Source organism: Cryptomeria japonica, chromosome 11 (assembly GCF_030272615.1).
Source record: "Cryptomeria japonica chromosome 11, Sugi_1.0, whole genome shotgun sequence".
NCBI lineage: Eukaryota > Viridiplantae > Streptophyta > Pinopsida > Cupressales > Cupressaceae > Cryptomeria > Cryptomeria japonica.
This window is the reverse complement of record NC_081415.1, coordinates 683324609-683396697: the sequence shown is the minus strand read 5'-3', so window position 1 is coordinate 683396697 and position 72089 is coordinate 683324609.

The window sequence follows — 72089 nt, the reverse complement described above, 5'->3', positions numbered from 1 at the left end:
TAGGGTTTTCCTTAGGTTGCTCCTTTTCTTTACCTCCATCTTGAGTTGTAGGGATGTTTGCTTCTGGTTCACCCATAATCACTTGTGCCTCTTCACTATCAAGAATTATGATAGTTTCTTTTCTTGAAATTTCTTTACTTTTCTTCTTACTTCTGGAATGGGTGACTCGAACTGATGAGGGGTCAAATAGTGATTCTTTAAATCTCCTAGTTTGAACTGTCTCACTTTGTGTATCAGTGACACCTGCAATATCAACAATAATGTCAGAAGAAGAAATTGTTACAATACCATGAGGTTGCTCAACTGATTTCTCGACTGAGGTAGTGGTCAATCTTATTCCAGATCTATGGTCTCTTAACCATTTTTCTATTCTCCTTATAACATTAAAGGTTCTAGATTGAATATTTTCTTCTTCGCTCCTATCCCAGTCAATTTCAGGAATAGGTTGCTCATGAACTCTTTCATTGAACTCCGGGTCCAATACATCTTCACCTCCCCCTTCTTGTATTCCTGCTATGTTCATTGACAATTTCAAAGTAATGATTTGTCGTATAGTGAACCTTGACCATAATCTTCTCCGGACTTCAAATTCATCATGACAATATTCCCAGTAGTCTTCTAACTGGGGTATATGTGAAAAGTTCACATCAACATTCAAGTGTTTCAATGCATATTCTTTGTTGTCGAACCCTTGTCAAGCAACATAAGGCTGCAAATTCATTTTCTTGAGCTCCATTTCTAAGTTCAATGCATCAGAAATACTTTTGCAACTATAATATCCAAGTTCAACTGGGAAAATTGCTTCAAACTCACTTTTCATCCCTAATTTCTTATCAACATGAGCTAATTGTCTGCAAACTTCTAAGAGTACATAACTATCAAGAGCATATTTGGGCAATTTGAAAGGTTCATCTTCAAAGGCACCAATTCTAATATAAGTAAATCTAGGAAATTGAATAAAACAACTCCCATATGTACTGATCAACTTTAATGCTTCAGGTGACATTCTATTATTCAAATTTCCCTGTAATTCAAAAGTTAATCTTCCCACAAAGACATCATTCCATCTCAAGAAGTTTTTTGTGTACCTCTATATCTGCAAATGTGGATAGAACTCATAGACCTTCATTCCATCAACCAAAGGTTCATGATATAATCCTGGCCATTCTCTGATACAAGCTAGAATATAAAATAGGTAGGAAGTCATATGAAAACCAGCTATTCCAACAAAATTACTCAAACCTTCGTGCAATCTCTCAGCAATTACTTGCGCCCAGTCAAGGTATTTCTCACCAGATAATAATTCCTGAATGCAAAAATACATCCAGTCTTCCCAATAGAAGGCATGTAAATTCCCCTTAAGCATATTCAAAAGAATCACAATATCTCTTACTTCTGTAATAAAATGCTCTCTTGTCAAGGGTTTAGGCAACCTAGAACCTCCCTTTTTTATTTTAAAGAGCCAGTTTCTAGCAATGACACTCCGATAAACACTTTTCTTCTCAGAGAAAAATGCATATGAGGTTCCTATGGCCCAATCTTCATATGGCTCTTTGTGAGGAATTCCAATTGCAGCCATTACTGTTTCTCTGTGAATCCGCACTAGCATGTCTCCATTATTGGCCCTAATACACCTATTACTAGCATCATATCTGTTCATGCATGCATATACTAATTCTGGGCAAGGAGCAGCAATTGGGAATGCGGCAACCTCAACCAGACCACTGTGAACTATCTTTTCCATCATGGAATTGGCTTTTGGGTTCTTAGCTCTTTCTAGAAAATTATCTAACTCATCTTGAACGAAGGCTATATCATCTAATTTTGGGAGGGTACTAATCAAGCATGATGTTCGACCCAATTTTGGAAGTGTCGGACTCATTTTTTGCTTAAAATTGCATCAATCAGACAGTATTCAACTTCGAGGCAAAGAATTACACTTTTCCAATTTCAGAACTAAAATAGAGCAGGGGGAAATAAGCAATTGAACTCACCTGTCTTCACTATCAAACTATGTAACCCTCAAAAAAATTGAGCTAAATTACCTTCCACGTCTCTACTCTTCGCCAGCGGCAACAATAATTATCTTACCTGAGAAGCATCATATTTAAGGACTGAGAAAACTAAAAAGTACCAAATCATGCTTCGCCCCAGCTCATTTATCCGTGTAAAACCCCTCATGATTTGGTATAGTTCTGACATGCTCATTAATTAAAAATCAATTTCACACAGTTGACATGCTTTCTCATGATTTTTGTCCATAATTAAAATTTGAAAACATGGAAAACAAGGAATATTATGTTTCTATCGCGCTGCCTTTTCTTCCTAAACACCATCGAGCTGATTTGAAACACTACTTTGAACCTTGAACTATTTTAAAAGAAGTTCATTGGTTCAAAGTTCAATGAAAAAAGATCAACATTTGCAAATAGGTAGAAAGAGACAAAAGGAACATTCAATGACACGAGAGTGAACCTTGAACCTTGAACCATTTCAAAAAAAAGGTTCAATGGTTCAAGTTCAAAGCGACCACAAGACTAGTACTAAAGAGACAGCTGCAAAACACAAGACAAAAGACCGATTGAACCTTGAACCTTGAACTGGAAAGGTTCAAAGTTCAAGATCAATGACTATGCTAATGAAGACTTAGAACTTAATGGATCGCATTTCCTTTGAACCCGAATTTTGAACTTTATAAAAGGTTCAATAGATGAGTACGAAACTCGATTGATGAAGACTTAAGCTCTGCAAAAATGATGACCCTTATTTTTGATGGGCTATAAGCAGAAAAAAAAAGGGGTAACAACATGCAATGTATCATTACACTTATTTATTTGTTTGTAATTACTAATTTTCTCTTGTCTATTACTTCAAGCAACCGACTTGGCTCAATCCAAGTAACATTCTTACTGTTCCCTACCTTAGGGTTTGAAGCCTCTACCATGATTGCACTCTGTGACATATTAATCAACATATATTGACCTCTTCTCAAGATCTCCAGATGTTGTCCTTGTTTCATATATGTGTCTCACCGTATTCTTGACCTCTTTGTATCAAAAAAACATTTCTTATTACTCTTAAAGCTGTGTTGACCTCCAAATGTCGGGACTATTGTCTTACAAATAGATTTCAACCTTACTGTTCTAATTTTTTAGGCAATGATCTCCATCAAATGTTTATGACTAAAACAAAACCCTTTTGAAATAGTGATTGATTATTGTTTTGTTGTAGCAACCCTTTTGGTGTCTGTCCTATGAGAGTTTGATCTCTTTAATGACTACTCTTGGCTTCTTTGCTACCTTTTGTAATAGCCTTTATGTCAAATGTCCTTTGTGGACTTGATGGTAATTTTCCATCTGCCTTATACACCAAAAGACTATCAAAAATATCCTTGAACAATTGTATTAAAGTATTTTTACCTCATTGTCAATAATGTCTTCTTGAACCCTATCTTGTGCTTCTTGGAGTCTTCTATAGAAAATGTGGACAAAACTTTTATATCATTTGGAACCATTACTTTACTTCATAAAGTATACAATCTCCTTGCACCTCAGGGATTTGCTTTCTTTTGAAGATCAAGTTGTCTTTTTTGCATTCTTTTGATTCCTAGATCTATCTTCATAACAGTGAGATGGCCCTTTTCTATGATCGTTGACAATGATCTTTTTCTCTCATGACTATAATATAACTACAATTGCTAGTGACCACATATTTTAGTTATTCTACATGCTTATCTATAGTTATCATTGTTCTTAACCTTTAGCTGATCTATATCCTTTAAATGTGTTTACATGCATGTTCTCTCTTGATGTTTTGATTTTGAATGAACAATGTGTCATTGAATGGCTCCTGATGATCTATTTGATCTTGACAGGGACATTACCCATGTATTACTATCTTCCTTAATACATTGTCATTAATCTACAACTTATAACCATTATGTTGTGACATAAAAGGTTTATTATTCCTTTGTTTTACATCTATCCTTTTTGAGAAGGTTGTATTTGCTTCTATAAGACTACATCTAAACATTCTTTTATAGTGACTATCATAGAAACTTATTCTACTATGTACTCTTTGTGCCCTTTGAAGTCTTGATGTTGTCTCTATCCTTTTTGGATAACCTTTGCTTCAAGATCAAGATAAGTAAAACCCTAGAGGATAAAAGCATAAAATGCTTCTCTCATCATCATACTTTTATAAATCAAGAATTAAACAACCTTTGTCAGTCACAACAAAAATCAAACGTTGTTGATCGCCATGCAAAATTTTGTGCATATTTACAGTACTCTCTCAATAAAAAGAAAATAAAATTCATGCACAACTTTTTTGTCTTGCATATGGCCTATGAAGCTCTCAACAAATGTAGAGATTTTATAAACACAAGTTCACCATAAGTTACCTCTCGTGTATGCTTTTCATGGGTAAAAGAAGATAACCTTTGGAGTCAATACAAGCTTTCCACACTTTCATTCTTTACTCTTAATCCATTTCTCATGTTCAAAACCCTTGAAACAACTCCTCAACTGCTTCTTGGAACCTTGTGATTGCTTCTTTTGTTGCATGCATCTTAACAAAAATGAAAATCTCTATTTATTGATGAGCTTTTGATGATGAAACGAAGGTGTGTAATGGGGTTGCGTGTAATTTATCTTGTTGAAAACTCCATCTCCATCATAAAACAAGAAGATGAGAAGAAACCAAAGTTACAGTGTGTAAAGGGAAGCCTAAGTTCCATGTGGGAACAAAAAATTGACTCTTGTTTCCCTCCAAACATTAAAAATGAACCCCTTTTTGCCATAATTTACGTGGAGATGTCCCTCTTAAAATATTTGACTTAAGTAACAGGAGGAAAATACCAATTACAACTTATTTTAAATAAATAAAACTTTTTATTTTCATTTTACATTATAGCTCTAACTCTTTAACCATGCAACCTTTCTCAAAAATTTGTACCATGAAGACCTAAGACCTTGGTAGAGTAATTTTTATCCTAAAGGGTAAAAAGTGGACAACAATAAGGTGGTGAAATAGGTGTTCACACGCTTAGGCATGCAAACTAGGAACTAGACCTACTTCACAACATTATGTTAGGGAGAGGAGATAAAATCAATAGATTCAACCTCAATTGTATGAAAAGGTTCGAATGGTGATTGGATTCCACTCCTTTTTTATTTGGGTTGAAATGGATATTGCAAAGATGTAAATTGAATGATAGATCTAGGGCTAAAGATGGAAAATTGATGTAAATTAACATGAAGAGATAGCTTTAGATCTGGTATAAGATGTAAACATAAATCTAGATTGAGGAAGATGAGTGGTACCGATGACTAGAATCTGGGCTTGAAAATGCAAGTCAAGGATGCTCTAAGTGACCTTGTCCTTAGAATGTCGAATGTGGATGATAGTAACTTTTTTGGAACCATAATTATGCTCATAATCTTCCCCAAAAGTTTTATTAGAAATTTGTCTAACATAGATGTGTGGGGCAACCTTGTCCTCTACTTTTCATGTCTACAAAGGAAGGATCTGATTGTCTTTGTCTACTTTGCCAAATTTTGAAATTATAGCTTCTGAACATGTTTCCTACACACGAAAGAAGAGAAATTGTGTTGTGGATAGGGGTTTGTGTTGGTGTAAATAAATATTCATTTTGGATATTATTACACTTACTTAAGTTAACTTAGGATAATGCATCTCTTCGTAGTTTGGATTTGAGACACTTGGGGAAGTGTGCACATAGGGATAGAGCTTGTAGGAGAAATTCCACCTTTTGTGGTCTTATTTTGTTGTTACACTCCACATCGGTGGGTCATCCACCTCTTGTGGAATATTATATTATTTCTCCTACCTACCCTTAGAATTTCTTACCTACCCTTGTTTCTCATTGAGCCACATGTCATATTTGTGTGCTCATACATCCATATGGCCTTGCCTATATAAGCAGGCCTATATTCATTGTATTGGTTAATCCAGTTGATCATTTTGCATATTGATGAGAATACAGTTTGTTCTTGTCATTCTATTGTCTCTTTTATGCTTTTCATTGTGCCCTTGATCTTGGCAAAATCCTACATGGTATCAGAGCTATTGGGGCTTCATTGATCGGTTTTTGGAGACATCGTGGAAGGCTTCTATTTTCGGATTTGGGGATCTTCATTTTTGGGGGCGTCATACAGCGATTTGGACATCACCGTTGAATCTGGGAGGCCGTTTCCATGAATTTCAACTATAAAGTCGACCTATTTTGGTGAGAAATTTTTTTTTCCCCATTTTAGCTATTATCGTATGGATTTCAAAAAAAAAAATTTAAAAAAAATTTATTTTTCTAAAAAAATTTCGAAAAATTGAAAAATTTCGAAAATAAAATAAAATAAAAATAAAAAAAACAAAAAGTTTTTTTGGGGGTCCGCAGACCCCCCCCCACTGTACGTGAGTTGCAGGTATCGCAGGCGGAGCGTACCTGTCCATGTACCCGCCGGCCGCCTCGCTTCCCCGTCGGCCGTCTTGGTTCCCTCCCACTGGCCGCCTTACCTGCACGCCACCGAGTCCTATCCACGCCACCAGCCAAGGTTTTTAGGCGACCGCCCAGCCTCCAACCCCGCCACGCAGAGCTTAGTCGTCTTCTAGGACCCCGCCACGTGGCTCTCATACAGCCGTCCATACAACACGTCACCCGCCATGTGGTACACATGTGCAGACCTCCATACGCCATGTCACCCGTGCCATGCAGTCCGTCTGTACGCCACTGCACAGTGCCACGTCATCCGTATGGCCTGCACAGTCACCTGCCCAGTCAGCAGTCCGTACAGTACGGATGCCCAGTCAGTAGGGAGGCGAAATTTTTACGATGGTCATACGGCCGTCAAATTTAACACAGTGACTTGCTGACATCAGCACCACATCAGCATTTTTTGAAATTTTTTTGACCCCTCTCCATTGAGCTTTTCAGTTTTGCAGTCCAACTTTGAAAGGCCATATCTTGCTCATTTTTGCTCCTTTTTTCGTGCAATTTTTTTTGAAATGGGCTAAAATTTCATGATCTTCGCAGTGGTGTGGTTATTTTCTGATTTTTGTGCACAAGTTTTCCGGAATTTTTGGATTCTCTCAATTGTACCTGTCTAATCATCAATTATGCAACTTCAAAGGCCTCGTTTGAGCTCATACGACCTCCTTTTTAGGTGCCATTTTTTTTTAAAGTGCTTATTTTTTCATCTTCTTTCAGAATCTATGATCAGATTTCAGAGATTTTGAGTGGAAATTGTACTTTCAGATATTGGTCTTATTTGGCCTATTAGGTACTTGTAAATTGCTTGGATCTTAGTTAGATCTCTTGCATTATCAGTTTGAGACTCTTTTGGCCTTATTGAGGTAGTTGTAAAATTGTAAATCAGAAGTCCACTTTGCCATTTTTTGCAAGTGGCCCATTGTATACACACTACTTATAAAGTGCCAAAATCATCACATTTGGGGGGGTTTTTTGATTGAGTGAATTTGGGAGGGTGTCTTGTGTGATTGTGCCTCTCTTTGTGCTCTTTCCATTTTTGTTGCAATGAGTCCTAATAAATTTCCACCTTTAACTCCACATAATTATGCATCATGGAAAATTAAAGTATGGAGTAAACTAATGGAAAAGGGTCTCACACACTACATAGATGGAACAATAACAACACCACCTGATCCTAAGGCTGATCCAATTGCTCAATTAGAATGGCTCACAAAGAATTGCATGGCTCTTGGAACCTTATGCAAGTATGTATCAGATGACCTCATTTTTCACATTGAGAAGCGTAAACAATCAAAGAGGCTTGGGATATGTTTCAGAAATTGTATGGACAAGTTGATGAAATCAGAGGCTATCAGATTGACAATGAACTCACCAACTTAGATCCCAAGAGTTTTGATACAATCCAAGATTATGTCACCAAAGCAAATGAGCTAAGAGCAAAGCTTAAGGATTGTGGAATTGACAAAAAGGATGCTCAGTTGATATTCAACTTGTTGGATAAGCTTGCACCAGAATATGTAGCATTTGTGTCTAGCTTCCAAACTCATTGTTTGACAGTAGGGAGTTCTTATGTTATGCCTTCATTTGATGCTTTCACAGAAATGTTGATATTGGAACAATCTAAGTTGTTGAACATGGGGTTTCTCAAGTCTTCAAAGTCCAAGGCTTTGGTGGCTAATCAAGGGAATCAAGGAAGTCAAGGCAAAGATTCCAACAAGAAGAAGAAGCAATCCAAGTCTAAGCCATGCCAGGAAAAGGGACAATCATCCTCTCCATCACAAGGTGATTCAACATCCTCTTTCAAGAAGGGGACACCACCTAAGAAGGATAAACCAACTTGTGCATATTGCAAGAAGTATGGTCATGATGAGCATCGATGCCACGCAAAGCAAGTTGATGAGTTAACCAATCTTCTTAAGAAAAACAACATCAACTTGCCATCCGCCTACACAAAGAAGGATTCATCTCCTTCCTCTTCCTCACAGTCTAAGGGAAAAGGGCAAGCATTTGTGGCTCTTCACAGCAGTGGATACTTAACTCGGGTGCCTCATATCACATGGGTTCTACAAAGGAGTAGTTTTCTTCATTGGAGCCATCTAAAGTACCTCACATTTACATAGGTGATGACACACAAGTAGAGGTTGAAGGGAAAGGTTCAGTTGACATGGATGATGGAACATTTGAGAATGTTCTCTATGTTCCTAACTTGTCTACCAACCTTCTCTCCATCTACCAAATCACTCACTATGGGAATGGGAAAAAGGTTGAGTTTACACCAGATTCAGTTGTGGTAAAGGAACTTGATGATGATGCCTTGGTAGCAGTGGGACAAGTCAATGACAACTCAAGGCTTTATTCATTCTCCCACTTTGTGCCAAGTTCACCTTCTAGGGCCTTGCTTACTCATTCAAATTCAGAAAGTAAGCTATGGCATGAGTGGTTTGGTCACCTCAACTATCGCTATCTTCAGCAGCTAAGCACTAAAGACATGGTCACAGGTCTACCTCGAATTAGTTTTTCAGAGGGTGTATGTTCAAGTTGTTCCATGGGCAAGCATCCCGAAGAGAAGTTTGATAAAGGGAAAACTTGGAGAGCTTTGGAAGTTCTTCAACTTGTTCACAGTGATGTAGTAGGTCCATTTCTAGCACCTTCATTCAGTAAGGCCTGCTATGTTCTTACCTTCATTAATGACTACTCCCGCTTCACTTGGGTCTACTTTCTCATTCATAAGAGTGAAGTATTTGACAGATTTTAGGACTTCAAGACTCGTGTGGAGAAGCAATCAGGGAAAGTGGTCAAGATTCTTCGCACAGATAATGGAAGGGAATATGTGAACAAGAGACTTGAGGATTTTTGTACATTTGAGGGGATTGATCTTCAGCATTCTATTGCATACACCCCACAGCAGAACGGGGTTGCAGAATGCAAGAATAGAACTCTCAAAGAAATGGCTAGCTATATGATACATGCACATTCTCTTGATCCCGCCTTTTGGACAGAGGCTATCAGTTGTGCCACACACATCCAAAATCGGATTCCTCACAAAGCTTTGCAAGGTATTACTCCTTTTGAAGCTTGGGCTGGTAGGAAACCGATTGTGAGACATTTCAGAGTCTTTGGGTGTCTAGCATGGGCTCGCATACCTCCACAGAAATGCAAGGCATTGGAACCTCAGAGTCAACCTTGCATATTTGTTGGATATCTTGAGGGTGTTAAGGCATACAGATTGATGGATCCAGAGACACATGAGGTATTCATTGAGAGGAGTGTTCACTTTGAGGAAATCTCTCCTAGCTTAGCTTCTCTACCTCCTCCACCTTCCTCCATTGTGGATAGCGATGTTAGTGATTCAGATGATGAGGCTCCTTCAACTCCGACTCACAGGGTCCACTTGCAGTTGAGGAGCCTCGTTCTCCACCTCCACCTAGACCTCGTTGGGTGCAACAGACACTTGAGTCTGCGGGTTCTCTTGTTGGGGATCCTTCAGATACATGGAGAAATCGATCACAACATCAGGATCTTCCACATGCATTCATTGCTACCACTTCCGATCCACAAACATTTAGGGAAGCATCAGGGGTTCCTAAGTGGGACCAAGCTATGGAGGAAGAGTATAGTTCCTTGATGAGGAACAACACATGGGATTTAGTCCATCTCCCTAAAGGGAGAAAGATGGTTCGATGTAAGTGGATCTATTGGACCAAGTTTGCAGCGGATGGTAGTGTGGATAAGTATAAGGCTCGGCTTGTTGTGAAAGGTTTCTCGCAGGTTGCAGGTGTTGACTATACTAAGACCTTTGCACCCATAGCCAAGATGAACTCCATTCATTTGACACTTGCTATTGCTGTAGCTCATGGTTGGGCTGTACATCAGATGGATGTGAAGAGTGCTTTTCTTCATGGTGATCTTGATGAGGAGATTTATATGGAGCAGCCACAGGGTTTCATCCAGGATACTTCCTTGGTCTGCAGACTAAGGAAATCTCTCTATGGCCTTAAGCAGGCCCCTAGGGCTTGGTATGCCAAGATGGATTCCTTTCTTCTCTCCGCAGGGTTCACCAGGTGTCATTCTGATCCGAATGTCTACATTTTGCAATAGGATGACTCTCACTTGATACTTGTGCTCTATGTTGATGAATTGATCATTACAGGGAGTACTTCATCCATCATTAGCAGGGTCAAATCTTCTTTGCATGATAGATTTGCTATGACTGACTTGGGTCTTTTGCACTACTTTCTCGGGATAGAGATTTCATAGTCACCTTTCGGGATTACACTATTGCAGCCCAAGTATGCTCTTGATCTACTTGCACGCTTTCATATGGCTGATTGTAAGCCTACCCCAACTCCCTTTCTTTTAGGAGTCAAGCTTGAGGCTCATTGTTCTTCTCCACTAGTTGATGCCACTTTGTATCGTCAGCTTGTGGGTAGTCTCATCTACTTGACTCATACACGCCCTGATATTTCAGTTGTAGTTGGCATGGTTTCCCGCTTTATGCAGGATCCACATGAGCTTCATTGGAAAGCCACCAAACGCATCCTTCATTACATCCAAGGTACACATCACTATGGGATTCACTATGCAGCAGGCACAGGACTTCGTTTGGTTGGTTACATAGACTCCGATTGGGCTGGCGATCTAGTTGATCATAAGTCTACTTCTGGTTATAGTTTTCACCTTGGTTTGGGCCCCATTTGTTGGCAGAGCAAGAAGAAACATTCTATTGCTCTCTCTTCGACTGAGGCTGAGTATCAAGGCACTATTAACGCAGTGACTGAGACCATTTGGCTCCAGCAGATTCTCACAGAGTTTGGTTTCACCACTCCACGGCTGACAGTTCTACATTGTGACAATCAGAATGCTATTGTGATCTCGAAGAACCTGGTCCAGCACCAACAGACAAAGCACATCGAGATTCAGATGCACTATATCCAAGAGCTCATTCAGGAGCAAGTCATTGATTTGTAGTATTGTCCTATAGCAGAGCAGGTTGTTGACATATTCACCAAACCTTTCACCGAGAGTAAGTTCTAGCAAGTGCGAGCTCTCTTGGGGGTGCGGGATGTGTCATTAGGGGGGGTCAGCTAACTTCTCCTTCCTCTCTTATGGGGGGGACTTTTTCCTCCTTGAGGTTTTGTCCTTCTTCTTTGAGAGTCTTTTGTACATTCATCTCTCTTTTGGGGGGGAGTTTTTTCCCACTGGGTTTTCTCCCTTTCTCCATTTGTGAGAGATTGCATTGCATAGTTTTGCTTGCATTTGCATATTGTACATGGGTACCTATCATGGCCTAGTAGCCGGGACCCATCTTGCATTGTTGACTTGAGTCTTGATTCCCCTAAGTTGCACTTAAGGGGTGGTGTTGGTGTAAATAAATATTCATTTTGGATATTATTACACTTACTTAAGTTAACTTAGGATAATGCATCTCTTCGTAGTTTGGATTTGAGACACTTAGGGAAGTGTGCACATAGGGATAGAGCTTGTAGGAGAAATTCCACCTTTTGTGGTCTTATTTTGCTGTTACACTCCACATTCGGTGGGTCATCCACCTCTTGTGGAATATTATATTATTTCTCCTACCTACCCTTAGTATTTCTTACCTACGCTTGTTTCTCATTGAGCCACATGTCATATTTGTGTGCTCATACATCCATATGGCCTTGCCTATATAAGCAGACCTATATTCATTGTATTGGTTAATCCAGTTGATCATTTTGCATATTGATGAGAATATAGTTTGTTCTTGTCATTCTATTGTCTCTTTTATGCTTTTCAATGTGCCCTTGATCTTGGCAAAATCCTACAGTTTGCCAAAGTCAAACCTTAAGTTTGTGTTGGATATTGCTGCTACTAGGATATGTTGTTGTCATTAATGTCAACATATTTTTGTGTTTTGGTGATCAAGTGATTAAAAAGAGTTGATCTAGTTGGTTTATCTATTTGGGATTCTGAATCAACTAGAGATACTTCATTCTTTGTTGATCCAAAAGTTTATTTGATCATATCATTTGATTCAGATTGAGGTTTGATTTTTTTGTTCAGTGGTTGGCAGAATTTAGTATTTGATCCATTGTGCTACGGTACGATCATATCTTAAGTTGCGGATTTGGGAGAGTGTTTGGGATGTTCATGTTTATCTTCACTTCACATGGTTCATGATTTTGTGCTCTGCAAGTTATCTTTCTAGTCTAAATTGTTGTTGTTACGTGTTCTTGAGTGGTAGCATGTTGATCGATGGAGATTTGATTAAGTAGTGTTGTTGCTGCTATTGTGGATGGTCCTAACATTCTTTTTGGTGCTTCCTAATCATGTCCTATTTTTTTTGGTGGTCTGCATTCATCGTTGTGCGCGTTCTTGAAGATCTTATGGGTCCGATTATATTCTTCATGTTATGCAGTATTTTTGGTGGCGTAGCATGTTGCGGTTGATCTTGGCGGGATTCCTAATGGTGTTTTATGTTAGTGGATTTAATTTTGGTCCATTCTATGTCATCTATGACATTGTATTGGTCTAGTGGTTTATTCATGTATCATGTAATGTAATTTTATTATTAGGTGTTGAGGATTTTGAGCCGACCATGTAGTCAACGTTGATGAATTGTATAAATAGGTGTTATATTCATGTAATTCATATATGGTGGTTGTGTCTGCATTATCAGAGCATGGTGTATGTGCAAATAAGTGAATTCATCTTTTGGTATGGTGTATTGAGCAAAGTATGTTGTAGAGTAGACAAATGAGCTTAATCGGAACTGTCATCAAGCATTAGGAGATGCTATTTTCTTAGTTCATCTAAACCGGATTGTAGTCCGAATATTATTATAAGGTAGTGAACCTTCCCTGAGGGTTGGAGCCTTCTGGGTCATTGTATTTTGAGCAGTGAGCTCTAGGTAGTGTGCCTGAATGTATGTGAATTCCCCATTGTAATATTTACACATACTACTGCAGAGTATCATCTTATTGTGGGTAGGTTCCCATTGTAGTTTTTCCCTTAACTGGGTTTTCCACGTCAAAATATTGGTGTTATGTGTGTTGTTGTTATTGTGTGTTCATCTTTATTATTGATGCAGTTGATTAGATATGAGATTGTTCTTAAATTGTTTAATCGAGTGAAAACTGATTCACCCCCCCCTCTCATTTTTCCTTCATTGTTGTTGCCAACAATTGGTATCAGATCTATATCCTCTGGAAGAAGCTTGACCACTTGAGGAGATCTAGGATGGCAACTTATGTGTTTAAGAAGGAGATTTTGAAAGGAAAGTATGAGATGTTGAAGATGGGAGAAGATGAGAACATATCTACCTTTATGGATAAGGTGAATGAACTTATCCTAGGTATCAGATGTGCCAATGGAACTCTGGAAGAAGATGAGATTGTTGCTAAAGTGCTGAGATATTTGCCTCCTTCTTACAAGCCTAAAGTAGCTACTATTGATGAGATCCGAAGTGTGACTACTATGACAAGGGATATGTTGGTTGGTAAACTTGCTGCCTTTGAGTTGAGGGAGTTTGGAGAATCACATGGAAAATTTGAGACTGCATTTAGAGCCTCTGTATCCGAAAAGAAAAAGTATGATCTGGGAAAATTTTATGTTGGGTTTCCAGATATTTAAGAGAAAAAAGAGAGATGGAAGAGCAAGAAATAGAGTTGCATGATCTTGAAGCCCTTATTGCCAAAAGATTGTCTACGAGAGTCGGTAAGTATGATGGAAAGTTACCTTTGAAATGTTTCACTCGTAATAAGATATGACATTTTGCTTCTAGGTGTCTTGAAAGAATGTCTAGGTATGATAAACATGATAAATATGATATATCTAGAAAGAATGATAGATATGAGAAGCATGATAATCCTTATAAGCCTAACCGGAATTTCAAATATAAAAAAAGATGTTATTATGTTTCTAGTGAAGGTGTCACAAATGCAGAGTCCGAGAATGGGAATTTAGAAGATGGGTTTGTACTTATTGCTATTGATGCAGAGCCCTTCTCACACCTAGGGACAGGTCCAAAAGGTTTGGTTTAGACCCTTCAAAAGATAGCAAGTATCCTACAAAAAGGACTCCACACCTTAAAGGTTTGAACTACTCTCAACTCCTCAAGACTAACACCTACTCAAGATGAGTAAATGGCTTCAACATCTCCAACACACCTCTCCATGACTCTTCTTCTTGGGGGCCTTGGATTTGCTCAATTTATGACACCTAGGAACTATTCCAAACATTGGTTTTAGGCTTTGGCACCAATGCCCTATACTTCCTTTGGAAACCTATCCCCTTGGCTAGTAGCCCTTAGAGCTGGGTATTTGGCCCTTAACTCCAAAATATTGAAGTCAACCTAGCAAAATATTTACACTTATCTCCAAAAGGGATTGGCAAGATCTACAATCTAAGGGTCTGAACCCTTTAGAAGCCTAAAGGCCTAATTAGGCCTAATACGCTTCAATTACAAAGCAACTCCATTTTATATGCTCTCAACCAAAAAACCAACTTCATGAAAATGTGGGTAATCACAAATAACCTCTAATTCTAGGGTTGCATGCTTGGAATCCACCGCTATAAGATTTTAGGATGACTGTCCTAATTTTGTCCAAGGTAATCACATGGAGATGCCTACCTAGGTTCGCTTCATGCTCTTCATAGTAAAGCCTCCCCCACAAAAAACCATGGAAATATTAAAATAAACTGGCCAATCTTTCATTCCACCAAAGGAAAGACCTCCTAGATGGGTGAGGTGCAAGATATGGCCATTATTTGGCGAAACCCTAGCCAAACCCTAGTTTTCCGGGTTACAGTAAGTAAATCAAAGGGTTCTCACTACTAATAGAGGATCAAGACCTAAAACCACCACCAAAAAAAAGGTGACTCAATCCTCTATCTACTCCATAAATAAATTTGTCAGAATCAATCCGTACAATGACGTACAACAACAAGAAGATCAGATTTTTCAAGGAAAAACTCAATTTTTTGTCTTATTATGCTTCCAAACTTCAATCCACAACAACACTCTCCTTGGGAATCATGTCCACAAGATATCTAGGCATTCTTTGAATGGTTTCCAACCAAATTTTGAAGATTTTGGAGTCATTGAGAGGCTTACATCAACCAAATTTCAAATTGTTGCACTTTTGCTTTCAAAAAGTTGCATTTTTAAATATTGCATTTTTTGACAAAAGTTGTCAACCAAAACAAGTTTGGGATCCACATAACTTGGATCAACCAAACACAACCTACACACCCTAAAATCCTTCAAAACATCAAAACAAACATCATTCTACCCCTATTTACCAAATTGTCCAAATTGGCTTATCAGGATGCCTAATTTGGGACATTGGTTTACAAGGTGGGGTCCTTATTCAAAACATGAAAATGCATCAACAAAGGACATTCAAAATGATCCTATGATCCTAATCCTCATCCTCTGATCCATGAATGTATTGTTGAAGAGGTTCCCCTACACCATACTCCCAGGGAGAAGAGATCTCAAGCCCACTTGAGATTAGGGTTTGGAGGTCTGCACCATGGTTGGAGATTTGGTTTTCTATCATCCAAACTGCTTCAGAGTCTAGTTTTCCCTACCAAGCCACCAAATACTCTTTTTACTCCTTGTTCCTTGTTCTCTTTGTGACCCTTGTGTCCAGAACCTTGTTCAATTTTAGTGGATCATGCTTTGGCATATCATCATCTGCTGGAACTTGCATTGGCTCCTCCTCTTCATCACCATTTCCTTTGTAAGGTGTTAGATCACATACATTGAAAATGGGTGACAATCCAAGATCAGGAGGAAGTTGGATTTCATAAGCATTCTGCCCATATTTCTTCACAATTTGACATGGTCCAATCTTCCTCTGCATGAGCTTTGTGTGTTTTCCTTTTGGGAGTCTCTACTTCTTCAAACACACCCATACTAAGTCCCCAACATCAAACTGCACATCCCTCTTTTCCTTGTCAGCATGAGCCTTGTACTTCTATGCAGATTGTTGGAGATGAGACTTCACTTGATCATGCACCTCCTTGATGGTTGAGGAAAAAGCTTCACCACCTGTACTAATAGACTCTTCTTTAGGTAAATCCCTCAACTCTAACATACCCCTTGGGTGGATGCCCTACACAATTTGGAAAGTAGAATTCCCAGTGCTTCTATTTATGGTGTCATTGTATGAGAACTTTGCTTGTGACAGTATGTTGTCCCATTTTTTTCCATTTTCTCTTGTCAAGCATCTTAATAGGTTCCCCAAGGACCTATTGCCAACTTCAGTTTGTCCATTTGTTTGGGGATGGTAGGCTAATGAGAAAGCTAGGTTGGTTCCTAGCTTCTTCCAAAGGGTCCTCCAAAAATGTCCTATGAAATTCACATCCCTATCCAAGACTATGTTTAGGGGTAACCCATGTATCTTGACTATCTCTTTGAAAAACAAGTCTGCAACATATGAGGCATCACAAGAGGTTTTACATGACAAGAAATGAGCCATTTTTTCTAAATATGTCCACCACTACAAAAACATTATCATACCCCTTCCTTGTCCTAGGTAGATCCAACACAAAATCCATACTTATGCTTTCCCATGGCCTAGAAGGAATGGGTAAAGGTTGGTACAAACCTGCATTGGTGGATTTCCCTTTTTTTTTTGATAGATCACACATGTTTCTACAAACCTCCTAACATCTCCCTGCAACTTAGACCAATAGTAGTGTCTTTTCACAAGGTCAAGTGTCTTGTCAAGGCCAAAATGACCTGCCATTTCTCCATGATGCTTATCCCTAATAATATCCAATCTTATTGAACACTTAGGCATGCATAACTATCCACCCTTGAATAGAAATCCTTCTTGGATCAAAAACTCAGAAAATTCAATGTGATACCTCTCACCAAAAGACTCACATACCTTATAGATCTCTCCAAAATCTTCGTCAGCATCATACATGTTCTTCAAGGAGTCAATGCCAACACTTCCATCTTAATTTGGTTGATGGTTAAGACCCTCCTGCTTAAGGCATCTGCAACTTTGTTCTTGACCCCCTTTTTGTGCTTGAGGGTGAAGGTGAAGGCTTGTAGGGTCTCTACCCACTTCATGTGCCTGTGATTGAGAGTTTCTTGACTATTTATGAAATTTAGAGCCTGAGTATCAATGAAAACTATGAAATCCTTTGGCAATAAGCAGTGCCTCCACTTCTTCAATGACTGGACTAAAGCATACATCTCCAAATCATAGGATGAATATCTCCTCTTGGCATCATTTAGTTTTTCACTAAAAAAGGCAATTGGCCTTCTGTCCTGACTGAGTACTGCCCCAATAGCCATGTGGCTTGCATCACATTCCACCTAAAATATCTTGTTGAAGTCTTGTAGGGAAAAGATTGGTTGTTCTGCAACTTTCTTTTTCAAAGTCTCAAATGAGTCATCTGCCTCCTTGGTCCAATTGAACTTGCACTTTTGTCCTCCTTTTATGGTGTCAAGTATTGGTGCACAAACATGACTAAATCCCCCTATAAAATTCCTATCATGGAAACTTCAGACATCATTCATGGTTTTAGGTGTTGGCCAAGACATAATAGCACTTACCTTCTCTTGGTCCATTTTAAACTCACCTTGTGAGATTACAAAGCCCAAGTAAATGATCTCCTCCTGCATGAACAAACACTTATCCAAGTTTATCATTAGCTGCTCTTCATGTAACCTTTTGAGGACCATATCTACATCTTTGAGGTGATCTTCCCTTGTGTGGCTAATGATCAAGATATCATCTAGATACACTATTACAAACTTTCCTATTAACTCCACCAAGACCTTATTCATCAACCTCATAAAGGTACTAGGGGCATTGGACAACCCAAATGGCATGACTTTACACTCATACAACCCCTCATTGGTCTTAAAAGTTGTTTTCCATTCATCTCCTGGCCTTATTATAATCTGATGGTATCCACTTTTTAGATCAATTTTGGTGAAATATTTTGCACCCCCCAGGAAGTCAAGTAAATCCTCTACTCTAGGGTCTAAACCAAACCTTTTGGACCTATCCCTAGATGTGAGAAGGGTTGCTCTGATACCACTTGATGCAGAGACCTTCTCACACCTAGGGATAGGTCCAAAAGGTTTGGTTTAGACCCTTCAAAAGATAGCAAGTATCCTACAAAAATGACTCCACACCTTAAAGGTTTTAACTACTCTCAACTCTTCAAGACTAACACCTACTCAAGATGAGTAAATGGCTTCAACATCTCCAACACACATCTTCATGACTATTTTTTGGGGGGGCCTTGGATTTGGTCAATTTATGACACCTAGGAACTATTCCAAACATTGGTTTTAGGCTTTGGCACCAATGCCCTATACTTCCTTTGGAAACCTACCCCCTTGGCTAGTAGCCCTTAGAGCCGAGTATTTGGCCCTTAACTCCAAAATATTAAACTCAACCTAGAAAACTATTTACCATTCCAGATACCCTTTTTGAAGTTACACTTATCCCAGAAAGGGATTAGCAAGATCAACAATCTAAGGGTTTGAACCCTTTACAGGCCTAGAGGCCTAATTAGGGCTAACATGATTCAATTACAAAGAAACTCCAATTTCTAGGATATCAACCACAAAAAAAAATTCATGAGCATGTGTGGAATCACAAATAACCTCTAATTCCAAGGTTTCACACTTGGAATCCACCGCTATAAGATTTTACGGTGACTGCCCTATTTTTCTCCAAGATAGTCACATGGAGATGCCTACCTAGGTTCACTTCATGCTCTTCACAAAAAATCTTCCCTTGAAAAAACCCATTTAAATATTAAAATACATTGGTGAATATTTCATTCCACCAAAGGAAAGACCTTCTAGATGGGTGAGGTGCAAGATATGACTATTATTTGGCGAAACCCTAGCCAAACCCTGGTTTTCTAGGTTACAGTCAGTAAATCAAAGGGTTATCACTACTCACAGAGGATCAAGACCTCAAACCACCACCAAAAAAAAGGTGATTTAATCCCATATCTACTCCATGAACAAATTTTTCAGAATCAATCTGTACAATGACGAACAACAACAACAAGATCAGGTTTTTTAGGGAAAAACTCAATTTTCTATCTCATTATGCTTCCAAACTTCAATCCACAACAACTCTCCCCTTGGGAATCATGTCCAAAAGGTATCTATGACTTCTCCAAATGGTTTCCAACCAAATTTTGAAGAGGTTTCAGTTGTTGAGAGGCTTATATCAACCAAATTTCAAATTGTTGCACTTTTGCTTACAAAAGTTGCATTTTCAAATATTGCATTTTTTGACAAAAGTCGTCAACCAAAACAAGTTTGGGATCAACACAACTTGGATAAAAAAAAAACCACATACATACCCTAAAATCCTTTAAAACATCAAAACAAACATCATTCTACCCCTATTTACCAAATTGTCCAAATTGGCTTATCAAGATACCTAATTTGGGACATTGGTTTACAAGGTGGGGTCCTTATTCAAAACATGAAAATGCATCAACAAAGGACATTCAAAATGATCCTATGATCCTAATCCTCATCCTCTGATCCATGAATGGATTATTGAAGAGGTGCATCTGCACCAGCTATCAAGGAAGATGATTTGGTACCATTGAATTCTACAAGCTGCATTGTTGAGGAGAAAGTTGTGGTTGCTAAGATTGAAGAGAAAGATGAATGGGTGATCAACAACGGTTGTTCAAATCATATGATAAGTGATAAAAACAAATTTGTGAATGTGGAGAGGTATGATGGTGGTATAGTGAGATTTGGAGATGATAAAGCTTGTGTGATTTGTGGTAGAGGTTTAATTTCTTTTGATGGTAAGCATAATACTGATGATGTCTTATATGTTGAAGGTTTGAAGCATAATCTTTTGAGTGTTGGATAGATGGTTGACAAGGGATATGATTTGCAATTCAAGAATGGTAAATACAATATTCTAAATGCCTCTAGTATAGAGATTGCATTAGGGACTAAGACTAAAGGTAATACTTTTCACTTGAATGTTGGTGAGAAAAGTTGTTTGATGGCTTAGATTGATTAAAGTTGATTGTGGCATAGAAGGATGTGTCATATTAATTTTGACTACATGATAAGGATATACTCTACTCAAGATTTTAGAGATTTGCCTAAAATTGTAAAACCATCTAATTCAGTGTGTAAAGAATGTCAGTTGGGAAAACTAACAAGAACTACATTCAAGAGTAAGTTATATTCATCTAATAGTTTATTGGATCTTGTGCATATAGATTTGTGTGGTCCTACAAGAGTGAGAAGAATGCAGGGTGACAGATATTTCATGTTGTTGACTTATGACTATTCTAGGATGATGTGGGTTACCTTTCTAAGGGATAAATAAGAAGCGTTGGAGAAATTCAAGATATTCAAAGCTAAGGTGGAGACTAAGATAGGATTGAAGCTGAAGTGTGTGAGATCTGACAAAGGAGGAGAATTTACATCTAGTGAGTTTGATTCATTCTGTGAGAGGAATGGAATTAGAAGATAGTTATCTACTCCTAGAACTCCTCATCAGAATGGAGTTGTTGAAAGGAAGAATAGAACCATTTTGGATGCTGCTAGGACTATGTTGACTGAAGGAAATGTTGCATAAACCTTTTGGAGAGAATTTTTTAGCACTTTTGTTTACACATTCAATTGGGTGCATATAAAAGGTGATTTTGGTAAGACTTATTATGAGTTATGGTTTGGTCATGTTCCTATAGTTAGATATTTCAGAATTTTTTGAAGCAAATATTATATTAAGAGAGATGAGGATATAGGAAAGTTTGATGCAAGATGTGATGAATGAATCTTCTTGGGACATTCTACTAAGAGAAAGGCGTGTCGATGTTACAACAAGAGACTGAAGAAGATAGTGGAAATTGTAAATGTAAAGGTTGATGAATGTCATGGGAAGCAGATCAGAGCATGCAGATATGAGTCTGATGATCAAGATGTTATTTCAAAACCTGTGTAGACTAAGATCTTAAAGTAGAATGCTCTAGTAGAGAAAGTTAATCTAGATATTATTGTTGTCAGTGAAGAAGTTCAAGAGCCGGAAAATCAAAACAATCAGAAGACTCTGAGGTATGTAAGATTGAATCATTTAGAAAATCATATTATTGGTGATAAAAATAAAAGTGTGATGACTAGGAGAAGGATTGTTGTTGAAGAAATATGTTTGATTTCAAAGATGGAACCTAAAGATATTGTAGAAGCATGTAAAGATGAGAATTGGATAAAAGCTTTGGAAGAAGAGTTGAATCAGATTGAGAAGAATATCACAATGGAGTTTGTTCTGAGACCTAAATATAAGAATGTGATTGGCACTAAATGGGTGTTCCAAAATAAACTAAATGAAGCTAGTGAAGTGGTTAGAAACAAAACAAGATTGGTATGTAAGGGATGTTCACAGATGGAAGGAATTGATTATGAGGAGACTTTTTCTCTAGTAGCTAGAATTGAAGTTGTTAGATTGCTGCTTGCATATGCTACTTATAAGAATTTCAAGGTATATCAGATGGATGTTAAGTCATCCTTTTTGAATGGTGATCTTGAAGAGGAAGTCTACATTGAGAAACTAGATGGATTTCCATTACCAGATGAAGGGGACATGGTATGCAAATTGAAGAAATCACTCTCTGGACTTAAGCAATCCCCTAGAGCCCAATATGCTAGACTAGATAGGTATTTGATGAAGTTGGGATTATGTAAAGGTACTACTGATAGTAACTTATACTTTAAGGTTGATAATGATAACATTTTGATTGTTGAAGTCTTTGTTGATGACATTATTTTTGGAGGAGATGATGATTTGAGTATGAAGTTTTCTGATGATATGCAAAAGCAATTTGAGATGTCTATTATAGGTGAGATGAAATTCTTCTTAGGATTGCAGATTACACAAATTTACAAAGGCATTTTTATTTCTCAATCTAAGTATGTGAAGGAATTGTTAAAGAAGTCTGGGCTAGCTGATTCTAAACCTATTGGAACTCCTATGGTGACTGGATGTAAGTTGTCTAAGCATGATGAATCTCAGAAGGTTAATAAGACTTTGTATAGATATATGGTTGGTGGAATGTTGTACTTGACTCATACTAGACTAGATATTATACATGTTGTTTGTCTTTGTGCTAGATTTCAAGTTGATCCTAAAGAGAGTCATGTTACTATTTTGAAGAGGATTTCCAAATATTTGAAGGGGACAGTTGACTATGGTTTATGGTATCCAAAGTATGATGATTTCATGTTATGTTCTTATACTGATGCTAATTGGGTAGGTGGTGTTGATGACTGGAAGAGCACTATTGGTGGAGCTTTCTTTCTAGGAAAGAAATTGGTTTCATGGTCCAGTATGAAATAGGATGCTATATCTCTATCTATTGCAGAAGTTGAATACATTGTTGTTGCTAGCAATTGTACTCAAGTAGTTTGGATGAAGCAGATGTTGAAGGATATTAGAGTTGTTTATGATGAGCCTACTATTATATACTGTGATAATTCAATTGCTATTAATATTTCCAAGAATTTGATACTGCATTCTAAAACAAAGCATATATCAATTAAGTGTCATTTCTTGAGGGAGAAATTCAGTGATGAAGAAGTCAGATTGGAGTATGTATCTACATAGGATCATATTGTAGATATTTTTAATAATCCTTTGCCTATAGATACATTTGTATTCTTGAGAGACAAATTAGCAGTCTCAGCCCCTCCTGGTGAGAACTAGATGCATTGAGGTGCATCAATCCAGTGGAATGCAAAGTCTTATCTTCTTATTCGGATTGATGAGTTGGTGTTGCTACTCAGTCGAAGTAGTCAGTGTATGGTTCAATGTGTAAGTCTATCCTAAGGGGGAAATATTGTCCTTATTAGAGGGAGAGAATAATGATTTGTATTCTTTCTTTAGCATTGTCGTCAAAGGGGGAGAGAAGCATGTGAAAAAATGTTTCTTATCTTGAAGCTTTGTGTGCATGATCATAGGGGGAGTTTGTTGGTAATTGTTGGTGTTTATTTATTCCTTTGAATTGATTGTTTTTCACATTCATATGTTTCCATAAATGCCAAAGGGGGAGATGGTTGGATATTGATGCTGCTAGGATATGTTGTTGTCATTGATGTCAACATATTCCTGTGTTTTGGTGATCCGGTGATTACAGAGAGTTGATCTAGTTGGTTTATCTATTTGGGATGTTGAATCAACTAGAGACACTTCATTCTTTATTGATCCAAAAGTTTATTTGATCATATCATTTGATTCAGATTGAGGTTTGGTTTTTCTGTTCAATGGTTGGCAAAATCTGGTATTTGATCCATTGTGCTTTGGTACGATCATAAAGTAAGTTGCAGATTTGGGAGAGTGTTTGGGATGTTCATGTGTATCTTTTTTTCAGATGGTTTGTGATTTGGTGGTCCGCAAGTTATCTTTCTAGTCCGAATTGTTGTTGTTAAGTGTTCTTGAGTGTTAGTGTGTTGATTGATGAAGATTTGATTAAGTGGTGTTGGTGCAGTTATTGCAGATGGTCTTAATGTTCTTATTGGTGTTTTCTAATTGTTTCCTATTTGTTTTGGTGGTGCACATTGATCGTTGTGTGCATTCTTAAATATCTTATGGGTCTGGTTATATTCTTCATATTATACAGTATTTTTAGTGGCATAGCATGTTGCGGTTGATCTTGTCGGGATTCCTGGTGGTGTTGTGTGTTTGTGGATTTGATTTGGGTACATTCTATGTCATCTATGGTATTATATTGGTTTTTTTGTTTATTCATGTATCATGTAATGCAATCTTGTTATTAGGTGTTGAGGGTTTTGAGTCGACCTTGTAGTCAAGGTTGATGAATTATATAAATAGGTGTTATATTCATGTAATTAATATATGGTGGTTGTGTCTGCATTATCAAAGACTAGTGTATGTGTGAATAAGTGAATTCATCTTTCGGTATGGTGTATTTAGCAGAGAATGTTGTAGAGCACACAAATGAGTTTAATCAGAACTGTCATCAAGCATTAGGAGAAGTTATTCTCTCATTTCATCTAAACCTAACTATAGTCCAAATATTATTGTAAGGTAGTGAACCATCCCCAAGGGTTGGATCCTTTTAGGTCATTGTATTTTGAATAGTGAGCTCTAGGTAGTGTTCCTGAATGCATGTGTACTCCCCATTGTAATATTCACATACTATTGCAGAGTATCATCTTATTGTGGGTTGGTTCCCACTGTGGTTTTTTCCTTAATCGGGTTTTCCACATCAAAATATTGGTGTTATGTGTGTTGTTGTTATCATGTTCATCTTTATTATTGTTGCATTTTATTAGATATGAGATTATGCTTAAAATTTTTAATCCGGTGAAAATTGATTCACCCCCCTCTCTCAGTTTTCCTTCATTGTTATTGCCAACAGTTTGGAATTAACCCTACAATTGATATTGAAATTGAAATGAATGGAAATGTAAACCATGTCTTTTGAGGGTAGAAGCTAGATCTGAATTGAAATGCTTGAAATTGAAATGTTATACATTGATGAGTCTTGATTTGAAGTCTTCATGTAAAGATTGATGTTGTCATGTAGGATGTAGGATGTCTTCATATAGTCTTGATCATATATTTCATCTTGAATTGTTGAAACTTGAGTACTTGATCTCTCCTTTAATGTCTTGAAAATGCTTGATCGCTTGCTCACTTCAATTGAATTGAATTCAAACTTGAATCATGTAGAGAGTATATATGGACTTGTTTAAATGAGGGAGTAAGGATTTCTTTTATACCACACTTCATCAAACATGTGTGAAATTTTATGTCAAGTCAACATGGGAAGGGAATTCAAACTAAAAAATTATGACCATTGTTGAGACCAAAATTGGGCCCCTTTAAGTGGTACAAGGGTGCCCAAGGTATTGTTGTCCAAGGAAAAGGGCAACTAGGGGGCCTTTGTCCAGCTTATCAAGGCTGAAAACAGGTCCACATACCAAATGCTAAGTGAAGGTTTCAATTTGAAGAGGGTGTGAGCATAATCAAACATGTTTAAAGCATGAAAGCCCAAAACACCAAAGTGAGGCCTAAGTGAGAATGAAAATTTATAAGAATGCAATTTATGATGCTACATATTCAAAAAATATTTCTTATGTATCAATTATAATTGAGATTTTGGGTTCTAGTGGTAATAATAAACTAATTTATTGAGCCTCCACATTATAGTTAAATTTATTTGCTATACCTACAAAATATTAAAAATTAAATGAACAAACAAAAACATAAGGACATTTTTTGTGTGATATGAGATTATTAGTGGACCTAGATGTTCTTGCATCATGGGGCTATTGAACCCAAGGCAAGGCTGAGAGGGGGGTGTGAATCAGTTTGAATTAAAATTAATTCAATAACTCACAACACCTAATCAATTAAACAACAACACATAATCAACACATCAACACCAAAATTTTATATGTGTAAAACCAAAACTTTGAAAAACCATGGTGAACACCAACTCACAAAAATATATCCACTATGTATAACAGATTGCAATGAAAGATATCACTACTCCGAACATGTTGACCAAGGCTAACTACTCTTGGGGCAAGATACAAAAATGACTTGCGAACCTGATGCTAACTACAACAGGGAAAGATGCAACAAACTAATTTGAAAAGAAGGATCTCCTGATCATGAAGTTGTTCTCAAAATATGCATCAAGTGACCAACATCAACACACATTTCTAACCTCATCTGTCAACACACTGTCTTATAGTTCTAGCACAGTCTCAAACAGCTTCCATATCATTCAAACACAACTCTTCCTCTTTTTATCTTTACTAAATTTTGACGTCTATCACCACATCACATCTTCTCATACCCACACAATTCACATGCATTCTTTATATACAAGATAGATCATCAAAACATGAACCAGGTCGACCATTAGAAAAATAAATCTTTCAGACCAAAAGCACACATGTTGATCCACTCTAGGAGAAAGAGGGGACCAAAACACATCTTCGTAAGTCCAATCCATCAATTCACAAACACCAAAATGTAACCCACAACATTCCAAAATGTAACATTTCCATATAGAAAATCAATGGACCAAAAGACATTCTCCAATTGATGTGAATTAATCATATCTGGATCTCTAGACACTAGGATGAGATCCATAACACATCAAATTACATTTCACAAATCATATCTGGACTAAAAAGTAGGATCAACACAAAATATCATATTCAGCCATGAAACATACCACAACATCTGGACAACACAAATATATCTACATGCCAAAAAACTAACATATCCATAACGCTAGAAACATAGCCAAAGAAGATAAAAACAGAAAACAACATCAATAACAATTTTCAGACCCAAACACTTTCACAACAACCAATGGAATAACTGCAACACCAATGCAGCAAGATATCTCTATACCAAAAACTTTGAGAACAACAATTTTGACATCATTGACAACCACAATAACACATACTTCCAACAATCTCTCTCTTTGTCATTGATGGCAATACTTGACCAAACTACAAAACATACTGCTCTATCTTCAAAATCAGAAGCAACAACAACTTTCTCTTTGTCCTTGAAGTAACTTTCTCTTTCTCTCCCCCTTTTCCATCAAAGACAAAGGCCATAATACCACCACACACTCCACTGCGCCCCTTGAGAGAAACCACAACATCAATCCAGGAAATGAAATAGTCATGAAAGCTCCCCTAGAAAGATGCACTTTCATAATGAACCTAGTTATAAGAAGGAGGAGAAATAACCCCAAGTTTCTCTAGAAGAAACTTAAATGTCTTAGTGAAAATATTTGCAACTTGTTCTTTTGTATAAATATATTCCAACCAAACTTCCTTCTCGGCAGCCTTCTCCCTTAAGAAGTGATATCTGATTGAAATGTATTTTGTTTTTTAATGCATTTTTTTTTTTTTGAAATGTTTATTGCACTTATAGTGTCACACATAATAGGAATTTATTCCTCATATGTTACATTGATATCTTTAAGTGTCTATCTTATCCACATTACTTGAGTACAATAAGATGTTGCTACAATACACTCTGCTTCATATTGAACCAAGAGACCAATCCATCTTCTAAAAAGAAGGCACCACAACTAGTTCTCTTTCGGTCATCAACACTTTCAACCCAATCTACATTAGTATAAGCCTTCAACATAAAATATCCACCCTTTTTATGCCATAGTCCAAAATCTATAGTACCTTTCAAATATTTAAAAAAATTCATTTCATAGCCTAATCATGTGTCACCCTTGGATTTGACTAAAACCTGGCCACCAAACAAACAACTTGCATGATATCTGGTGTGGCTAAAATCAAATAAAGCAACCCACCAATCATTTATCTATACTTCTTCTGATCAACCTTTGGGGACTCATCATCTTTTCTTAGTTTGCATCCAACAATCAAAGGGATTGTAACAGGTTTACAGCCATCCAACTCAAATTTCTTCAACATTTCTTTCACATATTTTCTTTGTGAGATAAAAATTCCATTTTTATATTGAATAACTCAAGTAACCTAAGAAAGAAAGATGACTCACCAATCATTGATATTTCAAAAATTTTTTGCATCTCTTTAGCAAATTCTTTACACACATTACCATTTCCTCTAAATATAATGTCATCAACTTAAACTATAATAATTAGCAATTTATATTCATCCATCTTGAAATAACTATCTGTCGTACCTTTCCTAAAATTCTATTGTAGAAAATGCCTATCTAATCTTTCATACCAGGTCTTGGGTTCTTGTTTGAGCCCATACAATGCTTTCTTTAGTCTGCACACCATATATAGATCTTCTAACAATGTGAACCTATCTGGCTGCTCAATGTATACTTCTTCTTCTAGATCTCCATTCAAAAATGTTGACTTGACATCCATTTGATAAACTTTATAGTTCTTGTAGGCAAAAATACAAAAAACATACTGTAGACACCCAAAATTGTCATGTCTAATTAAATAAATATTTTATTTATTTAATTATCTAAGCTTAATTCTTCTATTAATTAAATAAATCTTTATTTATTTAATTAATTCATTTATCCTCTTCTAGCCTTATTTCTCATTTAAATAAATACATTTATTTATTTAAATTATCATTTTTCCTAAATTAAATAAATATCTTATTTATTTAATTACCCCACTTCTATTAATTAAATAAATATTTATTTATTTAATTAATTCATTATCCTTTTCTACCCATGACACATGTCATTCATCTCTTAATTCATACACTACCTACCCCTTTCATTATTTTATTATTTCTTTTACCTACCCTCTAATCATAGCCGACCTCCTTTTACACCTCTCAATCTTATCCCTCCATTTCATATAGTGTCCTTTATATAAAGAGATGCTTCCTTCATTATCAAGCCCTAATCATTCTATGCATTCTAATGACCTAATTACTTGATCACTTGACTACACTACGATCCTACTTGCAACCACATTTCGTTCTTTGTTGAGCTCTTGTGCATATAAAATCTGAGAGCAAATATATCAAGCAAGATCAATGGAGATAGGAAAAATGGAGATCCAAACCCTATTGGACATGTGATGGTATAATCTTTGTGCTTTCATTTGATTTGCATTGTCTTAGGTAATCTTCATATGTTATGGTGGATCTTTGTTGTTGTTAGGCTAGGGTTTTGTGGTTGAATTCATTTAGCCTTTCAATATTGTTATTATTGATATCCATTTTCACCATATACATTTTGGCACGCCTGGTGGGACTCTTGTCCCTTTTGCATTTAATGTCCTTGTTGCAGATTTTGTAATGTGAAGTTGCAAATCTGACGTTTTCGGCAACATTTTGTTATTTTTGCATCTGCGTACTTTCGGATCGCGTTTTTGATTTTCTGGTGCGTCTGTGACATCTGGATCCACGTCTGTGTTTTGGCAATATTTTATTTTGCAGGTTCCAGGAAAACGCGTCTGTGTTGTAAAGTCGCGTCTGCGCTGATTTTAGCCGCATCTGTGTCTAGAAGAAGCGTCGGTGTTTTGTAGCCGCGTCTGTGTCTCACAGAACCGCGTTTGTGTTACCCAGTTGCATCTGTGTTGAGGGTAACCGCATCTATGTTCACTAGTTTCAAAATTTTGGGTTTTCATTGATTCAGTTTTTCGGATTTTGCATTTAGGGTTTCAGATCTGGTTTATTTTGAGCTAACATTTTCAGATCTAGCTAAAAAAATTGGTGCAGCTTGTCTTGGAAGCTAAATCATTTGGTTGAAGGCCCCTATTTTCACAAAGTCTTTTGGGTTTAAAATTTACCTAACTTGTGTGCTTGCAGGAAGGGGTGATTATTTCAAACAATCCAAACTACTAATAAATCTTTGTTGTAGGTCCTTGGCAAGGATTTTTGAATTTTTATTGAGTGCCTTATTTTCATAGACTAGCAAACACTTCAATTGGTGCACTAAAATTGAATCATTGTCTTTTGTGTCTTGAGCAATAGGCTCTTTTTGTTTAATCTTTAGAGGGCCTATCTTCCTGTGTGGTCATTAGGACTACTAGTGAGAAGAGAACGACCCAAGTGGTAGCGAGGAAAACCCACCTCTTCCAAACCACTATAAAACAAATGTATTCATGGTGAAAACTATGAATAACGTGTGCTGATTAGTTCATACCGACACTATGTCTCCCCATGAACCCGTTTGATCAAATTTATTTGATCAATTGTAGGGCGTAACCCCTACCGGCCAGGAGCCTTCTGTATTTACAGAGCTGAAAGTGCCACATGTATGGCCACACGAGCGGATGCCCTTACTAGCACCATTTTTTTTAGAAGCCCAAATCCTTCTAGTTGTTGGGGCAGGAGGTCAGATCTCTGGTAGCGGCCCACACACATACGGTTCTTAGTAGAGATACAAAGTTTTCCATGGGGAGTTTTCATGGGGATTGATGCTTGGCTGACCCGAGAAGTGAGTGCCGAGGGTGGAGCCAGTGAGGTCAAGCATCTAAGTATCCGCTCTGAATAGCGTAGCCTTGGGGGTAAAACCCCATGTGGGATCAACAACTATTGTCTTGGCCAGCCATAAGAATTGTGCTTGACTTATTTTAAACATTCAAACATTCAAGATCAAACAGCAAAATATTGTGTCTTTTGTGTCTTCAAGTGTATGCAAAACATTTTGTTACATCAAACAACACACTTTTCTTGGAGTCATTTTGAGTCTAGACACTTGCAAACATTGAGTCCTCATCAACACTGTGTCCTCTTGTCATGAAAATTAGTCAAACAGTTAGATTTGGTCACAACAAAATGACTTCACAGATTGGAAAAAAAAATTGCACAAATTTTACAAAAACGTGTCTGTAGCAGACATAATAGCGTCTGTGTTGTATAACCGCGTCTGTGAAGGGCAGAATCACATCTGTCTTCCAACAGTCAACATTACACTTTGCAAAAAAATCTTAGAAACATGTCTATGTTAAACAGAGCTGCGTCTGTGTTAGGAAACCGCGTCTGTGAAGTATACAGGCGCGTCTGTGTTCAGAATTGAAAAACTGTTACAGTCCATCAAACAAACATAGTCAGTTTCGGAATTCTTGAGCTTCCTAGGTCATTTCTCCAGGGTTTCATCTAGCATTCAACCTATCCTTGGGTCTCACAAAATCCATCATTGCTTCACATTTCACATTACATTTACATTTGTCTAAACTTGAGTCAAAAGGTCACTTGCTTGTCCTCATCATACTTTGTCAACACACTACATACAACAACACTTTGCTAAGTGGTCCCTCATCAAGGTTTCTTACCTTTGGGTCTCATTTGGTCTTACTTAGAGTCAAGGTCAACTTACCTCATCAAGAGAAACTATCCTCTCTTTGGAAGTCACACCTACTCTACTACATACATACTTGGTCTTACACTTTGGACATTGCAAGTACACTTCAGATTCATTTACATTTCATCCAACTCTTGGTCTTCCATACTCTTTTCATTTTTCATCTAGTCTCACACATCTTGGTCAATACCTAGTTCATGGTTGAAACCCGTATTCAAAAATCTAGGAGAGAAACTAAAGAGGCTCAAGAGTCCGCAAACATGAGTTCTTATGAGTATGATAATGAGATCTTTTTCAATTCTGATAATGCTACATTACCTGACATGGATGCCTATAGAAACATTCCAAATGTTGAGAACATGGACACTATAAACAACAATGCTACACACAATGACAATATGGACAACTTTTCAGTACATTCAGCAGATGTGGAAGAATCCATCATGAATCCCCATTTCAATCGATTGGTTGAGGAAATAATGAGGAGGGATAGACAATACTTTTTACAAATGATGGCACAAAGTGGAGCCAAGATACCTCATGATTTTGACATGTCTCAAATAATGGAAAATCAACCTTTGCAACAACCTCACTCCAACATGGATCAAAGGAGACCTAATAGTGGAGGAAACAGAGGACCACATATGGTACCTGAATCACCATCAGCTTTGCTTCAAAAACCAGAGGTCCCACATACACATGGTCAAACATATGATACTCACCTTCGCAGACCATTATGGAAGTCTTATGGAGAAAAATATGCTCAATCACATATCAATGCTAAGGATCAACCACCAAAGCAATGGGATATTCAAAGGCATGCTCAAAATTTGGACACAAGGAAACCCCGAGTCAAATTTGGGGGCAATACAATAGAACATGACATGCCTGTAGAGTATGGTATACATGCACAAAATAGATATGGTGTTCCTCAACATTAATCTATACCAAGTGGTTTATATACGCAACATCATTATAGACCTCCTCCATATGAACATGTGTATGATCAATATCATCCATATATGCAACATGCTCCTCCTCCAATTGGTGCCTCAAGCATGGGATATGGTCCAAGAAGTCGATCTCCACCTAAGAGCAATTTGGAGCAACAAATTAGGGACTTACAAAAGAAAATAGAGGACATAAATACACCAAAGCCAACATACACAATGAGAGACATATGTCCTTATCCATTTGACAAGAGCATTCCAATGCCTCCTTTTCCTACACACTTTGTGATGCCTAAATTTGATAAGTATAGAGGAAAAGGGGATCCTCAGGCACACATAAGATAGTTTTTCACAACTTGCATTGAGATAGCAGCAGAAGAGACATATTTGATGAGATTATTCCCACAGAGCTTAGGTGATCAAGCTATGGAATGGTTCTCCCAAGTTCCACCTGGAATTAAGTCATGGGGTGATCTAGCAGAGGCATTTATCCAACATTTCTCCTACAACATAGAGACAGACATATCAGTCACTACTTTGTGCAACACTAAGCAAAAAGAGGGAGAATATTTTGCATCATTCTTACAAAGATGGAGAAATCTAGCCAGCAGATGCTCTTGTGAAATTCCACAAAAACAAATGGTAGAAATGTTCACCCAAAATGTTAACAAAGACATTGGCTATGATCTAAGAAAAGCCTGTTTGTCCACCTTCAAGGACGTCATTGAAAAAGGCTTAGCGATAGAAAAGGTCCTAATTGAACAAGGAGTCATTAAGATATTCAAGGAAAACAAAGATGACTTTAAAGGAAAAGACAAGCCAAGATTTTGGAATAAAAACAAGAACACGGACAATGATGGTGTTGTTGATGCCAACACAGTGCGACCCAAAGTCATTTTTTCAGGATCAAGTTCTACAAACAATCAAGTGAATACTCAAACAACTTCCAGATCACGAAGGAAGTACACCCCATTGGGAGAACCACTTGAGTCAGTCTTCAAGAAGCTAGTGGCAAACAAGGTAATCACAGTTCTAGATTTTCCTCCATATGAACCAAAGGTTAAACCAAATTGGTGGAATGATGATGAGTATTGTGAATTTCATAAGAGCAAAGGCCATAAGATAGGAAATTGTCATCGACTGAAGAACATCATACAAGATCTCATTGATAGAGGTGACATTGAGATTGAGGGACATTCGTCTAATCAAGAACATGAGATGTTTAAGGAACCATTCCCAAAACATGACAAGGGAAAAGCTAAAGCCACAGAGGATCAAACCAACTATACCAGAGCATCTTACAACTATGATTCAACTATAAATCACATCTCGATGGACAATTATGTCTCTACCATTATCATCAAGGACAAAGCGTCTGAGAATTCTACCTACAGACCCAGGATTGTCCTAAAAGGTGTTGGATCTTCTTCTGAACCTACCTCTGAATGTAATGTTACAACTCATTGAGGTAAAATCACTTTGCAAGGTGCTCCAACTAAAAACACTGCTTCTTCATCAACCAAACCCAAGTATGACCTTGTAGAACAACTAGGGAAGACACCCGCGCTCATCTCGATCCTTGAGCTATTACGCATATCTCCCGCACATAAAGCCATTCTTGACAAAATCTTGAGAGATACTACCGTTCCTACTGATCTAAATGTGGACTAGTTTCAAGCCATGGTGGGATACCTTTCCATTCCACACTCCCTTACTTTCACGAAAGCCGATGACGCCTCTGTAAGTCAGCCACATAATGCACCACTACACATTGAAGCCTTCATACACAAACATAGAATAAAAAGAGTCCTGATAGATGGAGGAGCAGGTCTAAACATTTGCACATTAAGCACTATTACACAATTGGGATATTCTGATAAAGCCGTGAATTCTACAAACAAAATCACCATCAAGGCATATGACGATGAAGAGCGTTCATCCAAGGGTACAGTCATCTTACCTCTCAGAGTTGGGCCAGTTACAAAGGATGTGGTTTGTCAAGTCCTGGATCTAAATCTCACTTACAACATATTGCTAGGATGCCCTTGGATTCATGAAATGAGGGCAGTCCCATCCACATATCACCAATGCATTAATTTTCCTTATAATGGAGTGGAAATAACAGTTAACGGTGATCCTAATCCATTCATATACTGCAATAACCTGAAATCAAAGACTGAGACCATCATTCCCAGTAATCGTGAGGCTATTCCTTCCTCGACATACATTGATCCTGAGTCATTAAAACCTTCGACATCAAAACAAGGTGAGCTTAAAGGCAAGTTTCAAGACAAGGGCATGGGGGAATATACTTTAAATCAGACCATGTACTTACGACAAGTCATGAGTTCCCCAAAAGAATATGGAAGACCACATCTTAACAACCAAATCTCCATCATGATGCTTAAATGGGACCCTACTACCTTTCAAAGATGGGGTGAACTAGAAGAGGAAGATTTATACCAAATTCTTTTCAGAGACAATGAAGAGGAAACACAAGATCACATTAGTCTACCATGTGAGAAATATGGCAAAGGCTTCAAAATTCTACAAAAATTAGGGTATGATGGAAAAATCCCTTTGGGATTACGAAAGAAAGGCATCATTGAACCTTTACAACCTGAATTGACTATCAAGAAGGAACACTCGAAAGGACTTGGTTTCTTAACTCCTAAGGTCCACACCCAAAGGATAGAAGAAGCCTTACAAATCAAAGCTGCCAAAATTCAACAAGAGGATCGCTATTCCACAGATTCCAATGAATGGGAATGGGGTTCCGACAAGTCTTCCAGTGACTACGAGCTCACCAAGACATTCAGAGAGCCAGATGAACCCATAGAAGAAGAGGAATTTTATAACAAGTTCAGAGTTGGTCAAGAAACAACCCATGAGGATTCCACACAATCCTTGTCTCAAGGTTCTAGGTTGAAATCACATAGGATGAGAACACCTGTCCCAGAATGCGCTACTAGTGATGACAATTTGGATTCGCTCGCGATCGAGACTAATGAGGAGAGTGCCATCGATGACCTCGATAATTACCTTGACACACCCAAATATAACTGCATCTTCACTCTTAGCCTCGCTAACTTCGAAGACATTAACGGCCTTCCCCTTGTTCACCACCAACTCATTGACTGGGATCATGAAGGACCTACACAGTTTGACACATTCCAAAATGATGAAGCTTTTATTGACTATCTGGGCATACAAGATGATCTTCCCCCTAGAGACCATAAAACGGGATACACTATAGAACTCAATAGCGTGGCATATTTTGGTGAGGGTGTTGGACCTTCCAGTCACAAAAATGTGAAAATAAGAACAAATCAAGGGTCTTATGGCGAAAACCACATCGTGGCGTTGTCTGACCCCAAAAAAGTAAAAAGAAAGGATGTATCTGAGGGTGAAAACCTCTCTGATTCACCCGAAGATGGAAGGCTCGACATTCTCCCAGCATCATATGAGGAAAAGTCATCCATGTTGGTAGAAGAGACTATCAAAACAAACATTGGTACAGAAGAGGTTCCACACAACATATTCCTAGCTCAATCATTGACAGAGTCCGAAAGGTCAAAATTCATAAGTTTCTTCAAAGAATGACAAATCAACTTCGCCTGGTCATACGCTGATATGCCTGGATTAGATCCGGATTTGGTAATGCATCATTTGATAGTCAAACCGGGGGCAAAACCAGTAAAACATAAATTAAGGAAAATGCATCCACAAGTGGCATTACTAGTCAAAGCAGAACTTGAGAAATTACTCGATGTCGGATTCATACGCCCAATTGATTATCTTGAATGGATCTCCAACTTGGTACCTATTAGTAAACCAGATCACAACATCAGAATTTGCACAGATTTTAGAGACATCAACAAAGCTTGTCCAAAGGATGACTTCCCATTACCAAATATTGACTTGATTGTTGATCTCACCGCAAGTCATGAAATGTTATCATTGATGGATGGATTCTCTGGTTATAATCAAATAAGGATCGCACCCGAGGATCAACACAAAACATCATTTACTTGTCCGTGGGGAACTTTCTGCTGGAATGTCATGCCTTTCAGGCTAAAGAATGCAAGTGCTACATATCAAAGAGCCATGACTACTATCTTTCATGATCTCATGCATGTAACTGTGGAAGATTATGTTGATGACCTCTTGGGAAAATCAATAGACAGAAATACACATTTGGACATACTTTCAGTCATCTTTGATCGGTTGGAAAAATATAAAGTAAGATTAAACCCTAAGAAATGTGTCTTTGGAGTAACCTTCGGGAAGCTCCTAGGATTCATTGTATCCAAATGCGGAATTGAAGCTGATCCAGCAAAAGTTAAGGCCATCTTGGAAATGCAACCTCTAAGAAATATCAGTCAACTTCGGTCCTTACAAGGCAGACTACAGTCCATCCGAAGATTCATAGCACAACTGGCAAATAAGTGTAATCCTTTTCAGCACCTGCTACATAAAAACATCAAATTTAAATGGGATGATAATTGTCAATAGGCTTTCCAGATGCTCAAAGATTATCTTCTAAATCTGCCAGTTCTGATGCCACCAGTTCCAGATCAACCACTATTACTATACATATCAGCTACTCCAACAGCACTAGGGGAACTCTTAGCACAACAAATGGTTGAATGCAAGGAAAAAGTAGTATACTATATCAGTCGCACATTAGTAGGATATGAGCTAAACTACACACCAATTGAGCGTGCATGTCTCACCGTGGTCTTTGCTTCGCAGATATTACGACATTACATGCTTACTCATAAGACTAAGTTAGTTGCAAGAATAGACCCATTGAAATACCTTCTCAATAAGGCAACACTTACTGGGCGACTGGCCAAATGGGTAATGATCCTGAGTGAATTCGACATCAAGTATGTGGATAGAAAAGCAATAAAAGGACAAGCCATTGCAGATCAATTAATAGATGCTCCCATGATAGATGATGTTCCTCTAAGTTCAGAATTTCCAGACGAATCCATTTTGACAATGTCACATGCCAAGCCATGGCAACTATACTTTGACGGCTCATACACACAGCATGGGGTAGGAGCTGGCATCCTCTTTATAACTCCTCAAGGGAATTCTATACCAAAATCATACCGCTTATCATTTCCTTGCACTAACAATATAGCGGAATATGAGGCATTAACAACAGGATTACGAATTGCAGTTCAATGGAAGATCCAGGAACTTCGTGTTTTTGGGGACTCCCAACTGGTCATCCGTCAAGAAACTGATGATTACCAAACAAAAGATGAGAAATTAATGCCTTATAAACAAATGGTGGACGACCTAAAACAACACTTCACAAAGATAGACTTTGAGCAGATACCAAGAGAGCAGAATTGTGCCACAGATGCCATGGCTACAATTGCTTCCTTGATTGATTTACCTCCAAACGAGACCCGCTATGAGTTCTTGGTGGATAACCTTTTGGTTCCTTCATATGAGATCATGCCTACTGAGATGATATGTGTTGTTGGTCCCGAATCCTAGTTATATGGTTCCATTTTCACATACCTACGTGACAATACTTTACCTCCTGATCTATCAAATAACCAACGTCGCACTTTCATTCGCCAATCCTCTCGATATGTCTTTTTAGCTGATATCTTATACTGACGAGGTCTAGATGGGAGTCTTCTTAGATGTTTAGAAAGTGACGAAGCTCAAATTGTGTTACGAGAAGTGCATGAAGGGATATGTGGTCCACATGCTAGTGGTCCTACCTTGGCCAAGAAACTCATCAGGACTGGATATTATTGGCCCAATATGGAGAAAGACTCATATTAGTTTGTCAAGAAATGTAAGCAATGTCAAATTCATGGAGATCTCATACATGCGCCAGCACAAGAACTTCAACCACTTGCGTCTCCTTGGCCCTTTTGTCAGTGGGGACTCGATCTCATAGGCAAGATTCACCCCCCTTCTTCCAATGGTCACAAATTCATTATCACTGCCACAGAGTATTTTACAAAATGGATTGAAGCCGTGCCTCTCACACAAGTTACTAGAAAACAGATTGCTACATTCATCCTCAACTATATTATTTGCCGATACGGTATTCCTGTTTCCATTATCACTGATAACGGGTGTCCCTTCAAAAATCAAGATGTTCGTGAACTCTATGACCGCTTCCATATTTCCCATCATTTCTTCACACCATATTAGCCCCAAGGTAATGGCCAAGCTGAGGCATCTAATAAAACAGTCCTTAAAATCCTAAAGAAGACAGTCAACGATGTTGGTCGTAATTGGTATATTCAACTTAATCCTGCACTTTGGGCCTACCACACAAGTGTCCGCACACCTACAGGAGCTACACCCTATTCACTTGTCTATGGCATTGAAGCTATCTTGCCTATTGAGGTTGAGCTACCCTCTTTATGGGTCTCTTTGCAAACATCATCAGTGACGAAGACTATAGGGTCTCTCGCTTACAAGAGCTGGAACTACTGGATGAATGAAGACAAACTGCTTTTAGTCATCTCAAGGCTTACCAACAATGAATGAGTCGCAGCTACAATCACAAGGTCAAGCCTCACACATTTGAGGTAGGTGCCTTGATTCTTAGAGAAAATCCCAAAAATCAGTAAGACAGAGAGAAGAAGGGCAAGTTTGAACTAAATTGGCTTGGTCCTTACATCATTATAGTAGCATACGGATCTGAAGCATATCAGCTCTCAACTATAGAAGGTGAACCTTTGGAGGATCCTATCAACAGCATGCACCTTCGCCAGTTATACACATAGCTCTTCAGAGTATCCTAATTCAAAAAAGACAAAAAACTCAAAAATTTCAAAAAATACAAAAAAATTATAAAACAAAAAAATCGTTACTTGGTGAAAACCTGGCAAACAAGCGCCTTGTGACACAAAAAAAATTGAAAAATCGGAAAAAGTAAAGAGAAATAATTTTGTCCAATAGTGAAAACCACTTCGGTGGTGCCCTGGGCAAGTACCATGGTGAAAACTGGGTCACCAGTGCCATGCGTAGAGACATTGCTCCTCCCTCCTTCAGGATTCACTTTCATCCTTTCACTTTGCACACACTCACAACCTATTCGTTCATAATAAACTTACCCATTCCCATCATGGCTTGTTATTGATCTCCTTAAGATTGGTTAGCCATTCATAATAAACTTCCCTTTCCATCTATAATAAATCAGATCCTATCTATGGCTAAGGCAAATCCTACATCTAGTGACGGGTGTGGAACTGAGAACATCACATGTTTCGAGGAGTACAGTTTCTTCCAGCTTCCTTCAGTCTATTTGCGCACAATCCGTAATAAAGCAACATTTGCATCACAGATCCGCAATAAAGTTTCGTCTTCTCTGCAATAAAGTATTAGTTTCATGGATTCAGTCAGTTTTAGATGAGACACAACAGCAACAATGGGGTTCAACAAATCAAATCTTTCAACAGACTCAGACAACATATGGGTCAAGTGCTATCTATCCTTTCTATGAAAGTAAACATTGTGACCACAATCAAATAAGACTTATACAAGTGACAAGAGACACTAAACTTGAGGACTACAGTGGATGTGGATGTCGAGTCTTGGTTTTCTTTTGATTTCATCTTTTTTGGTGACATGTCTTTTAGCTTTTTCGGGATGTCTCTAACTAGAGATTCTATCTCTAGGATGTCTTTGACTAGAAAGGTGAGGATGGGGTATCGTCACCTATTGGTATTTGCTGTCTGTGGATTGTCTTTTAGAAATGCTATGACTTGTCCAAGGATATGAGGACATTGTGAGTCTAGTATGAACTGGGGCATTCCTTGTTTGCAACTGTCTTATCTCCATGCAAACAGGTACAACGACTTTCTGGGTCGAACATATGCCTCGATTGTCATAACCTATTTTTCCATAATAAAGCTCAATGATGATAATGCACAAGAAGCTCTTTCACTTTCATATCTTCTGTCTTCCATCCCCCTTTCTTGATTGACCTCCATTGTCCTTCTTGAGTCCGCGTAGCCTGCTATCACATGACTAAGTATAATGACACACCAAAAACATTTGCATTTCATGTAGTTGCACCTGCATTACCACATATTAAACATTTCATACATACATATAGATATCACAATTGCATCATATCCTGCACACAACACATGTTAGCACATCTTACATTTTCATCATGTAAATAGTTCTTTGCATTATCATATTCATATGCATTACATACATTCACATTTTCATCATGCATACACATATAAAACATAAAAGAACAAAAAAATATTGCATTGCCTCATATACATATTTGCATCCATATTATAAGAATCACATAAAACATACATCATGAAAAATCTCATCACATAGGTACACATGCATATAGCTTCTGCAAAGATGAATCATCTCATATATATATATAAAGTGTCATGATACAATGATGTCAAAATCATATGGCTACAATCACCCGCAGGTGTCTACATCATCACACAAAATGGTACAATACTGATACATAGGGAGCCCTCTACGACTATGATGAACTCCCTCCCTCGGAGCTGCCTAGCCTCGATGAAATCTGAGCCCCTGAAGGACCCGCCCCAGGATCATCCCTCCTGTCTCCTCTATCTAGTGGTGGTGGAGGACCCATAACCCCACCACTCGATGCCTGTCTCCTTCGGCTCCCTCCCATAGTTGTCGTTGTACGTGATGGTCTATGGAAGCTCCTCGCCCGCTGATCTGCTGGCACTACACCATAGTAGAGATCTCACCAGTAGGAAATCTCCTCCCCTGCCTACAGGACATAAGCATATCCTGCCCCTGTGTCCTCTGCTACCTATCTCCCAGCCCTCAGTGCTGTCTCAGCCTCTATATAGCACTGAATAGCCTGATCTCACTCCCGCTTAGTATTTCTGAGCCTCATCCTGAGCCAATCCCTCTCCCTCTCCAGCTCCTGGATCTCATCTGCCTGGCCCTAGCAGATCTCCCTCAGCTCTAGCAGCTCATCCTCCACCAGGTCAACCCCCTCCACCTCTTCCTATGGCTCCCCTTGTACAGGTGCCTGCCCCTATGCCTGTACTTGTACCTGTACTGGTATGTGTCTCTGTCCCTGTCCCTATACCTATACCTGTCGGGGACCCTGTACTGCTGGCACCTGTAGCAGCAATCCACTGCGACCCCTCACCACCCGAGCCTATCTCTCCTCACCACCCTCCCTCCGAGGTGCAACCCTCCTCTCTCCAACTACTCCCCTCCTCCTCTGTCAGCCTCTGCCCCCATCACCTCCACCATCATCATCATACCCACCCCCCTCTCCCTCCAATGGCTCTCCCGGATCTGTCAAGCGTGGGAAGGGATGCTCTGCCCAGTATGCTGTGTACTTAGCATCCATGCCGATGTCCTCGATCTCTGGCCACATGTCCCAGGGTAGGGGCATCATCTCTACCAGCTATGTCACTGCCTGATCATATGACAGCAAGGGCCCAAACTATGCCTGATCTCTGACTGTCCATGCATACAAGCTTGAGCCCTGAGGCATCCTCTGAATCTAGCCAAACTATCAGCCAATCCTATCCACTAGCTGCCTCTCCAGCACATAGGGCATCCACCCAATCAAATACCTACTCTGGAAGGTGTAGGGAAGCTCAACTGCATCATCCTCCCACTGCTCGCAGCCCAAATATGGTCTCCATATGACCATGTCGATATCATCTATCACTCACTGCCAATGCTCTAGCCGGCCAATCCGTGGCTATGATGTGATCATATCATATAGGTGCACAAAGCTGTGTCCATGTCCCCTACCCCTGAAGTGTATTGGTCGGGTAATCGGCAGATGCTCATAGGCCCATACCTACAGCAATGTCACTCCACAACCTAATCCCACAGATCCGTGATACACAAATTGATGTAGCTCATAGTAGAGGTGTGCCAGCACGCACAGTCCCCAAGCATATCTAGTGTGCTGTGTCACCAGTGTCTCCCGTGCTCCTCCCCAACCCACAGCCAACCCCCATGTCGCCCTATCTGGACACAGGAATCCATTGATCGCTCCTCCTACCACTGTTGGTAATGCTAATCCTGTGGCTGTCATGGTATCCCATGCCACATGTCCTGCCCTCATCTCTAGTCCTGGGTCCTGGAATACTCATCTCAGGGCCTCCCTATCTCCATCTCAATCGTATCGGATCAGCTCCCCATCGATCGGTATCCATAGAATCTTGTAAACATCCTCCAGGGTGACTGTCATCTCACCCATCGGCAAATGAAACATGCACGTCTCAGAGTGCCATCTCTTAGCTGATGCAGTCAGCAAACCCATGTTTGCCCAAAACTCAGGCACATATAGAACATGTCTCAGTCCCATCTCCTTGATCACAGCTCGCTCCTCGGCTGTCAACTCAGGTCACAACCTCTGAGTCGATGGGAATCTCTCCCGTGACTCCACCATCAGCAAATACTCCTGCAGTCAAACAAATCACTCATGTCAGTCACAGTGGCATTCACTGTTCATCACAAAGTGTTGCTATCTATCCTAGTGACACTCATTGTTCATCACAAAGTGTTTCTTCTATCCTAGTGGTACTCCCTGTTCATCACAAAATACTACGTGTGTGACACTCCCTGTTCATCACAAAGTGTTACTCACATTTGCACTCCCTGTTCATCACAAAGTGCTGCTCATATTTTAGTACTCCTTGTTCATCACAAAGTACTCTATCTTGGTACTCACTGTTTATCACAAAGTGCCTTGATTTATCCTAGTCTTCCCTAGAGGACCTGCTTGAGTGTATCCTCTCAGCAGCTTATCCAATCGACAGCATATGTTCATCACAGAACTGCCGATTTGACCTAGAAGACCAAAACTTAACACAAATGCGCTTACCTAGCACCAACGCAGATGCGCTTGGACGTTTTTGGACACTTTTTGGACCCTAGTCTAAGTGCATTTATTGCTCTATCTACCATGCACTAATGAAAAAATTAAATGCGTCAAAGTACGAGGAGGTTTTGCGGTACTTACCGGCTCTCCTGCCTTTGCTAGCCTCTGAAATCGGTGAACGCGGTCGAATCGATGAATGAAAGCCATCACTGCTGACTGTTGCTGCTCTATTTTCGCTCTGCAATTTGCTCTCGTGGATGTATAGATGACAATGAGGATTTATTTTCCCCCGTGGTCTATCTTATAGCCTATCCTAGCCCTCGCCTTCGTTTCCTGAGTCAATCTTCATTATCCCGTGACTCTATCACTTTATCCAGTCAGTCCATTCTAGCCTTTCTTTCTTATCGAGAGATTGTCTGCAATCTTTCCAGACATTTTCATCCAATCTCTCGAGGGGGCATATCATTCCCATCTTGGGGCAACTTTGTATCAGTTCATCTTATCTTCTTTGAAACAATGCGACAAGCCGCATTGTCTCAAAGAGGGGCAAAATGTAGACACCCAAAATTGTCATGTCTAATTAAATAAATATTTTATTTATTTAATTATCTAAGCTTAATTCTTCTATTAATTAAATAAATCTTTATTTATTTAATTAATTCATTTATCCTCTTCTAGCCTTATTTCTCATTTAAATAAATACATTTATTTATTTAAATTATCATTTTTCCTAAATTAAATAAATATCTTATTTATTTAATTACCCCACTTCTTCTATTAATTAAATAAATATTTATTTATTTAATTAATTCATTATCCTTTTCTACCCATGACACATGTCATTCATCTCTTAATTCATACACTACCTACCCCTTTCATTATTTTATTATTTCTTTTACCTACCCTCTAATCATAGCCGACCTCCTTTTACACCTCTCAATCTTATCCCTCCATTTCATATAGTGTCCTCTATATAAAGAGATGCTTCCTTCATTATCAAACCCTAATCGTTCTATGCATTCTAATGACCTAATTACTTGATCACTTGACTACACTACGATCCTACTTGCAACCACATTCCGTTCTTTGTTGAGCTCTTGTGCATATAAAATCTGAGAGCAAATATATCAAGCAAGATCAATGGAGATAGGAAGAATGGAGATCCAAACCCTATTGGACATGTGATGGTATAATCTTTGTGATTTCATTTGATTTGCATTGTCTTAGGTAATCTTCATATGTTATGGTGGATCTTTTGTTGTTGTTAGGCTAGGGTTTTGTGGTTGAATTCATTTAGCCTTTCAATATTGTTATTATTGATATCCATTTTCACCATATACACATACGTATAGCTTCCATCCTTACTACCGGGGCAAAAGTTTCTTCAAAATCTATGTGTTCCACCTATGAATATCCTTTGCCTACCAGTCTTGCTTTTTATCTTGTGACTTGTCCTTGCTCATTTAATTTGTTCTAAAATACCCATTTAGTTCCTATCACATTCTTGTCCACCGGTCTTGGTACTAGCTCCCAAGTCTTGTTCTTTTGTATCTAGTTTTGTTTTTCTTCCATTTATTTCACCCAACTTTCATCTTTACTTGCTTCCTCATAAGTATTCGGCTTAGTTATTGATAGAAAATAGTAGTTGGCTTGTTCTTGTTCTTATGCTTCTATAATTTTCCTTCTTGTTTGAACACCTTTCCCCTTATCTCCAATTATCTAATTTTCTGAATGATGCTTCCGAACATACTTGGCAAGAGTTTTTGCTATGTCCTCCTCTTCTTCTTCTTCATTTGTTTCCTTCTCGTTATTTTCTTTTGGATCACTTGTCTTCTCTCTAATCATTGGAACAATCTCAACATTAGTTTCAGTGTTAGGTTCAATCTGATTCCATTCTTCGCACACTTTCACATTTGTACTTTCTACTATTTTGTTCAGCCTTTTGTTGAAACATTGGTAAGCCTTGCTATTTGTAGCATATCCCATAAATATCCCTTCATCTTCTCTAGTTTCAAACTTGTCAAGGTTATCCTCATCTCATCTGATATAACATTTGCTCCAATTTTTTTGAAGTATTTCACAATAGGTGGTCCTCCATTCGATAGTTCATAAGCTGTTTTAGTATTATTTACCCTGATCTGCACCCTATTAAGAAGATACATAAAACTATGCACTACCTCTCTCCAATATACATTAGCCAGGTTAGCATTATTTACCAAAGTCCTAGTCATATCTATAATCATCCTATTCTTTCTCTCCACAACACCATTTTGCTGAGGGGTCCTCAAAGCAGAAAAGTGCCTTCTAATCCCATGCATTTCACAAAAAATATCAAACTCCCATGAAGTGAATTCTCCTCCTCTCTTTGATCTTAAGAACTTAATCTTAACATCTACTTTATTTTCAACTATGGATTTGAAAACTTTGAATCTATCAAAAGCCTCAGATTTATCTTTTAGAAATGTAACCCAAGTCCTTCTAGAATAAACTTCAATAAGTAACATGAAATGCCTTTCTCCGTTTAACCCTCTTTTCCTTGAAGGTCCACACAGATCTATATGAATTAGTTTTGGTAGTTTCCATGGAGGGGAAAAAGAGAGACCAGGCAACTAGGAGCTAATCCCACTTTAGCCATTACATTGGGAATATGAAAGAGCCTAGGGAGATGGATCACTTTGGCTACTTCTTGTAAGAAAGAGAGAGCCAAGGATTATATTTCTATTCTTCTTTTTGTATATAAAGATAAGATGTGAAGGATTGATCACTAGACTAGGAGATAAACAATGAAGCATATATAAACTGAAATTACACACACTTGTAGATCTAAAACTGAGATACTAAAATAAGAGAAGGGGAGGAATTTGGATATGTACCTGATGCTAAAAATTGAGCCAAACTGACCAGGACCAGGGTAGCATGCCCCTAACCCTAATGATTTGACAGAGAGCTGTAACTAAAAGGCTACAAACCTGAGATCTTGAGCTTTCACCCTATCAAAAATCATTGAATTTAAGGGGGACCAGGGTGCCACGCCCTTGTCCTGAGCAGGACCAGAATGCCATGCCCCTATCTTGGGCAAGACCAACACATCATGCCCCTGTCCCTGATGGATTTGGGGTAGTCTGAGACTTCTGGGTTGTCCTTGTGCCTTCTGCTAATCTGTAAGTCCTCTGGGATAGTTGTACTTGCACCCGCAACTAAAAATGAAGGGGGTTTGGGTGGTTATAGAGCTTTGCCTTGGTCAAAACCCTATGTTGGTGATTTCCACCTCCACAAATAGTCAATTTGCATAGTAAAATAGTGTCTGTAGGAGTCTTGTGTGTGTGCAAGACCCTAAAATGAATGCAAGCAATCCAGAGCAACCCTAAAGAGTAAACCCTAAATGCTTGTAATTGACAAAGTAAATCCCCTAAATCAGTGATGCAAAGTGATCTAAAGCATGAATGTAAATATGTAAATTGATTTTTAATGAATCTCATATAAAGACATGAAAACAACATGAAACCATCGTAATCCCTAAGGGAGGGGTATAAGCCAATAGTCAATTGGTGATCTCCTATTATTCTTCAATGTCTTCAAGGCTTCTAATTGATGATGAATTCTTCATGAATGCTTGATAGATGTTGTTTAAGACTCCACATAAGCTTCTCTTTCACTACATAGAAGGCTCCTTCTACTCACTCCAAAAGCTTTTTTCCTAGATTCTATTAGAACTTTGTTCTTAGTTGCCTTCAAATGAAGAAAGAGAGCTCTTATGTATGAAACCATAGATCTTAATTTTATCTTTAGGTTGACCTAGGATTTGAATTTTTCACTAATATTTTGGGGTTAAGCATTATAATATCATAGAATTATGCTCTCAAAATTTTGGGAAAAATGTCGGGGACCGTGTGCAAAGTGCACATGGTCTGACCAACTTTTCACCAAATTTTTAGGACCGTTATATATGATGATATTAGAGAAAATACCAAAGTTACAACTGATTTTGAGATGTTTTGATATGCGGAATTGGGCATTAAAGGTCGAAATAGGACATAATTAGGGTTTATGATTTAATGATTTATTGGAGGAATACAATAAAAAGGGGCACACTTAGGGTAAAGGGCCCAATTTTATGATGTGGAGAGTGATGAAATTGGACTTTAGACTTAATTAAATTCTTTAAAGGGAAATTATAATGCAAGATGCAAACACACTAAGGTGGGTGCTAAAATAGCGTAGAATTGTACCACCCTAGCAAGGGTGTACAATATACGATGCTACATTTAGCCCCTACTTTAGCGGTCATATGACACTACATGCATATGCAAGCTAAAGTAAATAAAAGTAAACATCATGAAAAATGATATATCCACAAGTCATCAGATGAAGCCCCCAACGGTATCTGCAGTACACAGTTAGGAACCACACCCTATAAAACACATGTTAGATAAAATCACAAAATCACCTAAATGCTTACTAAGAAAGGTGATGACAATTCAAGGGTAGCTATATGCACCCGCCCTATTTCGGCTTGCTAATTCAGTGAGTTGAAACAGGGCATCATGTTTACCGCATCAAATTGTGAAAGAGGATTGATGACAAATTCTCACAAGAAGATTTGATACAAGATCAAAAACTAATGGAGAATCATTTGGTAAGAAAGAGGACTAAACCAAAATTCCAACACAACAAAGAGTGTGAGGATTTGAGAGCTCTCTAACATAAGATGAAAGATTTAAATAGAAATAAATGCAAGCGATATAGTCCAAAAAAATGTAACTCCATAAAGAAAATGGGAAAAAAATGGAGGTTTAAGATGACATCAAAGAGAGATTATTTAAAGCAACACTCTTCTAAAGAAGGTAAGAGATCCTCATCAAGGATATGCACATGCACAAAATAGAAGGGTTTATTTGTTAGTCCCAATCGATGTTGAGAGTGTTGGCATATGGACACTCCAATGAGACATTGTATGTGATTGAAGGTTTTGTCATTGATGGCAACCTTGCAATCCTATGGCACCAGCAAGACATTATACCGACAAAAGCATTACACAGGCAACCTTGCAATCCTATGGCACCAGCAAGACATTATACCGGAAAAGCATTATTCAAACAAGACAGTGCACCTGCATCAGCAAGATCAATCTACACCGACACCGGCACAGAAGATGTACACCGACATAGAAGAGAACATGTATACCGGCACAGAGGGTGACAAGATTTTTGATATGTAATATTTTGTTTATTATTGTAAGCCGACTTGGAAAATTGTAAAATGACTCTTGTATATAAAAGAGATCATTGTAGTCATTTGTAGGATATGGATAGGAAGCAAAAAGAAAATTATAAGGCAAACCTTATGTGCGAATTGTAGGTCAAGGGTATATGTAAAGAACAGAGCAAGAACCGATACTAAATCTGGCATTGAAGATGCTATTGTAAAGCAATACAGATAATTGGATTTGCATAATCCTCATTGTAAGTCAGTGTGACTTCTTATTGAGCAGTGTGCTCTAGGCAGTTGGCCTTCCTGCATGTGCAGGCCCCTATTGTAAGTAATATTCTCTTATTGGCCAGTAAGTGAATATTGCGGGTCACAAATCCCACCGAGGTTTTTCCCACACCAGGTTTCCTCATTAAACATCTTGTGTTATGGTGTTCTTTTCATGTGGATGTTTTTTATTCTGTTATTTACATTAATTCTTGCATACCGGTATACTGTTACTTTATGTTCTGCATGTTCTATTTTAAGAAAATCTCATTACCAGTCAGATATTGATTCACCCCCCCTCTCAGTATCTGTGGGAACCCTAACAATTGGTATCAGAGCCTAGTCCTCTATTTTCAGAAGCCTAACAGCTTGAGGAAGATCTTGACACCGGTAAAGATGGAAAATATGATGAAGCAACTTGAAGGAGCTCTTACTGACTATGATGCAGAGAAGTTGAAAAATATCAAATTAGCAGATGATTTAAAAGCAGCTCAGGACATTATTCAAGCACTTCAAGAAAATCTTACTGTTACAAGAAATAAGAGAAGAGAACTTTGTGAAAAATTGGAAAATGACAATGATGAAAAGGAATCACTAAATGATATGATAAGCAAATTGAAACAAGAGATCATGACAACAAAAAATGAAATGCAGGATATGACTATGAGATTTTGCAAAGAGATTGAGGACAGAAAGAAGAATGAAGAAGAACTGACCAGGAGACTAAGTGATGCAGCAAATGAGAACACAAGACTTAGCTATGAAAATGACATGTTGAAAACAGATCTAATGCATACTTAGAATGACTCGAATGAACTAATGAGAAAAAAAGAAATCTTGGAAAGGGAATTGGAAACTGCAAATCAACACAAAAAAAAATTCAAGAAAAGCTTAGAAGAACATGGTACCTTATTGAAGAATCAAAAACCCAAAGGTGACACTTCTGGAATTGGATTTGAAGTTGGAGAAAGCTCTGGTACTGCAAATACCCAGGATCACAGCAAACCGGTAAGACCTTCTAATACTTAAAAATTCAATGGAAAATGCTTTAACTGCAATAAATATGGTCATAGGGAAAATGAATATAGATCTAGGAATTATCAAAATATCAATCCTCCCATTGGTCAATGCTCCAAATGCAACAAAATTGGTCATAACTCTGAAAATTGCAGAATGAATGTAAGATGTTATGTTTGTGGAAGATTCGGTCATTTATCAAATAAATGCTGAACACAAACCGGCATAGGTTATGGGAAAGCTATTCAGAAAAATAATGTAACTTGTTATGCATGTAACAAGATTGGTCATATTGCTAAATTTTGTAGAAGTAAAGGTACACCGGTAGACAACAAAAGTACTAGTTTGAAAGGTAAAGAAAAGGTTGAAGAGGTTAAGCAAGAATTCTCAAAGCAATGGATTAGAAAAGGTGATCTAAATATTGGGGATACTCCTCCATCGGTAGAACCAACAAATGCTCCACTAGCAAGACAATATGATGCTCCACCGGCAGGATAGAGCAATGCTCCACCGGTAGGATGTTCTTCATCAAATTGAAGAAAATTATCTTGAGGGTTTGGCAATCTAATGACACATGTGCTATTATTCCTTCGGTTAGAGAAAAGAAGTTGAAAATCATTCATTACCGACAAATAAAGTTGAGCTAATACATTACCGGTAAGCAATTAATGTGGTAGGTAGCAGAAAAGACTTTATAAAATAAGGTTTTGGCTCCATTTCACTTCACCGAACATTCAAACTTTTAGAGAGTGCAAAGATTTCCGAGTTAAGGCATTTTCGAGCAAAGAGGCAAAGCACTTCAGCAATCAATCCAATCAAAGGCAGAAAAAGGTATTTATCATCATGGCATCCTCCTCTGCACCTAAATTCATAGCAAACCCTACAGTAGTCGAGGTTATAAAACGTCCTAGGCCCGTGTTTGAGCTAGTTCCCGAGGTAGCTAAGAAAGATGACAATACAGGTCCTTTTTCTCAAATTCCAAAAGGTGTTGTTTATGCAGAAGACCCTAGAATGTATATTAATTGCAACATAGAGGAATTAGGTGATGAAGAAATCAAAAACATGTATAAGACTGTTATATGTGACAATTCCAGAAATGTGAAACCTGAACATAAAGTTGTTGAAACCCTAGGATTCACTAAAATCCTCTGCATTCCTGAATTTCCCAAGGAAGTGATTAGGATAGTTTTAAGCAAGGTACATGGTTCATTCTTTTGGCTTGATTCAGTGTACAAAATTACAAAGGAAGCTGTGAAAGCAATAACAGGGTTACCTTCCACCGGTAATAGACCTGACAAGACTAAGAAGGTCTCCAATAACCTAGTAACGAAGTTAATTGGTGCAACATCCGACAAGAGATCATTGAGGGTTAATGATGTAACTGATACAAATGTGAGATTCATTAGCATGATTTTAGGGTACAAAGCAACTCATGCTAATAGGCTTAACTCAGTTTCCAGTTTATGCATAAAGAGTGCTTATGACATGGTTAAGGAAAATGTGAAAATTGATGTTTGCGAATGGTTAAAAGATGAATTGATTGATAACCTAGGCAAAATCAAGAAAGATAAGAAAGGAACCTTTAGATTTGGAAATTTACTTGTATGCTTAATGCTACATATAACCAAACAGGCTCCCGGTATAGGCAACAAGGATTTTGGATTCGACATACCGGTAGGAAAACAATTATTAGACTTATTCAACAACATGGGTGAAAACAAGGAAAAGAATATCAATGAGTATTTTCAAGCACTAAAGGTCAGAATGAACAAAAGAATCAGACTATCACAGGAAATTGTCAACAAATACAAGGATGATATATGTTTTGTAATAAAAAAGGATGAGATCTGGATGGAAGCATCATCCCAAGGACAATCTAGGTAACAAAGATGGGGTATGAAATAGATGACCACATAGTGGAAACTTATGCCAAAGCACTTCTGGAAGCCCCCAATGAACCAAAGGAAGAAGTATTTGGTAGTGCCGAGACCATAGAAAGTCAAATTCAATCTAAGAAGAGAGTGAAAAAGGTTGAGGCATTTGTGAGAAAAGGATCCAGACAAGCAAAAGCCATAAAGGAAGATGTATTAAAGAAAAGCGGCATAACTGAAGATGAGTTGGCAACCCAACAATCTGAAACTCGTCTATCACCGGTAGGTACTTCCTCAGAAGGAGATATGCCAGCAAATTTTAAAAGAGTTGTTAGGAAAAGAGACCCCTCACCAGTATCCACTCCTTCACCTAGAAGGACAAGATAGAAGCAACAAGCTGTGAAATCTCCAGTCAGAAAGGTCACACCTAAGAAGAAGCTGACCCCCAAAAGGAAGAAAAAGACAAACACTTACTTGGCCCCTCTTGATATATTACTGAATGAGATCACAAAGGAAGGTAAATTGAAAACATAGGGAAAATCTATGACACCCTATTAGATGATGAGAAAGGACAAGTTGAGGAGAGTGTTATATTACACATGGACATGTATAAAAAGTTTTTGTTGCAAGTCTTAAATGAAATTCCTAATGAACTATATAAAAGACTTGAGGCCAGAAGGCAAGGAATAATTGAGTTGGATAAGAAAATTAAAATAGAAAAATTACTTGTCGTATACCCGATTAACTCACCTAAGGAAATTGATTATTTTATAGCTCAGGCCAACTGGATAGTTTTTTCCACTGCACACCGACAAATTTCACTGATGGCGGGTAGAGTTACAGAGGTTTCAAAGGAAACAGAAAATGGTTGGGATATATTCTTGGTTGAAAAAGAAAAACAAGAAGAATATAGGAATCCTAAGCCCATTCTGGTATATCAAAAGGACAAAGGGAAAGGTAAAGTTGGTGGACCACCAAGTATCAAGATTAGAGACAACTTACCCCCACCTCCTCTAAATACTCCACCAATAAAAACAACAACCACTGATGATCAACCGGTAGCTGAGATTATGGATACAGAAGATAATAATTCTAATCCTGAAGTCCTATATACTGTGAATGTTGATACTCAGAAGATCAACATAGTGGTAGATAAGGATACAATAGATAAATCAAGTATATTAAAGAGCCTCCGGTAATAGGAAACACAGAGCAACCGGCAGCCAATACAAAGAAAAAGATGGAATCTAAAACACAAACAGAGCAACCAACAGAGCTAAAAGCTTCAGAATAGATGCCACCAGTAAGAAATGATGCAGGAAAACCAGTGCTTAAAGAGATGGAGACACAAACAGACCTACCAGAGGTCAATACTAGGATGGTCACTTCCACTGGCACTCAGTTTGTTGGGTCGCCATCAAATGTGACTGAGGTATTACTTGAATCTATCAAGAAAATAACTGATTATAGCTCACAAGCTTATAAAGCAATAGATGATTCAATTCCATTTTTGAAATCAATAGCTCCTAATTGTAATATAAACAATAAAGATTCTTTAGGCCAGTTGGATACAAAGGTAGAAACTGTAAAGGAAATTGTAGAAAAAGAGAAACATAAATTCTTTGAGAAAGGAATAAAGAAGTGTAACAGGGAATTTGACACACTTCTACCAGAACTGTGCAATTTATTGAAAGAGTACAAAACTTTGTACAAAGACACCTGCAAGAAAAACTTTTTGACCATAGATGTAGATGAGCAAGGTACAGGAACAGATCAATAAACTTACAGATAATTTTGTTTACTCACCTGATACATTATCAATTTTTGAGGAAAAGATAACAAATTTTGAGGAAGAAGTACTCAAATTGGAAAGAGAAAAAGAGAAAATAATAAACAAGGCAAAACTCTTGAGATCTAAACTAAGTCCAAGATTGGACTATTTAGCATCTCTGCGGAAGGAAATCTCAAAGGCACTAACACAGGGAAGCAAAACACCGATAGAGCACTTGTAGTATTTCACCGGTACAGTAAACAGAACTGAGACAACAATAAAAGACAGTAAGAAGTTTATGGATGGCATAAACTTAATTTTGGGAGATCTTCTTCAGATAATAACTACCCAACTACAAGGTTGAGGTTATGGATTGGTACAACTACAAACTCTACTAACCTTTGTCATTGATGCCAAAGGGGGAGTAGTAGGATGAGAAAATTTAAAAAAAAATCAAAAACACAGGGATCATATGCTCAGGGGGAGTTCTCACATTTTTGGTAACATTTTTGGTCTACACATTTTTGGATATCCTTTTGAAATTTCTCATGAGTGTTGCCATCAATGCCAAAGGGGGAGATTGTTGGCATATGGACACTCCAATGAGACATTGTATGTGATTGAAGGTTTTGTCATTGATGGCAACCTTGCAATCCTATGGCACCGACAAGACATTATACTGGCAAAAGCATTACACAGGCAACCTTGCAATCTTATGGCACTGGCAAGACATTATACCGGAAAAGCATTATTCAAACAAGACAGTGCACCGACATCAGCAAGATCAATCTACACCGGCACCGGTACAGAAGAGAACATGTATACCGGCACAGAGGCCGACAAGATTTTTGATATGTAATATTTTGTTTATTATTGTAAGCCGACTTGGAAAATTGTAAAATGACTCTTGTATATAAAAGAGATCATTGTAGTCATTTGTAGGATATGGATAGGAAGCAAAAAGAAAATTATAAGGCAGACCTAATGTGCGAATTGTAGGTCAAGGGTATATGTAAAGAACAGAGCAAGAACCGGTACTGAATCTAGCATTGAAGATGCTATTGTAAAGCAATACAGATCATTGGATTTGCATAATCCTCATTGTAAGTCACTGTGACTTCTTATTGAGCAGTGTGCTCTAGGCAGTTGGCCTTCCTGCATGTGCAGGCCCCTATTGTAAGTAATATTCTCTTATTGGCCAGTAAGTGAATATTGTGGGTCACAAATCTCACCGAGGTTTTTCCCACACCGGGTTTCCTCGTTAAACATCTTGTGTTATGGTGTTCTTTTCATGTGGATGTTTTTGATTATGTTATTTACATTAATTCTTGCATACCGGTATACTATTACTTTATGTTCTGCATGTTCTATTTTAAGAAAATCTCATTACCGGTTAGATACTGATTCACCCCCCCCCTCTCAATATATGTGGGAACCCTAATAGAGAGGGGAGGGGTGAATCAACACTTTATCAATTTTACCCAATTAAACTTTTTAACTTAAGTTTACACCAACTTAACATTCATCAATACAAATAACTACTGCAGAAGAAAAAGAATGCATGAAAAGATACACAGTGACACCAAGATTTATCTTGTGGAAACCTAAATGGGAAAAAACCATGGTGTGAGTAGAAACTCACAAAATTTGTACTCTTCTGGAGTATGCCCAGTGAGGAGCCATCCCTATTAGGAGATTACAAGGACACTATTAGGTGCCACTCGGTTAAAGGATTTTGTCTAAGGCCTATTAGTGCCTTTACCGTGTTAAAGGTAGCCTTGTCAAAGGTCTTAAGATCATCAATTAAGATGACACCCAGTTAAGGAATTTTTACAATGGGACCTGTTAAAGTCCACCCTTGTTAAGGGATTTTAGATGCAATGGTTAGAGAGAAACATTAAGATGATCTGTTGGAGTGGCTATTGATAGCTTGATCAGATCACACTAAGAATCATACTATATCTACATCGGTTGTGTCTGCTCTACACAACACCAGTTTCCTGAATATACCTTCGGCTTTGTCCTCTACAATCTTACTAATCCTCAGCTTTACACTCTGTCGGTCCACTGTTATTCGGCTCTGCACTCTATTTTTCTCCCCCTATGTTCACTTTCACATTATCACTATTCACATGAACAACAACCTTCTCGAGAATGAATTATGTGAATTTATTATCCTATGAATTTGTCGCCAATTTTCCCTCCAAAACATCCTAATGCTCTGCAAAAAGGATTAGAAAATTGTTTGATGGCAACACACACAAGAGCACAAGAAACAAACACTAGTGTTAGCAACAAAAGATTATGATAAATAGGCATATCAAGAGAGATATTAAGCATGAAATAGAAATCATACAAACATAGAATAGATAAACTATACTCCTCCAAATGCTAATCAAGATGCTCATAGTTGCTCCTCCCTTGTTCCTCTCCTCTCCAGGTTCCACATGAGTGTAGCTCTCAGCTTTTAGCACTAGCCATGGATGCCATATGGAGATTCAAGATGGTTGAAAATGATAAACAAATGCTATGCAAGTGTAGATAGTGATGCTATGAAAAATCTCTCTGCTAATACTAGTATAACAACAATACTCTAATGCTTCCTTTTCTTTGCTTGAGGAGAAGGGTTCTATTTATAGAAGAAATGGGGAAATGAAGGGCTAAGATTGAGCAATCTTAACAAGGGTTAGGATTGAAAGATATTCAATCCATGTGATACTTTCAACCCAATCCCATGTTGACAAGTGTCACCATGAGGAGGCTTGAGAGGATAGATAAGGAGCATTAAATGCTTGAGGGGACATGATGGTTACCCTAGGGGGTTGGGTTAGGGTTAGGTTAATGGATATTCCTTTTATCCAAGGGATAAATGAGTGTGCAAGGGTTAAATGGTTACCTTAGTCAAAGAAATAAATGCTTTGAAGAGACCCATGAGTCAAAAGGATGGCTAAGTTAGAGGAAAGTCTCTAACCAAAGGTAAAAGGTGAGTTAACCATAAATGGTTATGTAAGAGCCTTTAATGGTTTGGAAGACTTTAGAGGTTAACCATTTGAAGACTTAAAGCCTTAAATGTCGTTCAAAGACTTTGAGGGCTTTGAGAAGTGACTTCCAAGTTGCTTAGGAATGTGACAATATTTAGGGTAGGATTATTCTAATTAGAAGGAGTTAGAAGAATCTAGAAGGGATTTAGGCATGCAAGTGGGAGGAATTTTGGGATTTTCAATTAAAATAAAATCATTTATTTCAATTAAATAGTGTAATTTGCATTTGGATAGATATTTAAATAAATATTAATTTATTTAAATTTGAATGTGAATTTTGGATTTTATTTAAATAAATCTTAGTTTATTTACATGAAAAAAAGGAAGATAAAGCATTAAATGCTTGAAGATTTTGAGGGAAACCATTAAAGGATTGAGAAGACTCTAGAAGGAATCCATTAAGTTTGAAGACTTTAAGGGAAACCATTAAAGGCTTAAGAAGACTCTAGGAGGAAGCCATTAAGTTTGAAGACTTTAAGGAAACCATTAAAGGTTTCAAGTGGGTGAGGATAAATATGATTTTAAATAAATAATTTATTTAAAATAGTTGTGCAACTTGCAAAATACAAGTGGGTGGAGGATAAAGGTGATTTAAATAAATGTTAATTTATTTAAATGTGAGAGGTGTGATTTTGGGGGAATTTAAATAAATATTAATAGTTGTGCAACTTGTATTTGTAGGAAAATACATGTGGGTGGAGGATAAAGGTGATTTAAATAAATGTTAATTTATTTAAATGTGAGAGAAGATTTAATTAAATAAATATGATTTATTTATTTAATTAATGGTCTGAATTTGTTAAGTGAATTAAATCAAAAAATTGAATAATTTATTTAATTAATAGGAGAAGAGGGTTAAGATGAATTAATTAAATATATTAATTTAATTAACTATTGATTGATGGTTAAATAATCAAATAAATACTAAATATTCATTTAATTAAGTGGACAAATTTATGTGACTACCTTTGCCCCTCTTTGAGACGGTGTTGTTTTATCGAGTCATTTCAAAGAAAGAAAAATAGATGTGAATAAATATGCCCCATAAATGTTAATTTAGTGTGTGGTATGCCCCTCGAGAGATGGGCTGAAAAATTTCAAAAAATCGTGCGATCTCTTGAAAAAGAACAAGAAGTGGAGGGGAGGTAGAATAGAAGAAATTAGCAATAATGGTGAAAGAATGGAAGAAAATAGAGTGAATATGGAGAAATGGCAAGCCAGCGAGTACCCATAGGTTATGTAGGAGATACAGTGCAAATGTGGTGTTGTGCTTTTGATTGATACTGTACAATTGATCAAAATTGATTGGACAATCTAGTGCAATCAGTTTAATTGCCTCGGTCGAGTCAAAGCATGACAGTTGATGTCAGTTGTTCGCTTGGACAGGATAAAGTCTGAGTAAGTGAATTAAAGTGACCTAATGGTGACTTAGACAATTGATGTAATTGCCCGATGAAGTCAATGTATTTGAAGCAAAATATTCGTTGAGACTTAGAGAATTGATGTAATTCTCCATTATGATTGTGTTTGATTGGTTGATCAATTGATAGTGTGTGTGTGTGTGTGATGGATGGTTGTGGTGAATCATAGCAGCCCCGTTGAGACTAGGTCATTATGATAAATGCCTATTATAGTCTAGGTTTACCATAATCAATTACCTATTGAGACCCAAAGATACTTGATCAGAGTATCTGTTGATAGTCTAGGTGTGTGTGAGTTGATGTGTCTGTGTAGACGGAGTGATTAGCTTGATTGGGTTGATGGGAGATGATGTAGGGTATGTGATGTTGATTACCAAGATGGGGAGGGTGAGGGTGGGGTTCGATGTTAGATAGAAAAAATGGAGGACCTATGATGCATTCCTATGGAAGAAGAGGAAAATAGAGTATCCATTGTCATTATCATGTATGCATGATATGCATCTATTATGAATGTATGGATGGATGGAATGCAACAGAATGCAATATATACAGATGAGATGAAATGACGATCCATAGTGCTTTATTTTTCATCATTGAGCTTTAAAATGTTGTAAGAAAATACAAGCAACTTGACATAATGATTCAAGATGACGTGAGTATTCCTTATGTGGATTTTGATATAGCAAGTTAATACAAGCAACTTGATATAATGGATCAAGTTGACCTGAGTATTGCTTGCAGAATAGACAAGGATTATCTCCTTTCATGCATGACTTGGAACGTCCTCCTTGATCTTTTGTCGATCATATCCTAAGACAAGTTCATACTGTAGTAAGAGATAAATCATTATCGAGCATGGATGAGGTAGTAGGAACCAAAGATGGAGCATTGTACTTGTAAGCAAACAACATATATAAAGAATAAAGAATATGGATCCTCGATAATGGTTCATGCTCATATGGTCGAGGTATATGCTATAGTTAGCAAGCCATAGTGATCTATGACTGTATTTTTGCATAAGATCATGTAACTTAGTGAACTTCCCACGTAGACACCATTAGTACATGCCCCAAAACTTCATCAGAATAATTTGCAGAAGACATACAAAAAATGTCATAGGAACCATCTCGGCTACTCTTAATCACTTGTGGATATCCCGGAGTAGCATAGGAACCTGATATATATAAATGAATGAATAACCTACAAATCAACCAAGTACTTGATAGCTTAAACATAATTTTCTTATCAAAGAAAATGTCATCTTGTCTTTGTTTTGGTAAGGAAGGATGCATCCTTGTTAAGACAATTTGTGTGTTGATGTTGGTTGTTTGGTCGATTTGATAAGTGATCATCATTTTGAGTATTTTACAATGTTTGTTTGGTATCAGCTCAAATGAGTATGTACAAGGTGTTGCCATGTTTTTGTTTGATGTTTTCTGATGTTTTTGGATTTTTGTGATTTTGAATATTTTTGGTATTTTGCGATTGTTTTTTAATGTTTTTGGTATTTTGTGAGACAGTTTTGAATGAAGAACCCAACAAATCAAAAGTAATGTAGAATCCACTTCCATCAATAGGTTAAGGGCACTGCCCCCAGTTTAGACATGACTATGAAAAAGTGGGATGCAAGACGCATGAAGTACTATCTTGGATTGCAGATCAATAAGAAGCCATGGTTTTGGATTGATGGATGTGTGTATGAAATGAATGTGATCGCAACAAGCCTGAAAGACAATGGAGCCATAGCCTTTATGAGTGGTGCCTATTTTCCAGGTTTTCACCATTGCACTTACCCAAGGTGCCACCGGAGTGGTTGTTCACCGTTTGGATGCATGATTTTTCTTTACTATTTTGATTTTTTTGTATTTTCTTCAGGAGATTTTTCTGAATGTTTTTGGTGTTTTTTTGGTATGTATGGGAGCTTGATGATTCGTATAGCTTTTTAGGTATAAAACCGTTTGAGGTGCATGTTGTTGATTGGATCTACTAGTGGTTCTCCTTCTGAAGTAGCCAACTGATATGCCCTGAAGCCAAATACAGTAGTGATAACATATGGACCCAACCAGTTCAATTCAAACTTTCCCTGATGTTCTTGGTTGGGTTGGTTACGAGGATTTTCTCATAGAACAAGATCACCTACCTCAAATGTATGAGGTCTAACTCGGTGATTGTATCTTCTGCTCATTCGCTGTTGATAGGCTTTGAGGTGATTGTATGCAGATTGTCATTTCTCATCAAGTAGCTCTAAGTCCTGAAGATGTGAGACCCTGTAGGCCTCATCATCTATAATATTATGCAAGAAAACTTGTAGTGATGGTATCTCAACCTCAATAGGTAAAATAACTTCTACACCATAGACCAATGAGTAGGGAGTTGTGCCTATAGGGGTTTGAATGCTAGTTCGATACGCCCATAGTGCTGGATTCAATTGAACATGCCAATCATGGCTAGCATCATTGACTATCTTCTTTAGGATTCTCAATATGTTCTTGTTTGATGCTTCAGCTTGACAATTGCCTTGTGGGTAATAGGGAGTGGAAAAGTGGTGTTGGATGTAAAATTTCTCACAGAGTTCACAGACATCTTGATTTTTGAAAGGAAGACTATTATCTATGATGATGGACATGGGTACAACATACTGGTAGATGATGTAATTGAGGATGAATGAGGTGATCTTCTTGTCGGTGACTTGGGTAAGTGGAACAACTTCGATCCACTTTGTGAAGTATTCGGTGGCAGTAATAATGAATTTGTGGCTGTTGGATGAAGATGGATGGATTTTACCCACAAGGACAAGTCCCCATTGAAAAAAGGGCCATGGTGTTGTGATTGGTTGTAATTCCTGTGCTGGTGCATGTATCAGGTCTCCATGAACTTGGTATTTTTTGCACTTTCTGAAAAAGTAGGAGTCTTTTTCCATTGATGGCCAATAGTATCTAGCCCGTATGATCTTCTTAGCTAGTGATGGGCCACTTGCATGAGTTCCACAAATTCCTTCATGTACCTCTTCCAAGGCCTTTGTTTTCTCATCTTATTTCAAACATTGAAGGAGAGTACCATCAAGACTGCGTCGGTATAGGGTTTCAACAATGATGGTATATCGAGCGGTTTGGCGAATGAAGGTTTTACGTTGGTTATTCAATTGGTTAGGAGGAAGGGTGTGATCACGGAGGTAGTTGTAGAACTCACTGTACCATGGGGATTCGAAACCAATAAGGTGACATATCATCTCAGATTCGGGGATATCATAAGCGGGAATCCAAAGTTGTTCTACCAAGAACTCGTAGCGTGTTGAATTTTGTGGAAGATCTAGGAGAGATGCGATGGTAGCCATAGCGTCAGTAGCTCGATTATGATCTCTGGGTACCTTCTCAAAGGTGATAATAGTCAATGATGTTTTTAATTTGTCCACCATTTTTTTGTATGGCATGAGTTTGTCATCCTTGGTCTAATATTCATATGTTGCTTGTCAAATGACCAGTTGGGAGTCGCTATATACTTGTAGTTCTTGTAACTTCCATTGTATGGCTAGCCTGAGTCCTATGATCAAGGCCTCATATTCAGCTATGCTGTTTGTACATAGAAATGTGAGCTTGTAAGACTTCAGGATGCTGTCACCTTGAGGTGTGATAAACAAAATGCCTGCCCCCGAGCCATGCCTAGTGTATGAACCATCAAAGTATAGTTTCCATGGTTGTGTTGTTGTGATCATGAATATCTCTTCATTTGGAAAATTGGAAATGAGGGGATGGTCACCTATGAGTGGTGCATTGGTGGTGCAAGAGAACCCTTCCAAAGTCTTCCTCTTTCTTTTTTTTGTTGGTGTTATGCTTCTTTTGAAGCCTTTGTATATGAATAAGAGCCATGAACTCATTTGTTCTTGACTAGGTCCTAGTTTTAGGTCCTTAGAGTTTTGTTGTGATTTCTTGTGCATGAGAGGTTGAGTGTGCCTTTGGATGTGTGTTAGGCCTTATTGGCATGTTACTGTCCTTAGGATAGCCCAAAATAGGCTTAGGAGTCATGAAAAGCAACAATGGCACAGTTGCTTAAAAGATGCAAAAGTTGCATGACAACTTTTAAAAGTTGTCAAGCAACTTTTCCACCCAAATGGTCAAAGACCCTTATTGAGAATGGAGAGCCCTAATTTTGGCACACTGACTGAGGTATGGGTAGTATAAGATGTTTCTAACCCTAAAATATGAGGAGGTTATTCATTGTTGTACGGCCCAAGGAAGGAAAGCTTGACTGTGATTGTTTTATTGGTTACCACTCAGTTTGAATGAAGCAACCAAGCAAATTAATGGATTGATTTTTTGTACAAAGCTATGTGGAGTGTCTTGTATGGTGTATCTACTTTCATTGTGAGAAATTATATTAGGTTTTTATCTGCAGGTTGTGTGTGTTTGTAAATACTTTGTAAACTGTCTTTTCTTTGTCCAGTTTTGGACTGGTTTGTGCAAATGGGATCATAACTCCATTCCCCATTTTGGAATCACCATGAAACCATGGGGAATGAGAGTGTAGACCTTGTACCATAGTTCAATGCAAGCAGGGCCCTTGAAAATGTAGGGAGGCCATATAAAGACCCACTCCTAGGCAAGACTGAATAGTGCCCGACTAGAAAAGGTCAACTTGCAGAGGTCTTGGAGAGCAAGGTTGTTCAAAGGAGAGTGCACCCTTTGGAGGGGGTGTAGAGGAGTGAGTGAATCATCAATGGTGTGAAGGAGGAGCCTCAACCAATCCAAACAAGGTGGCTAAAACTCAAAACATTCACTATGACTCAGGCAGACCCTAAAAACCCTCACAAAACCCTTAAAACCCCCAAAATTTGCCCAAGGCACTGTACGTCCACTTGGAGGCCCAAAACCAAATAAATCCTTGAGCCCTTGCCAAATGAATGGTAGTCCATTTTGGGAGTTTGGGTAGTTTGTCCATCATTTGTGAGAGGGAGCCCTAAAGGACCGGGTAGGAGGCCTAATTGGTCCTAATCCTTGTAGCCCTATTTGAAGGCAAAAACACAAAATAGTGAAATCGGTAAGGGGTTGGAATCTTGAAACCTCTTGGGGGAACATGAATGGGTGGAAAAACCATGAAATTGACCTGACCTAACCTTGCTAAGACCTTGGAAGGTGTGGAACAAGCCTAGCCCTTATTAGCCATAGTAAGGGGTTTTGAGACTCATGAGTAGGTGAGACCTTAGGAGCAACAGTGCAACTCATTGGTGGGTGGATTGGGCAAGGTCAGGGGATTCCTCAAGAAAGGGAAGTCCTCAAGACCCTAGGGTGTGGAGAGAACACCAAGTGATCCAAGGGAAGGATCCAAGAGCATAGACTAGGCTAGTCTGTCCCAAACCCCAACCCATCAGATTGGTATCAGAGCACAGTTAGAGATTTGTTGGACTGTGTATGTCTCTATATACTGGTGAATTAGTAGGGGAGAGTAGGATGGTCACTAATGTAGAGCTGGCTAGGGAGGTAGAAGAGCAGAAGGAGAAGAATAGACTCCTTGAGGAAGCTATAAGTGAGATAAGGGATAAACTGCAGGAAGTGGTGGATCAGAGGACACAAGGACCTTGGGGTGAAGACACCAAAGAAAAAGGCAAGAAAACCATTGATATGGATGACATTATACCTGAACCAGATCCCTTGTTTAATGAGGAACCTTTTGTGAAGGCTATTAAGGCTTTGAACACCAAAGCTTTTGAAGGATTACCACATTTTAGTGGGAGGATGGACATTGACACTCTTATGGAATGGATTGAGGGCATGGAAAACCACTTTGAGTGTGAAGGAGTGATAGAGGCTCAAAAGGTTAAAGTTGCCAAATCAAGATTAAGGGGAGCAACTTTGACATGGTGGAAGTACCTGCAAGAAGAAAGAGTTAGCATGGGGAAGCTACCTATTGCCAATTGGAAGGCCATGGTGAGTAAGATCAAAGAGAACTACTTACCAGAGGATTATGAAGTTCAACTTCATAAGAAGAGATAGGGTTTGAAGCAAAAAGACCTTGATGTGACCTCCTACATTGAAGAATTTAAAAAACTTTGTCTTAGATCCAAAGTCCAAGAAGATGAATCTATTAAGGTGGCTAGGTATCTAAGCGGCCTAAAGTGGAACATTCAAGAGGAGATAAGCCTATGGACTCCTACTACTGTTCAAAAATGTCATCAGCTTGTTGTCAAGGTGGAAGAGAGGAACAAAAGGAAAGGAGACTCCAATAACAGGGGTAGAGGCAGAGGTAGAGAACAAGTGAATCACCGAGGTGGTTACCAAAGTAAGGCAAATGAGTAGAGGAACCAAGGAGAAGCCAAGTTGACTAAACATGGCAGTGAAACCAATCTTAGAGGGGGCCATTCTAGAGGAAGAGGTGTGCAAGGTGGTCCAAGTAGGGGTAGAGGTACCAACAAAGGTAACTCCTACTTTGCAACTATGAAGTGTTACAATTATGGTCAGTTGGGACACCCAGCATATAGATGCCCTGACAAGCCTACATCATCTAATAGTGGAAAGAGGGTTGCTTATGCACATGAAGACTCTTCAAGTAAAAAGATACATGAAGTGGACCATATTGAATCAGAGACTAGAGAAAATCTAATGTTCAATAGGGTCTTGATAAGACAGCCAGTCAAGAATGAACCTAAGCATAGGAGAGCATTGTTTAGGGTGAGATGCAAGATCCTTGGTAAAGTTTGCAAGGTGATAGTTGATTCAGGCTCAACTGATAACATATTATCAGAAGAGGTAGTTAGGAAGTTGAAACTTACAAGGATACCCCACACTAACCCATACAAGGTGACATGGTTGAATCATGAGAAGAGTGTGCTGGTCAATGAATAGACTTGGGTAGAGTTTTCTATTGGTGGATACAAGGATAAGATCCTTTGTGATGTGTTACCTATGGATGCCTGTCACCTATTACTAGGTAGACCTTGGAAATTTGATAGGAAGGTGATCTATGATGGAGAGGAGAACTCCATTTCATTCAAGAAGGACAACAAGACCTTTAAGATTCAGTCTTTGACAGAGAATGAAGAGGGAACTTCAAGAACACCTAGTGTCTTATTGGCTATTGGTAAGGAATTCTTAAACTTGCTACATGAGGAGGAGATAGTGAAGTGTGCCATCTTTGTGAAACCAAAGGAGGAAGAAGACAAGTTGCAAGCAAAGTACCCAAGGAGGTGAAGCAAATGTTGCAAGAGCATAAGGATATAGTGAGTGATGGAACACCTACAACACTCCCACCAAGAAGGTCTATAAGTCATCAAATAGACTTTGTTCCCAGAGCATCCCTACCTAACAAGGCAGCATATAAGCTCACACCTGATCAGAATAAGGAAGTAGCAAGGCAAGTGCAAGAGTTATTGGAACAAGGACTGATTAAGAAGCGCATCAACCCATGTGCAGTCTCGGTAATGCTAGCATCAAAGAAGGGAGGTAAGTGGAGACTTAGCACTGACTCAAGGGAAATCAATAGGATCACCATAAGGTATAGGTTTCCTATTCCTAGAATAGAGGATTTGATGGACTATCTAGGAGGTGCTATGTATTTTACCAAGTTGGACCTTAAAAGTGGTTAGCACCAGATTAGAATCAAGGAGGGTGATGAGTGGAAGACTACTTTCAAGACCACAGAGGGATTGTATGAATGGCTTGTGATGCCATTTGGACTCACCAATGCCCCAAGCACCTTCATGGGGTTGATGAATGAGGTGTTAAAGGATTTCACAGGTAGATTTGTGGTGGTGTACTTAGATAACATTCTCATCTATAGTAGAACCAAAGAGGAGCACCTTGAACATTTGAGGTTAGTCTTAGAGAGGTTTCATGAGGAGAAGTTATCCATCAACCTAGAGAAATGTGACTTCTTGAAGCAAGAGCTGGTCTACTTAGGATTTGTTGTGTTTAAGGGAACCTTGAAAATGGATTCAAGCAAAGTGGAGGCAATCTTGAATTGGCCTGCACCTAGAACAGGGACTGAAGTGAGGAGTTTCCATGGTTTAGCCCAATTCTATAGAAAGTTTGTGAGGAACTTCAGTGGCATATATGCACCAGTCCTTGACACCATAAAAGGAGACCTTAAAACTAAGTTTAAATGGACTAAGCAGGCTGACAAAGCATTTCAATTTTTGAAGCAAGAAGTAGCCACAAAACCTATCCTTCTCCTACCTACTTTTGACAAGCTATTTACATTGGAGTGCGATGCAAGTGGAATTGCAGTAGGGGGTGTATTGAGTCAAGAGGGAAGACCTGTGGCAGTTTTTAGTGAGAAGCTTAATGAAGCAAAGAAGAAGTACTCAGCCTATGACCTAGAGTTGTATGCATTAGTGTAGTCTCTAAAGAAATGGAGGCATTACCTACTTCCAAAGGAATTTGTGATGTTCATAGACAACCAGGCATTGAGTTACATTAATACTCAAGAGAAGCTTAGCAATAGACATCTAAAATGGATGGAATATCTCCAATCCTTCACCTTCACCATCAAGCATAAGAAGGGGAAACTTAACAAGGTGGCAGATGCCTTAAGCAAGAAGTTGTTGATAGTTCAAGAACTACAGTTGTAGAGCATAGGAATGGTTTCAAGGACCTCTATGAAGGAGATGAAGACTTCTCATCAACTTACAAGGTTTGCAAGGAGTTTGAGAACCATTTCCATGGTGAGTATGCAGATTAAACTCTCCAAAATGGTCTCTTGTTCAAGGGTAATCAGTTGTGTGTACCAAGAGGATCCATGAAGGAAAACCTCATCCAAGAGAAACACAATGGTAGTTTGAGTGGACACTTTGGAGTCAACAAAACCTTGGATTTAGTACAGAGGTACTACTATTGGCCAAAGTTGCCAAGAGATGTGAAGAGGTATATGGAGCAATGTGGTGTGTGTCAAAGAGCAAAAGGAGGATCAAGCAATGCTGGTCTCTATCAACCATTGCCGGTCCCAAATAGGCCTTGGGAATGTATAAGCATGGACTTTGTAGTAGAACTTCCCAAGACAAGGACAGGTATGGATAGCATCTATGTGGTAGTAGATAGATTTTCCAAAATGAGCCATTTCATTCCATGTAGGACTACACATGATGCAAGCTATGTTGCACATCTCTTCTTTAAGGAGATTGTTAGGATTCATGGACTCCCTTTAACCATTGTTTTAGACAGGGACAACAAGTTCATGGGCCATTTTTGGCAAACATTATGGAGGAGGCTAGGAACTAACTTGTCATTTAGCTCAGCTTACCATCCACTAACAGATGGTCAAACTGAAGTTATCAACAGGGTGTTAGGCAACTTGTTGAGGTGTTTAACTAAGGAGTATGGGCAGACATGGGACCTAATCATTCCTCAACAAGAGTATGCATATAATGATAGTGTGAATAGGACCACTGGTAAAATTCCTTTTGAGGTTGTGTATGGCAAACATCCAAGGGGAGTATGTGAGTTGAGAGACCTTGGTACTTTGGAGATGAAGAGTGGGCAAGTAGAGGAATTCACTCAAACCATCAAGGAAGTCCAAGAGCAAGTCAAGAAAGCCATCCTTGAATCCACTCAAAAACTGAAAGCAAAAATGGATGAGAAAAGGAGAGAGGTTCAGTTCAAGGTGGGTGACTATGTGATGGTCCATTTCCATTTGAGAAAAGCTAGGATGCAAAGTGGTAAGCCTACCAAACTACAAATGAAGAGGGTAGGACCTTGTAGAATACTATCAAAATATGGTGAGAATTCTTACAAGGTTGACCTACCTTCAGATTTGGCTATATCACTAGTCTTTAATGTTGCTGACCTGATCATGTACAGGGGTGAGATAGAAGGGCAAACTGAGAGCCAAGCCAAGGTACTGTAGGACCTATATGTTAATGTCTTACCATAGGTGAAGAAGCCTATAGTAGAGGAGATCTTGGAATCTAGAGTAATGAAGTCCACCAGACACCAGGTCTACATGGAACACTTGGTAAAGTGGGCAGGCAGCCTAAGTCTGAAGCTACCGGGGTTGAAGACAGAAGGTTCAAGACACTTGGTATAGACCCGACTCTCATCTCTTCTTCCATTTATTAGTTGTGTGTAGACGGGGAGTATGGTGTAGGAGAAACCTTCCAAACTCTTCCTCTTTTCTTTTTTTGTTGGTGTTATGCTTCTTTTGAAGCCTTTGTATATGAATAAGAGCCATGATCTCATTTGTTCTTGACTAGGTCCTAGTTTTAGGTCTTTAGTGTTTTGTTGTGATTTCTTGTGCAGGAGAGGTTGAGTGTGCCTTTGGATGTGTGTTAGGCCTTATTGGAATGTTACTATCCTTAGGATAGCCCAAAATAGGCTTAGGAGTCATGAAAAGCAACAATGGCAAAGTTGCTTAAAAGATGCAAAAGTTGTCAAGCAACTTTTAAAAGATGTCAAGCAACTTTTCCACCCAAATGGTCAAAGACCCTTATTGAGCATGGAGAGCCCTAATTTTGGCACACCGATCAAGGTATGGGTAGTATAAGATGTTTCTAACCCTAAAATATGAGGAGGTTAATCATTGTTGTACGGCCCAAGGAAGGAAAGCTTGACTGTGACTGTTTTGTTGGTTACCAGTCAGTTTGAATGAAGCAACCAAGCAAATTAGTGGATTGATTTTCATACAAAGCTATGTGGAGTGTCTTGTATGGTGTATATACTTTCATTGTGAGCAATTATATTAGGTTTTAATCTGCAGGTTGTGTGTGTTTGTAAATACTTTGTAAACTATCTTTTCTTTGTCCAGTTTTGGACTGGTTTGTGCAAATGGGATCATAACTCCATTCCCCATTTTGGAATCACCATGAAACCATGGGGAATGAGAGTGTAGACCTTGTACCATATTTCAATGCAATCAGGGCCCTTGAAAATGTAGGGAGGCCACATAAAGACCCACTCCTGGGCGAGACTAAACAGTGCCCGACTAGAAAAGGTCAACTTGCAGAGGTCTTGGAGAGCAAGGTTGGTCAGAGGAGAGTGCACCCTTTTGAGGGGGTGTAGAGGAGTGAGTTAAGCATCATTGGTGTGAAGGAGGAGCCTCCACAAATCTAGAAAAGGTGGCTAAAACTCAAAACATTCACTATCACCCAGGCAGACCCTAAAAACCCTCACAAAATCCTTAAAAACCCCAAAATTTGCCCAATGCATTGTACGACCACTTGGAGGCCCAGAACCAGAGAAATCCTTGAGCCCTTTCCAAATTAATGGTAGTCCATTTTGGGAGTTTGGGTATTTTTTTCATCGTTTGTGAGAGGGAGCCCTAAAGGACCGGGTAGGAGGCCTAATTGGTCCTAATCCTTATAGCCCTATTTGAAGGCAAAAACACAAAATAGTGAAATCGGTAAGGGGTTGGAATCTTGAAACCTCTTGGGGGAACATGAATGGGTGGAAAAACTATGAAATTGACCTGACCTAACCTTGCTAAGACCTTGGAAGGTGTGGAACAAGCCTAGCCCTTATTAGCCATAATAAGGGGTTTTGAAACTCACGAGTAGGTGAGACCTTAGGAGCAGCAGTGCAACTCATTGGTGGGTGGATTGGGAAAGGTCAAGGGATTCCTCAAGCAAGGGAAGTACTAGAGACCCTAGGGTGTGGAGAGAACACCAGGTGATCCAAGGGAAGGATTCAAGAGCATAGTCTAGGCTAGTCTATCCCAAACCCCAACCCATCAATCGGTCAACTGATCTGCAATAACTTGTCCTTTGATATCCTTACGGTCCACATACTCGATATCAAATTCACTGAGACTCATTACCCATTTAGCCAAGTAGCCTATCAATTTTGCTTTGCTGAGTAAGTACTTGAGTGGATCGATCTTTGCAATGAGTTGTACTTTATGTGTTAATAGATAGTACCTCAGTTTAGTGGCTGCCAAGATTACTACTAGGCAAGCTCGCTCAATAGGTGTGTAATTGAGTTCATAGCCAACCAGTGTACGAGAGATGTAGGAAACATCACACTCTTTCCCTTTTGCATTGTGTTGTGCCAATAGTACACCCAATGCTGTATTTGTTGTTGATATATAGAGTAGTAGAGTTTTACTTGGATCTAGTGGGATCAGCAATGGTGTATTCATGAGATAGTCTTTAAGAATCTGGAATGCTTGTAGGCATTTGGTATCCCATTGAAAGAGGATGTTCTTGTGTAACAGGTGTGTAAATGGGTGACACTTACCTGCCAGTTGTGCAATGAATCTGCAGATAGACTGAAGTCAGCCTTGTAATGTCCTTAGCTGACTAATGTTCCTCGGAGGTGGCATGTCCATGATTGCTTTGAATTTGGTAGGATCGACCTCAATACCTTTGCTTGAGACAATGTATCATAGAAGCTTCCCTGAGGTTACTCCATGACACATTTCTTTGGGTTGAGTCAAACATGATATTGTTCTAGTCTGTGAAAGACTTTCTCTAATATTTCCAGATGACCTTCTCTTGTTAGTGATTTTTCCAGTAAGTCATCAACATAATCTTCCATTATAGTATGCATCATGTCATGAAAGATGGTGGTCATTTCTCTTTGATAGGTCACTCTTGCATTCTTTAGACCAAAAGGCATTACATTCCAGTAGTATGTTCCTCATGGACATGTGAAGGTCATCTTATGTTGATCCTCTGGTGTGATCTTTATCTGATTGTACCCTGAAAATCCATCCATGAGTGAAAGTATGGCATGTCCTACTGTTAGGTCTATGATTATGTCGTTGTTTGGTAGGGGGAAGTCATCTTTAGGACATGCCTTGTTCAGATCTCTGAAGTTAGTACAGATATTGATGCCCCCATTTGGTTTGCCGACAGGCACAATATTGAATATCCAATCCGCATAATCAATTGGTCTAATAAAACCAACATCTAGGAGTTTCTTAAGTTCTGCTTTGACTTGGACCGCAATATGGGGATACATCTTGTCAAGTTTTTGCTTGACTGGTTTGGCTCCTTCTACAATGGTGAGGTGATGCATGACTAAATCAGGATCAAGCCCACACATGTCTGTATATGACCATGCAAAGTTAATCTAGCGCTTCTGGAAGAATTCTACAAAATTAGGTTGTTCCTCTCGAGTTAAAAGAGATGTCAAATATATGTGGTGAGGAGTTTCAGGAGTCCCTACGTTGTATTCTTTGGTTTCCTCGATGAGAATTGTTGATCATTTCTGTTGTGTACTAGAAGGGAGAATGTCAAACATTTCATCCTCTGGTGCATCAAAGAGGTTTTCACCATTGGATACGCTCTTTCTTTTTACTTTTGTGGGATCAAACAATACCACAGTGTGGTTTTCACTGGAAGATCCATGTTTTAATGTTATATTTTTACAACTGAAAGGTTTGGCATCCGCCTTGAAGTATGATGCGCTATTAAGTTCAATGGTGAATCTAGCTTTGTGATCCCCGCTTGGTATGTTATCCCGTAGTTCCAAAAATTCAATGGTTGCCTCATCATTTTGGAAATGGTCAAGACATGGGAGATTAGGTTGGTTCCATTCGATGAGTTCAGGATGGATGATGGGCATTACCTCATTGATTAGGTTAAGTTCATTAGATGTGTCAGTGAGGGTAAAGACTTTGTGGTGAAGGTCGTTGATGGTACTCTCCCTATCAAAATCAGGTGTAGGATATGACGTAGGGTCTGTGGAAGAAGTTTCCAGCTTAGGAACCCAAGAGGACTTTATTTGTACTTCTCCATAAATAGGGATGTCTTTTCAGGGTGGAGGTAGTGATGTGTCTTCCTCATCTGAAGTATTAATCTAGATGGAATCAAATTCCCACTCATGTGAGTCAGTCTCTGGGTCGCTTTCCAGTATCTGATTACTATATCATACTGGGATATCCATTAAGTTAACTTCAGGTGTGATAAGTTGATGTAGGTTTGTAGATGAAATGATTGGTGTTGTAGGAAGGATTATGGGGATCAATGACTCCAATACGGGGAGTATTGGTAGTGTTGATTTTGCTGCTTTTGCTGAAATTGCCACTGTTGTTGATACTGTTGGGTATTCTGATTCAGTTGCTGCTGCTAATGGTGCTATTGATGTTATTGTTGCTATTGATGGGGTTGTTGGTTTGATTGATGGGATGACTGGTGTTGTGGATGGTTTTGCAGGGAATTTTAGCCTCAATGGGGCAGTTGCTATGGTGCACTATGCTGCTGATATAATCAAAGGTGACCTCTTTAGAGTTTTAGGTTGATATATAGGTTTGTTGGGTTTTCCTTTGAATCTAAGTTTAGGAAGAATCTCTTTTTGAAATCCTAAGCCTGTGTTATCTTTGGGCTTTAATTTTGGTTGCAGCAGTTCATGTCTTCCTTGCTTGCAAGGTCATAAAGCACTCTGACCATCATAACCCATTCTTGGCATAATGAGAAGGCCTTTGCCATATTGATATGTGGGAAGCTTAGCTTGTGGGATATCTGTGG